This window comes from Microtus oregoni, unplaced genomic scaffold (assembly GCF_018167655.1).
Source record: "Microtus oregoni isolate MIOR12 unplaced genomic scaffold, Mior012 000000F_ref0000247, whole genome shotgun sequence".
Taxonomy (NCBI): domain Eukaryota; kingdom Metazoa; phylum Chordata; class Mammalia; order Rodentia; family Cricetidae; genus Microtus; species Microtus oregoni.
This window is the reverse complement of record NW_024543059.1, coordinates 89257730-89329818: the sequence shown is the minus strand read 5'-3', so window position 1 is coordinate 89329818 and position 72089 is coordinate 89257730.

The window sequence follows — 72089 nt, the reverse complement described above, 5'->3', positions numbered from 1 at the left end:
TACAATTATGAACTAGCAATGAAAATAATTTTATGACTGGGTGTTACCATACCATGAGGAACTGAATTAAGGGGTCACAACATTGGACAACTGTTCTAAACACTGTTGATGGAGGAAGGTCATTGGTTAAAAAATAAAGAAACTGCTTGGCCCTCATAGGTTAAAACATAGGTGGGAGGAGTAAACAGAACAAAATGCTGGGAGGAAGAGGAAGTGAGCTCAGAGGCCATGCTCCCCTCTCCTGGGCAGACGCGATTCAGCTCCGACCCAGGATGGATGTAGGCTAGAATCTTCCCAGTAAGCGCACCTTGGGGTGCTACACACATTATAAGAAATGGGCTAGTCCAGGTGTGAGAGTTAGCAGAGAAGAGGCTAGAAATAATGGGCCAAGCAGTGTTTAAAAGAATACAGTGTGTGTGTTGTTATTTTGGGGTATAAGCTAGTCAGGCAAATAGGAGCTGGGGTGGCACACTGTGGTAGCCAAGAACACGGCTCTCAAATCTTTAGTGTCCAGTAAACACAATCGTCTCAGAACTCAGTGGGATTACTAGTGAATTTAAACATCCATACAAGCAAAACAAAACAAGACATGTCAATCCTTTTCCAAATTACAAAATTAGAATTAAATCAGAACTCACATGCTGGGTTTTTACCCTCTTTTCATAAAGAATGTGACTATCAGTAGCCTTGGACACATCCTGTGGTGTGAATATGCTAGTGTAATTCTGCTCCTTTCCAATGTAACTATGAGGTCACCTGGAGAGGAGGTGTTTTCAGCCTCCAGGACAAAGGGTTAACCAAGTAAATGCGACTTGAATCATTCCCACTACCTAGGAAACAGAATGTTAATGAAGCTTTTTTTGTTACCTTCTCCAGCAGTTTATACTGATATAAAAGCGGTTGGAAAAATTAACACGGGGATTTTGGGATCTCAACAAGTCCTGAAACTCCTTCCTGATACTGCTGTGTGAATTGTCTTCCTTTTTCCCACGCCTCTATGCTGGTAAGAAATATTTTGTTGTTGTTGTTGTTGGGGCGGTCCTTGATATCCTCCTACTGAAAAAACACAATATATCGAGCTTTGACAACAGTCCAACTTGTGTTCACTGTAAGTACTTCCTACTGTACTTCATTCAAGTTCTTTGCCAACATTAATTCTCATAATTTTACAAAAAATTTGTGGTATTTGCCTGCTAATGGAATCTTCTTGCTTGTTGCCAGTTTTTTTGACACTGGACTCAGCTACCAAATCTTAGTTAAACTTAATGCATTCAAATCACTAGTTATATTTTACAGGAAAGTATGTTTAAAAAGGAAAATTAAGTCATAAAAAGAGTGGATTACTACATCTAATCATTGCTGTAGAAAATCACCGAAAGTTGCCTGCCCCTAAACAATGTAATCTGTTTTTCTATTATGACTATGAAAATTTTTGGAGAAGAAAGTCCTTAAAAGAAAGTCTCCTGAAGCTAAAGCACTAAATTGCTTCAATATGTTGAAGAAAAAAAAAATCTCTCTCTCTCTCTCTCTCTCTCTCTCTCTCTCTCTCTCTCCCCTAGAGTCTATTTTGTTTCTGGGTCTTGTCCTCCTTGACTATCCTGAAGTGGAATAAATCTGCAGATGTTTTCTTTGATACTGTAATAGTACTACTATCTATGTCTGTAATTTCCTTATGTCTCTCATAAAATATTATATATGATGAAGCTCAAATTATAATCTCATTATGCTACACCTTTCCATAGCTGAGTGTCCATTTTGTCATGCAAAGTGAAATATTTACAAGTCCTAGAGATCTAGCATGTGGACATCTTTGTTGGGTCGCTGTTTCGTACAAACCTTTATATTTGTGGTTCTTAAAGAATAAGACCTGGAAGTATTTCTAACTAATAGTTTCTGTGATATTTCTAACACTCTTGGATATTTCTGGAAAAGTGGATGGTTTTGCAACACCACAAAGTTTTCTTTGTACTTGATATAATAATAAATTACAGGTGTTATTTTTAATGACACATGATTATTTAAATATATCGATTTTATCCTTTTCTAGTCTTGAACCATTTATACACAAAACTTAGTGTGTTTAAAAGTGGTTTCTGAAATATTTAGGGGATGCATTGTTTAACATGACTATTTTGGAATAATTTTTTCCTTTTCTTTAGTACATATCAATAAAATTTATTTTTTTCTATATAAAAATTATGAAGAAAATCTATCTAACAACTACAATGAAACAGAATTAAATAAAAATACTATATTTGTTTATTTGTAAGATTAACTGGCCATGATAACCACACAACTTTTACTTGGTTTTGATAGATTTTTAGTTTAATCTGTTATGAATATTACATTTGCAAGAGATTTAAAGACATATTTAAAGATATGGAAAGTTATTTTTAAGGTGTTTCTGAAGTATGAGCACTATTTTTCATACTTATTCTCTATTCAGTGCCATTAAGAGATGAGATAATAGATTTTCTATGTTGAGTGACCCATGAAATGCCATGTTATCCTTGTGATGTGCTCCAGTGATATATGCAAAAGCTACTTCCTGTTGGGAGCCACAGATAGGAGTGGACTGTAGGATATATCAATTTTATTCATGCCTTCAACACTGATCTCAAAATGAGAGAGACATAACCATTTTATGAACTTTAATAACTGCATTGAAAGATTTGATTATTTAACACTTAATTTTTAATTTGCACAAACTGGAAAGATTTGCTTTTTTGTGACACTTTGGTTAAAACTGAGGTCAAACTTAATAATTTTAAAAGTCATGTCACAGAAAATCAAAAGCTTTCATCTTTAGAGGAGTGATTAATAGAATATCTAACTCTGAGAAACTGGGATGAAGCACGATTGATAAAAAGTCAGAGAGAAATTGAGATTTAACCTGAAGACCCCAAAAGCAAAGAAGCCAGCTACTGGCTCTTACTTCGATCTCAGTCCAAAAAGGGTGATCCTGCCTCCAGAAATCTCAGAGTGATACTGTGTCTGAGTTGTCTCCTCATGTTTTGTAATCTTCTCTAGTTCTGGAATTAAAGGCATTCACAGTCCAGTTTCTATGGCAACTAGTGAAGCTATTGGGATTATAGGTGTGTGTTATTTCTGCCTGGTCTATAAGGCTAACCAATATGACTATTTTACTTTTCTGACTCTCAGGCAAGTTTTATTTATTAAAATACAAGTGAAATGTCATTACATGGGAGAATCATTATATATATATGCATGTATGTGTATGTGTGTATATGACTAAACTTGAAATGAATACATATCTAATTGCTATATTTTTATTTTTCATGACGAAACATGGTAATAATTTTAAGTTGTAGACAAAAATATGAATGTTAATGTGTAAATGGTTTTATATTAAATCTTTGGATCAAATAGATCCAAATTCTAGCAATGAATTTAACAAAATTCAAGCTAAAGTTAATCCTAACCTCTGAACTTTTAAATACATATTCACTTTTTAAAATTAATACAGATACATAATATAGAGAAGCTTATACTATACCAGAGAATGGATCCATGTATGTGGATAAAATTTCCAACTAAACTTTCATATCTTTTTTATTAGTTAGATAATTAAAGTGCATAATTTGTTTGGTTGGAAGCATCACCTCAGCCCACTGGCACCCCTTTATATAATTTGTCACAGAGAACATTGAGCATTTTCTACAATTTAGAAACTTAATCTAAATAAATCCTTTTCAAGAGTTCAGCCATGTGCTGAAATGCATAATTGATATAAGAAATGTACTGTAAAATTTACTTTTCATTTCTTCTCCATAAGATCTACAATATTGTCTCTTCTAATTTTGTGTCTTCTTTAGGCTTGCTTTAATGTTATTTAAAAACTGTATTTAAGGATTATTTATAATAGTTTAATTTCAAGTTCTTAAATTTTAGGCAGAAAAAATTAACAAATTATTTAAATAATTAGCTAAGACAGGAAGACATCGTACAGAAAAAAACAAAACAAAACAAAAAACACTCACTTTGTGTTCATTTCCAGAGCTGTTTGAACACTGACCTGTAATGTGATGAATACACAAAGTAGGGGATGTGTACTCTTGGCAGGCATCACCTCCATCTGCTGCTATTGAGCAGGGTGTTTGGAGTAAGCACTCCTTAGATATATTTCACTTTCCATGAATTTGGGTTGAAAGGCATCTACTTTGTCATTTAACTATTTGAGAACATGACAAGTAATTTAGTATATTCACTGAGTATTAACAATATGTAGAAAGTTAGTCATTTTGTGGGACATTTTAAATCAATGCTGCTATCTTTATTGCATTGCTCCCATGATGTCAGAAAAATTGTCTAGTACACTCTTGTCTGTTATGGTTTTGCTGCGGGTCCTGGCAGCTTGCTGTGGGGTCCCAGTGGTGGCAGGTCCACAAACCAAGGTGGCTGATCCTCAGCCATGAGTCAGTGGACTATTCTGCAGTGAGCTGTGTGAGCAGGCACTGCATGGGAGCACACAGACAAACACATCGTATAAAATAGAATTAAATATTTATTAGGTGGGTTAGGGAGGGGAAGGAAAAAGGGGGAGAAGGGGAGTGACAGAGGTGGGGGGAGAAAGAAGAGAAGGGGACAGAGAGGTGCCAAGTGAGAGAGCCAAGACAGTGAGGTAGGGGTAGGGAGAGAGGCTGCAGGGGGTGGGTGTGGCTTATCTCTTAAAGGGACAGAATATTACAATGTCTCTAGTGAAGATTGTTTAGTTTAGACACTAGGTTGATGTGGGATTCTCCTCTGTATGCTGTGATTATGTTTTATTTTCATTAATTATTAAAGAAGCTCCATTGACCTAAGGCATGGTAGAATATAGCAAGGAAGAAAATCCAAGCAGAGATAGAGGACAGAAGGAAGAGTAAAGCAGGAACCATGTTGCCCCTAAAGGAAGGACTTGCCAGCACTGGTAAATCTCAGGCTAATGGCAATACATAGGCTAATAGAAATGGGTTAAATTAAAATGTTAGAGCTAGCTAGGAGTATGCCTAAGCTGTTGGCCAAACAGTATTGTGACATAGTTCTGTATGATTACCCAGGTTTGTGCAGCCAGGAAACAAAGGTGCAGTCTCAGACAACATTATATCATATATTGTTTTAACTTTTGTAATTTTTTTTATCTTTCAGTTAGACCAAAATGTTATATTATTTGATAATTATTTGGACTGATATTTGATCCTTCCTTGCATGCTTTATTTTCTAATTATGATACTGTAAATTGAAGACTTATCTAGCAGGTATTATTGTCCTTTTAATACATTTGAATATCTGTCTATTTTAGGAATTATTTTTTGCTGTGATAACCATAATATGACTATGGTTTGAGAAATGTGCTAATAGTAAAATATATGTTACTGTTAAATGGGAATAATTTTGTTTGTTATAATTTAATATTTTTTACCGAGGTAAAGCAAATTGAATGAGTTTGTATTTAAAAATTAAAATGGAATTACAAAAGAGAAATAGATAATAGAAAATAAAATTAAGGCAATTTGAACCTAACTTGTAAAGATTATTATCAGTTAATTATGATTAAATTAAAAGATTTTATTATTTCTTGTTTGCTCATTGTTCACTGAATGCTCTTATTATATATGTACAACCTGAGACAGAATATTGAAGAAGACTCTATATTCATCACTGATCCTAAAGACAAACACAAACTAAGAAAATAATTGTAAAACGCAGGTTTTATTGCATTCAGAGCTTCAATATACTCTTGGTGAAAATATGCAATAAGGAGGGGAGTTCCAGAGCTCATCCTATTTAAGGCAAGAAAATAAAGAAATCAAAATTTTTTTTAATGAAAGTTACTTCAAATGGGTGGTAATATAAAGGTGAAATGTTCATTTTTAAGACTTAATAATAGAAATTATTTGTAAGAAGCTAATACAGAAATGTAGATAATTATTCAAAATTAGATATGAACAAAGGATAATCAAGGGCATATCATTTTATAATGTAGAATATACATATTATTTCAAAATAATAGAATACACAGAAAAGGATGAAAGCCTCCTTTCAGCTAAGGCAGGAGGTAATGGAGATCTGAATGCATATTAAGAAAATGGGTAAATTATGCCATTTAAATCTATATCTAGCCCAGATTTTAATTTCCAATATTATGGCTCCTATGCCTATATTAAACGCCAATGACAGTTTTCTCTTCCTCCACTCTTCATGCTTTCCCATCTACCACCCACCCCACCCACCATCCACTCTTCAGAGAGAGTAAAGTTTCCTGGGGAGTCAAAAAAGTATGTCCCATCACACTGAGTCTGGACTAAGGCCCATCTCTCTCTATCTAGACTGAGCAAGGTAACCCTCCAAACAGTATTGGCTCTGAAAAGCTAGTCCAATAAGCAGAGATAAATCCTAGTACCACTGCCAGTGGCCACACAGACTTCTGCAGCCACACAACTATTGTTACCCACATTCAGAGTGCCCAGTTTGGTCCTATGCAGGTTCCAGGGTCAGTGAGCTCCCATCGCAGGCAAGCTGTTTCTGTGGGTTTCTTCATCATGGCCTTGAACCTTTTCCTCATATAATCTTTCCTCCCGATCTTCGGCTGGATTCTGGGAGCTCAGCCCAGTTCTAGTCGTGGATCTCTGCACAACTAGTTACTGGATGAAGGTTCTATGATGACATTAGAGTAGTCATCCATCTGTTTACAGAGGAAGGCCAGTTCAGGTACCCTCCCCACTATTGCTTAGGGTCTTAGTTGGGGTCATCCATGTGGATTCCTGGGAATTTCCTAATGCCAGGTTTCTTGCTATCAGGATTGACTTTGATTTAACGTGAACTTTAAAAAATTCAAATGCTGGGTAAAGGTTCTATTAAGACAACTATTGTTGTCATAAATCTGATTACAGGTGGAAACTAGTCCCTAGCACCAGATTTCTCACTAACTGCATAGTGACTCCCTCTATCAAGATATCATTTTCCTTGTCCTCCCTCTCTGTCATTTCCCAAACTCAACCATCTTGTTCCCAAATAGTCTCGTCCCACCTACCCTTTTCTTCTTCTCCTCCCTCCCTCTTTCTCATACTCCCAATTTACCTAGGAATTCTTGTCTATTTTCCTTTCCCATTGGGATCTATGTATGCCTCCCTTAGGGTCTTCCTTATTACCTAGCTTCTCTGGGGTTATAGACTGGAGGCTGATTATCCTTTGCTTTATGTCTAATAGCCAGTATGAGTGAGAACATACTGTGTTTGTCTTTCTGAGACTAGGTTACCTCACTGAGTTTGTTTTTATTCAGATGCAGAGATTTACAACTAAGCAACGGACATAGCTCCCTGAGTCCAGTTGAAGAGAGGGAGTAGCGATAATATGAGCAAAGGAGTCAAAACCACTATGGGAAAACCAAAGGAGACAGCTGACCCGAGCTAGAGGGCTCACCGACTCCAGATTGACAGCTGGAGATCCTTCATCAGACTGAACTAGGCACTCTGAATATGGATTACAGTTATGTGGCACGGGCAATTTGTGGGGCCACTGGCAGTGGGATCAAGATTTATTCTTAGTGCATGAATTGGATTTTTGGAGTTCAGTCCCTATGCAGTAATACCTTGCTCAGTCTATATATAGGGGGAGGGCCTTGGTTTTGCCTCATGTGCTATGACAGACTTTGTTGACTCTCTATGGGAGGCCTTATCCATTCTGAGGAGGGGTTAGGGGACTAGGGGGAGAAGTTGGAGAGCTGGAGTGTGGAGAAAGGGGGAATGAGATTGGTATGTAAAATAAAAAGAATGGTTTTTTAAAATAAATAAAAATAACATAATGATACACATAATAAAGAAAACAAACAAACAATTCAAATGATAATAGCAGATGCTAACTGTATCATTATAGATCTGATGTCTATGCTGAATCCCTTCAATATGTGTAGTCCGAAGTATGTCTCTGTGGACCATGATAATACTAATATCTTCCTACCTATTGATGTTCATTTGAAATTAGTAAGGATCATTTCCCTACAAGATTAACAGTATTGCCTCTTCAGTGATCTGACAAACCAGTGACATCATTAGACTTTCAAAAAATAATTGAATTAGTGAGATTGTATTGGTCTGCTACCAGTACACATGGAGAAAGCTGCTGATACCTGCATTTCTTAATTTTGCGATGGACTCCAAACAAAATTGTTTAATTTATAAGAATTAAGTTTTGCATTGTACTCATATTCAGCAATTTAAAACTCAGAATATCTGATGGTAGTTATCTGATGTTATTTAGCCATAAAAATGAACAGGATAAATTGCCTAAAATACATAACTGCAATAATGAATCTTGAAGACACTATATTTAACAAATTGTGAAAGACATCCACGAAATGACAGATATGTATTTTTAAAAAGCATTTCATTAATATTTAGAATAGAATAGTGCTTTCTATCACCTAAGGAAAATAGGTCTGAGTGGTCAATTAATCCAATGTTATGCACAGGAAAAATAAATGCTGGTGCCCTTTGGAGAACAGCAGCTCTATCTTAATATTTTAAAATATATTTGCAGTATTTTAATGAAATTATAGAATAGACAAGTATTTAAGGTAATGATTATGATAATAACTAATTTGATTGACACACATTTTACACATAAGTTGAAATGGCACATAGCAGCTAACTCACAAGATTATTAATTTTATTACTTCATGCACACAAGTGTTTGCCCACACATGTGTATGTGCACCATGTGTGTTTCTCATGTCTACATGACTGAGAATAAAGCATCAGATCCCTTGAGCCTTGAGCTGCTGTTGGTTGAGGGCTGCCATATGGATGCTGAGAAATGAACCTTGGTCCTCTGTAAGAGCAACAAATGTTTTTAACTACTGAGCCAAGTGTCTAGTCAAACGTGATAATTTCAAATCAATTGAATGTTTATGCCAGTCGTTACTCAAACAGCAACAGTGATGGTTTTGTTTTCCACTTCCATCTGTGGCCATAGCTGGCTTGGCTATACAGCATACAGTAGTCAACAAGCTGTTGGATTTTTAGCAGCAGCTTTGTATAGTTCTGTGTAATCCTAAAGCTGATTCTCTTAACTATATTCATTCAGAATTCATATGCAACTTCAAATTTGTCAGCTTGCCAAGAAGTCTCTTCAAAATTAAAATATTAAATATTTCTAAATAATTTCCATGATATAAAGGGAGTCATTATATCTATGACAACTTATTATGAGGATGAAACTTTTGCAAATAAAAAGCTTAAAATTTGTCATACAAATTCCATTTTTGATCATATGTGTAATTTGTATATCCATGCTTGAAATTTAAATTTTTAGTTTTATATTAATGGCATAAATTGATATAGTGTATATTGTAATATTTTCTAGCAATATACCTTTCACTTTCTATGCAATTTCTAGTACAACAAGATGCTATGTACTAACAATATATAGAATCATCTTTATGGAATGATTTGCATTTATTCTTGTAGATGATATTTGAATACCAAAAGTCAATGAACATTCATTGAGTCTGTTTAAACCTAGCAAAAATAAAATAAAGAGAAAAACACCAGTATGACTTTTATGGGCAAGAGTTTTAAATGTTTTTTACCTGCACAATTGAAGGCTACAAAAATGCCAGTTGTTGTTATATCCGTGGCCGTTTATGTGTTTCATTTCTTCTTACTTGGGCTTTTTAAGTGCTCTTTAAGATATTGAATCATCTGAGAAAAATTATCAGTTTTACTTTTTGCAGTAATTTTGTTTTTGTTAATAAGTGCCCAGAAACTTACTGATGAAAGCAAAGTCGTCAGTAGTAATGACAGTGATATTGTCCTTTATGGGAAAGGTTATATACTACTACATTTCCAATACCTTACCTAGTTGTGGGATCATGATTCATAAGGCCTTTAAAATTAGAAACATGTAGTTTTTCAACTATAAAAGCCAAATTATTGACATTCATGTCTTATTATGTGACTGCCTTCCTATAATAAAGTCATCAAGTATCACATTTTTGGGTTTTATTTTATTTCCACAATTTATTTTAACTTGAGTAAATAATACGACAAAAACTCATCATGAACATACAGATAAGTGATAGCTGTAGTTTTTCCAATGGATTTACAAAAGCCATAAGAAATGTTTAGAGTTAAAGCAAATATTCTGTATCTCAAAAAGGAATACAAGTATTTTTGATATCACATCCTTTTGTTTTTGTGTTCCTTCCTTACTTTTAAAAACAATAAATAAACTGATTGTATTAAATTTATAGTTAAATAGTTTAATGTTATTAATGATGAAGCATTAAAGAGTTTACAACTCTTCCAATCTTTTGCACAGTCTTCATATCTTCTTCTTTGAGAAATGGTCTGGTGTAGTCCAGGTTGCCTTTGAACCTGGCAAATAAGCAGAGGATGATCTTCTGACCCTTCTACGTGCTTGCTAGGATTTATGTATCACCATTATGTCAAGTTTAGTCCATGCTAGGAATCATTGAGGGCTTCATTGACATTAGGAGCACTCTGCCACTTGAGCTGTATCACCAGGCATGAAACAAATTCATGTATTTAACTACTCACGAAAACTCTCTGAATTGCACGAAATACCTGGCTCCATTTCAAGCAAAAGGAATTTAAACTTGAAAAAGGATAAAAAAGAAAAAGATGGTCAAAGGGGAGAGGAATGGAGTGGGAGAGCAATGAAAGAGACATCTTGATAGAGAGAGAGCCAATGTGTGGTTAGGGAGAAACCTGGTGCTAGGGAAATTCACAAGAACCGACAGGGTCGACCCAGCTAAGTCTCCTCCTAGCCATAGTGGAGAGAGTGCCTGAACTGTCCTTCTCCAGAAGCAGATTGGTGAATACCCCAATTATCATCATAGAGCCTTCTTCCAGTAATTGATGAAACCAGATGCAGAGATCCACAACCAAGCACCAGCCCAAGCTCTGAGAATCCAATCAACGAGAGGAAGGAGGAATAGATAAGCAAGGGAGGTCAAGATCATGATGGAGAAATCAAAGCAGCTGTACCGAGCTCATGGAAACTTATGAACTCTAGACTAACAACGGTGGAGAGTCCATGGGACCAAACTAGGCCCTCCATATGTGGCAGATTGTGGTGAATCTCTGACTACCTGATAAGGCCCTGGTAGTAGGAGTAGGATCTACCCCAGGTGCATGAGCTTATCTTGTTGAAGTCCATCCCCTGTGGTGGGATGCCAAGGCTAGTCTTAATGCAGTATGGAGGGACTTGGTCCTGCCTCAACTTAATGTGCCAGATTCTGATGACTCCCTATTGGAGCACTTATCTGTTGGGAAGAGTAGATGAGGGATGGACTGGGAGAAGGTAAAAGGGGAGGAGAAAAGGTGGGAGAGAACTGTTTGGAATGTAAAATGAGATTTTAAAAAAGATTAAAAATAATTTGGGAAGCACAATTATTCAGTTTTTAATTAACAATCCATTAATATTTATATTCATGGAAATGGAAGAGACTAGTTCTTTTGCTAGGAATACAGACGACCAAGTTATGTATAAAATGATGTTAATTATAATGTTGCTTAATAGGAAGAATTGCTATGTACAGAATGCAATAATACTCCCTATATGGCATTCATACATGAATGACACATCTTTATACCTATTATTGTAGCTATAGACAGAGTATAGGAGGTCAGAAAACATGGCTACTGTCTCAATAAATCAAGTCAGGCTCAGTTATCCTTGAAATTATACAGGTGGGAAGATTGTTATTATTTGAATATAAAATGTCCTTCATAGTTCCTGTGTTTGAATATTTATTACCAACTGTTTATTTTCATTTGAGGAGCTGTGGTATCTATAGAACTATAGCCATGCTAGCAGAAGTGGGTATGTCAAAGATGGGAGTGAGCTGTCACTGCCTGTCCATCACAATGGAAAGAGGGAAAGAGCCACCTAACTGTTAAGTCTTAATTAGTGTCTGGTGTATTCACCTTGAATCTACACCTATAATAAGTGTCTACTTGTCTTAAGACAAAACATAACAGAACTGTGTTTAGTTGTCTATGAAGACCTAGTGTGAGCTAGTCTGCACTCCAGAACTGTATATCCTGAAACCTGTATTAGAATGGAGAAGTATTAGTGGAGACATGAAAGCTTGGCTGATCCTAACATAATGACATTCTGATGGTAGAATCCCTTTCACAATTACAGGAACTTAACAGCAAGTAGACCTTCAAAACTAGCATATGCGTGAGGAGCTAGACAAATTTAATCATCTATAGAATAAAATTAAAACTGCAGTTCTGGGACAACTTGGACTGATCTTTCACTGTCTTTGCTTGAAGTTGATGCACAACTCTTTACTATGTATTTATTTATTTATTTATTTATTTACTTATTAAAGATTTCTGCCTCCTTCCCTCCACCGCCTCCCATATTCCTCCCCCTCCCCCATCAAGTTCCCCTCCCTCATCAGCTCAAAGAACAGTCCAGGTTCCCTGCCTTGTGGGAGGTCCAAGGACCTCCCACCTCCTTCTAGGTCTAGTAAAGTGAGCATCCAAACTGCCTAGGCTCCCACAAAGCCAGTACGTGCAGTAGGATCAAAACCCAGTGTTATTGTTCTAGACTTCTCAGCAGTCCTCATTGTCCGCTATGTTCAGCGAGTCCAGTTTTATCCCATGCTTTTTCAGACCCAGTTCTGCTGGCCTTGTTGAGTTCCCGATAAATCATCCCTAATGTCTCAGTATGTGGGTAAAACCTACGCGGTCCTGAGTTCCTTGCTCGTGCTCTCTCTTTTTCTGCTCCTGATTTGGACCTTGGGATTTCAGTCCGGTGTTCCAATTTGGGTCTCTGTCTCTGTGTATATGCTCAACTATGTTCATAGCAGCATTGTTTGTAATAGCCAGAACCTGGAAACAACCTAGATGCCCTGCAACGGAAGAATGGATGAAGAAAGTATGGAATATATACATATTACAGTACTACTCAGCAGTAAAAAACAATGACTTTTTGAATTTTGCATGCAAATGGACGGAAATAGAAAACACTACCTTGAGTGAGGTAAGCCAGACCCAAAAAGAGGAACATGGGATGTACTCACTCATATTTGGTTTCTAGACATAAATAAAAGACATTGAGCCTATAATTTGTGATCCAAGAGAAGCTGAATAAGAAGGTGAACCTAAAGAAAGACATATTGTCATCCTCCTGGAGATTAACTTTACTTTGTCTTTGACATGTTTAATGTTTGAATTCCTTGCTGTTAAAGAGCCCCTCACCAAAGGCTAGACCTGAGAAAATGTACCAATACTTGTAAAAGCCAATGTTAAGAATAAAATTTATGATCATTCCCTCGGAGAATTAGCTGTATAAGAAGTTGAATCTTCTATAGAAATTATTACCTAAGTTGTATCAATGAGCATGAGATATAGGAACTGGAACTAATCATTTAAGAAAAAAATCTTAGGGAATTTTAGAAGCTGAACCCATGATGACTGCCATGCCATCTTTGGTTTTAATCTCCACCTGTTGCATCTTTGGGAGACTTTTAATATATGTACAATTTAGGGATACTGGATTGATGGAAAACTTCTTATGAATCATTTACGCCTTCTTAAATGAATGCTATTTCTAAGCTTCCCCAGGACAGTTCTGAACATATTATTCTCCCCATTTTATGGAGATATCCTTATCTACTGTAAGGTCTTCCTTATGCCTTGGAGGTTTTGACACACATAAAGAAGTTAGAGGCTATGAGACATTTTTGAAACCTCTGCCCATGTGCTTACTCAGAAACAAGATAATCAAAACAAAGTAAACTCAAGAGGTCAGTAAGAGGGCTGAAGGAGTTTGTCACAGCCTCTTCCCATTTTATTCTCAGGCAATTATATGGCATATATAGTAATAAAGTTAGGTTGATTAAAGTTTCCTCTGTCCTACACAGAGACTTATACTGGTGGGCAAAGAATGACATAGAAAGATAATAACAGTATTCTATAAAGATATAAATGATAATCATTGTATTATTTGAATAATAGCTGCAGCCACATTGGCCTGAGGATATTTCTTTGGCCACTCTGACCATTAAGAGTTAATAATATGCTACTTTGGATATGACAGTATGCTCGGATGGCTTGGGGATTGTTTTAGTATAATGTCCATATGGCCACAAAAAAACAAGTAGCATAGGAACATCTTGTCATATGCCTCTAGAGTCTTAAAAATTGGGTTATGGGGTTAAAGAGGAACAATGATAACTCTGTTTATCAATGGTGTCAAATCTTGAGGGATATTTATTTGGAAGTGGTACCTGTTCTGTCATAGTTTATAAATGTTGATTAAAAGATGAGCCAAAGGAAGTGAAACACAATTCCATAACCCAAAATGAAATGATCTATGTTTTGGAACAACATGAATGCATCCCTACTTACTAAATTCTGTATAAATAAACACCGTGGCTGCCAGGCAGTCAGACTGCAAGATTCTTCTGACCTTCATTGCCTAGCTCACTTTCTTCCATTGTCAATTCCTTACATCCTATGCAGGAAACTGTGTACCACCGAATGACTCCTGGCACTTAAGATCTATAATTCACTACAAAATGTTCTATTTTTTTTTTACAGAGGCTAAAGAATCAGTGTCTTATATGGTGTATAAAATACAAAGAAGAGAAGAACATCATACTATTCAAGGAGAATCCAAAACTTACAAGATAATTACTAGTCTGAGTATGGTCAGTGGATAAGTCAGTACATGATATTTGGTCATATAAGAACTTCATGTGAAGATGAACTGCAGACTCCCTGGTAGCTACTGATACTTGTTTATTGACATTCTAAGATGTATATATGAAAATCTGTTACTTGGGCATCTATTCATTACAAATTCAAACTAGAAATACAAGTGTTTCAGCTGAATTCTATTTTAAATAAAAAATCATCGAAGTTTTATGACAATTTCTAAAATATACGGAATTCCTATTTTAAAAAAGCTATATTAATTTCTACAAAATATGTTCTTTTTTATTTTCACTTTCAAATTTTATTTTAATATTTTTCATATAGAAAACAAACAAAGAAAAAATTTACTCCAGATAATGATGAGAACACATCTCCAAAGGAAAGATATTAGTAGAGTTCCAAAGTAAAGAATTACATGGATTGTGCTTTATTTGGGCATCTCTGGGCTCTTTCAGGAAACTTTCATTCTTCTCTTAAGTTACTAGGATCAACAGAGAAGAATTTTAAATAGTCTGTCTCAAGTGTACCCTTTTTTGGGCTCCTAGATGGTGTCTCTAAGTGAAATTTTCTTTTATCTTTTTTTTTTTTCCAGGTGAAAGGTTTATTTGCAGTTTCTCCCCCCTCCCCTTTTTTTTCGGTATGAAGCTAGCTAAAATCTATGTTCTGGGATGAAGCTTAGAATCATTTTGAAGGAAGCAGACTGACCACAGCTGCTCAGCTGTCGAGCACACATGGAGAGTCTGCTTCCCACCACTTGAACAAGGGCCAGGTGCCAATTAAGAAGAAAAAAGACCGGCAGTATGGAGGCAAACAACGAGTACATTTCTGTCTTTCTGTGCCAAATAGACACAGTCTACCAATGAGGCATGTCAGGTAGAGCACTAGATCTTATTTTCAGAGGTTTTCAGGGAATATGGAGCCAAATCTAAACACAGGTGGTCAACCTGGACTATGGTACATGGGGAACTCTGGGACTTTAATGATCTGAACTGAACTGAACGGAAGAAGTAAATGAATAGAAATATAAGATTCTACCAGTTTGCCAGTGTACATTTATGTTTTGTCTTCCTTTTTTCATTAGCTATAATTTTGTTAATGCAGATATGAACATCAACTCACTTAAGGAAAAAAGGCATGGGTGTTGTTTAATACCGTTCTTAGCTAATTATCATTTGATTTGCAATATATTTAAAGCCAAATATCCATATATATATATATATATATATAGCATTAAATATTTTCCTTTTAAGAATTTTAATATACATAAATCAAATAAAAAGTAGTACTAAGTATTGTTAATTTGTATCTTGGCCCAAGTTTTACAAGAATATGGATGAACACCCTATCAAAAATAGTAAGAATTTAAAAACAAAACTAGAATTCTTGGAAAGTGAACAGTGCACAGGTCATCCTTGAAGGTGAATTTAGTCTGCATGCATCTGATGAATGTTACTACCACAATTATATGATCTCTGGACAGAAAACTGAAAGGTTTCACCAAATAATTTTGAGCACTCCCATAGGGTTTTGTTGAAGGAAAATTACGTGAATCAGTGGGAAAGAAGAAGCTCAGGTATAACAAATCAGATTCACAGACATCGATTATACCTTTTGGTAGTAATAGGAGTGGCGGGGCTGCGTCCCCAGCACCCTGGCCGCCTACATGGCTAGCTTATGCTCCGAAATACTTACACGGAAACTGTATTCTTTTAAACACTGCCTGGCCTCTTATTGGCTAGCTCTTACATATCGATCTAACCCATTTCTAATTTCCCTGTAATACCACGAGGTGTCTTACCAGGGAAGATCTTAACCTGTGTCTGTGTCCAGTAGGAGAATCATGGCGACTCACTCACTCAGCTTCTTTCTCCCAGTATTCTGTTCTGTTTACTCTGCCTATCTATGTTTTAACCTATGAGGCCAAGCAGTTTCTTTATTACTTAACCAATGATCTTCCTCCTTCACCTTTTTAGGAGCAAAATTCCTACTGTACCATTAGATTTTAAAGCACCATAATGGAGTAATGAAGTCTCAGGGGAACATTTGTCTTATCAAACAAGAACGTTTAATACTTATCTGTTAATAGTAAAAACCTAATGTATTGTGAGCAACAAAGGCATCTGTACTACCAACAACAGCCAAGGTCACAGTAGGCTTCTTTATTTTCTGCATTGCACCTTGTCTTCAAGACCAGTATAAGCTATGTAAACAATCATTATAAAATTTTCACATCTGGCTATGGCATCCAATTGCATTTGAAAGTAAATGAAACTTTAAACTGTTTAGCTGAGTTTAATCCATGTCTGCAGTAATAACAATTTATTGAGAGCACAAAAGGAATCAACTGTATTTAAAGGAAAGGAGTCTATTCCATATCTGATAAGAGAAAAAGTCTATGTGAAATTACTACTGAGTTGAAAATAGAATGAATAAAAGGTAACATTCTTTATGAAGTTTATAAAGACAAAGGCAGAGTCTTTGACAAACACATATGGAAAAAATGTTCACTATGGGGGGAAGAAGAAATGCTTTTCTGGTCAGGAGTGGTACCATACGTTACGAAATGTGCCATTCTATATCAGTCAACATTTAAAGCTATGCAGCATGCACAGACATGCCTATCGGCCAATCTGATGAAATTGTTTATTCAGTTGAGATTCACCCATTCCAAGTGACACTAAGGTGTGTCAAGATGGTAAAAATCTAACAAGTAGAGTTATTTTGGGTTTGTGGATCTGAATATGAACTATAATGCCTATTTATATTCTCTATTGGTTGTATATTTTGCTTTCTTAGGGCATTTATAACATAATCAGAAAAAATTAAAAAACTGTCCTATAGAGTCTAAGAAATAAAAATGATTGTTCTGCTTCATTTCCCTGTGTCAGGGTCAAAGATTTTCATTCTCACAAATCTCATGGGAAACAATATATTTCTTTAAATATCACCTATAAGTGGAACTGACTTGTCATTTATCTTGCTTTCAGAGAAAACTTTATTTGTAGAGGAAAGTAAGATTTCAGATTGCCTTCCAGGAAGCTAGACCCCAAAGGCAGCCCAGGGTATGATTGGCTGTCGGATACAGGAGTAGGAAAATGGAGACAATTTTGCCCAGGAGACAAACTCCACTCAAATGCTGCTCGGAGCATTAGTAGATCTGTTGTATTTAAAAGATGACAGCCAGTGAACATCAAAGGTATACATCCCAGGATCTTGGAAATAAGCTTGCTAAATTATTCAACATGATCTCTGTATAGAACAAATGACAAGACTGCCTTGACTTAATATTTTTATATCAAGTATATATTATTATATATAATAAATAATCATCTATCACATCACTTTTTATCAGGTAATATTATGAGCACAAAAAGTATAGATGACTAGTTTTGCAAATTACAACTTGTTAGAACAGTTCTGGTTTGTCAAATTTCCAATAATCTCATGGTCCTGTCATCCATGTTATTAATTCACCTATCAAAATGACAAAGATGCCACATATACTAAATACAAAACTAAGGTGACAGAGTCTTTTCTGAGACTCAGATAAATATATCACTGTCATTTAGCACCCGTATGTGTTCAGTTGAGTATTTTCCAGCAGGACTCTGAAGGTAAAGGAGAGTGAAAACAGAGAGACAGCTCATTGATTCCCATGCAAATATCTGTACTACTTTAATCTCACACATAAAAGGTCAAGCATAAAATTATGTGCTTGAAGCAGCTGTCTACAGAGATTTGAATTAACATAGAAGGAAAATACCACCTGAGAAAAAGAGTTAATTTTATCTTAATTGCACTAAGCCATATCCCATCTATATCACAGGAATGAGGTTACAAAAGACTAGAAACTGCTGGGTTGACAGAAAAAAAAAAGATTAATTCATGGGCTAGTGTCAGGTTGTTGACTAATAACATATTGATCAGATCTATAAAATATGCAGTGTGTCTGTCAAGAGGAGATGCAAGTTGGAATTGAAGATCGCTATACTCACTGTCATGATAAGAGTTAGATTAATATTATTAAGATGCTAGGAGAGAGGTGCATATTGTCATAGCAATCACTATGATTCCCACATGTCAGGGATTAACCATCATAGCCAGTAGAGTTATCTTGTTGGTTTTAGGGAAGTGACTGATCTCTGTAGCTGCCTCTCCCTCCACCCTTCTTTGCTTTAATGTGTTCCTGCAGACATATTGAACTACCAGAGTTTAATCCCACTGGAGCCTGCAGGTGGTATTGTCCTTGCATTGAGGAGTTATTAAATTCTTAAGGTCACCATAAAAAGGGTTCTATTAAATTGAGTTAATAAAAACATTGGGCAAAGGTTTCCAAAGAGCACAGATGTCAAAGCCATGGGAATCAGAATGTCTCTCATGATATCAGACTAAAAGAATAATTTAAATCTGTCATAGTATAAAGATAAAGTTATATTATTGAATAAAATGTATTTTAACCTAATACACTTGTGTATATGTGAACACTTACTTAGAACATTCATTTCTTTGAATCTTTTTTCTTTTCTTTCTTTCTTTTCTTTTCTTTTTTTCTTTTTTGCAAGTGGGACTGACTTAGACTATTTAAAAAGCAATTCTAGAAACTAACGTTAAAGTGAATTTTGGAGAATTCTATGAACAAAATTGTTTTCTTCAACTTTTTGTGTAACAAGAAGAAAAACACAGCATTTTTTTAAGATTACTTAGACACTAGACTGGACCATGCATATGGAACAGAATTCTGCCTTGAGTGTTTAGTTGGAATAATGTAGTTACTAAAGTTTCTCACTAGGTGACCTATATATTGAACTCTCCTATGGTTAGAGTATGTAAACTCCATTCAGTCCCCATGCATCTCATGTATCCATGGATTTACAATAGTTTATTTCACTATCCATTTCTCTAGTAGAGAAGATGGGATTTATTATTTTGGGAGCATTGTAATTAATATGCTAGTGTCCTCTCTAACTACTGCCTGAATTAATTTCTTATGTGGTTTATTTTGCAATTCTGTAGCCTTGTATGCACGCTAACTACTGGGCTAAAATTTCAGCCAAATTATTGAAATTTAATCAGAGAAATTGAAATTAGGAATCCAGAGACACAATTTTATATTGACATTAGAATTGACTCCTCTCTCTTAACTATAATCTGAACTCCAAGGTTTTTCTTTCTTTTTTATTAAACACAAATATATATATAGAGAAAGTGATTTTAACTTATTATTTATGAATAATAAGATTATTTTAGAACTCTTTTTAATTTCCCTATAATAACATTTATTAGTATGGTTATTTTTCTATGGATCATACTTTAAAAAGTTACTTTCTAAGTATGTTATTTAGGTTTTTCTCTATTGTGACCAAATACCAATGGGAAAAAAAAAACAAGTTTAAAGGAGAAAAGAGTCATTCTGAGTCACAGTTTTAGAAGATACATTCCATGGTACCATTGATCCATGACTCTTTAGGATATATTAATAAAAAATATAATGGCAGAAAGCATGTATTATAACAGAACTCTTTGCCTCCTGACAAGCAGCAGAGAGAAGATAAGATGCTGGGACCCACAAATTCCACAGCTAAGTCTTTGAAGATTTTACATTCAAATTATGAAGCCAATATTTATTGGTGAATATTAAATTTGCATTTCACTGTCTATAATTTTATGTGTATCCTGAAAACTTTAATGCATATGTAATGAATACTGGCATATGGCATACAGTTTTCAGTCAGTACACAAGTTAGTTCATTTCTAGAGTGTGAACCCATCTTATGGTAAAAGCAACCTAGTTCTGTTATATTTCATCAATAAGTAAGTATGGTTGTGCATCTTTAATAGAACTGTGTGCTCTAGCTTTGTTTCACACCTCAATAATCATTGCTAGCAATGTAATTTAAGAAGTCAGTGGTTTCCTAAATTAGTTTTGGGTTAATAATTCCTTATAGTTATAATTGGCAACCTGCTACTGACACATTAGAAAGAGTGAAAATCAACTACAATGATATGTGCTTGATCTGAAAATACTCACTATTCAATATTTTTATTGAGTTGACTTGTACAACAGAAAAAAATCATTAAATGATACAGCATCTATAAATTTTATGGAAATTTGTCTCCAATTCATATTAACCTGATAACCTATTTCAAGTTACTGATTTAACTAATACTAGTGTATTTATAAATTATGATATAACAGATAAGACCAGCCAATATTATAGATAAATTTCTTGGAGAATTATAAATATTTAAAATATATTTACCTACCCAATATTTTTAAAGAATAGTTGCATAACCATATTCAAGTTTTATATGTATAAGAATGAACATAGGAAAACTACCACCTTCTTGTAATAATCAAAGAAAAAAAGAAAATTATAAGCACACACACACACACACACATATATATATATATACATATATATGTACAACTATACACAAAAAACTATTTCTTTCTAGTAGAATGATAATCTACTAAAGCAAAGAAATAATGGAGGGTCCATTCCCATATCCAGATATACATCATTCATTTACTTTATTGGTCAATAATATCCTCTCTCCCTCCTTCCCTCCCTCCCTCCCTCCCTCCCTTTCTCCCTCCCTCTCTCTTCTCCTCTCTTCTCTTTCTCTCTGTAATACGGTGCCTGTATAGACTAACTAAGTTATTTTAATATATTCTTCATTCTCTCCTTTTCATCCCCACATTGCTTTCACCGTTACTTTCTATCTTTGTCCATTGAAATCACGTTTAATTCAGCTTAAAGGGATGTCTCAGTGGTTAGGAGCACTGGCTCATACTTCACTGGACCTGGCTTTGATTCTCAACATGAATACAGCAGCTCAAACCAGTCTTTATAACAAGATCAAGGGGTCCAATGCAACTTTCTGGACTTCATAGTTACCAAGTATAAACTTGGGGCACAAAAATACTTGCAGACAAATTACACACAAACAGGAAATAAAATATTTTCAACTATGCTCATTCTAAGTTAAATTTATACTTACAGGTTGATTATGTGTTTTTTATGTTACACAAACACATACAAGATACAGTGGTTAGCCTCAGAAATGGGGTATGAGTCACTATGGGCATTAAAAGTTAGACAAATTGTGTTTCTGTGCACAACATTAGAAGTGCTATCAGCTAAAGATGAAGCTAAGAACTGAAGACAGCAATTTCGCTCAATATGGAGGTGGGGGCTACATGAGAGATTGGCATGCAATGTTCCAGCATTATTTATATTCTTGTTATTTTAAAACACAATGGGCAAAGGTGACTCATGAAAGAAAAATTTTATTTTAACTTAAGGATCCAGAAGAAGAGTCTATAAAGGAACAATATGGCAGCAGGTGGCAAGAAAGGGAGCCTGACCTATCACATGTGGGAGAAATAGACATTTACTGCACATGGAGCAAGACTATTAATACTCAAACTCATTTGGTGGCAAGCTTTTCATACGTGATACAACACCAAAGACATTTAAAAATATAAATGCTATTCCATTCTTAAATGACTTGTAGACACCCTGTTACCTAATAAGTTCTAATGCTATCCAGAGAAGAAAATTTTTTAAACTTATTTGAGACACCATATGGCAAGGGCCTTAAAACACCATGTTAAAAACAAAAAAATATATGACTTTGGCTCATTGGAAATATTTTCTAACATTTGTCTAATTGCCATAGTAATTAAACTTATACAATATTTGCAATAATGCCAGCTGATAACAATATATGCAGTGATTATTTTTGCTTTGCTTCCTTAAAGCTACAAAAATAAAATCCCCACTTAAACAATGCCAAGTAAGCTTTCCCTACTCAACAAAAGCACAAGAACATTCATGTGGAAAAATATGTGCACTTTAGCTTATCCCTTACCAAGTGGTCCTGGCTTACTGTTATTTTGTACATACTGAAGATTCGTCCCTCACCATTTGCTGATTCATAATATCCACTGTGTGGTACCTACTGGAATTAGGGGATAATCTGCATCAAACAAATGTATGAATTCAGATTAACAAGACAGTTTTGTTTCCAGAGCACATACAATTTCTGGTAACACCACTGTGATTTCAAGGAATGTTTACTGGATTTAAACACAAATGAAAATGTATTAATACACATTAACATTTTAATTCTAGTATCTCTCACAACTGGGAAACACACTTTCTACAGGAAATTGAATTCATTCTTCTGCATTTGTGCATGTTAGCTCGTAGAGGTTATATGATATCATAGAGAAAAGACATTTTACACACATATACAAACACACATGCACATAATTATAAACTCATGACAGCATAATCACTTGAAATTGCCTTTAAAGTAAAGGATTTGTTTTGTTTGTTTAATCAATACCAATCATCTTAAATGCTTAGGCGGCTATAAAGAAATAAAAACATTTTTTAAAAGTATTTAATATACTAAACAGAAAGGTTTTGTTTCCATTAATGATATGGAAGTAGAAAACTAGTTCAGCTAAAAAAAATGGAGAAAAGTATGAAAAGTACTATAATATATATAAAATGCAATGTTTTAACCTAAGCTTAATTTTCAATTCTGAAAATATTGGACTATTTTTTTTTTGGTGTCCACAAAGGAGGATGACTAGGGACTCAGTGACTGTTTTGATTTTGTTGGCGTTGTCTTTCAACAGACTGGGGAAGTGTTTATTGAATGAGAGCATGAACTAGAATAAAATTTGGAATCAAAAGTCCTTAGATATCTTATGAACAAGGATGAAACTGCCATTGTCTTAAACATGACAAAGCCCTATATAGAGGGTATCAGGATCTAAGGTGCTAGAGTCAGTTTTTCTGAGTAATGCTTTAAAAAACATTTTATTTTGTGTAATGACATAATTTTTATTAATTTTTTCAAGCTTTCAATAAGATAATTATCATAGTCACTCAAAACTGTTCCCCTCAGTTGTTTGCCTTTCTACCTTCTCCCTTCCCACCTATATGTCATGGTTTTATTTCTTAATATGATACTATCTTGCTTGTAGCAAAAGTTCTGGTTCTCTGAGTCTTACTGTTTACATGTATTATATTCCTGAGTCATACTTTCAGGGTTTATGTTGTACATATTCTAGTTTCGGGACAGACATTGCAAGGTTAGTCCTATTTATTTATTTATTTTTAATTTTGCCAGTTTTGTCTTTCTCTTATAGTCTTTGATTTAAAATAAAGAAAATCTTTGAGGAGTGGTGAATGCAACCTTCATCTGTGCATAGAAAGATAAATATTTAGAAAGCAGTTAGAAAGTAAATCAGTTTTTAAAAGTGGCTAAAATAGCATCTTTTCTTAGTTCTATGACTTAACCAGACACAGATAGTTGGTGAATTATATAGCACCAGTATGAGTTTCCTCTGATTATGCTGGTCTTAAGTCCAATTAAATTGCTGCTCGTTTCTCCTATGACATCAATGCTACTATTGAGACCTTTCAGAATATCTTACCTCTTTAGTCACTGCTATGATGTGTAGGTGCTCTGTTTGGATAGGACTAATGACTTCTTTACTCCATTGGAAGCTTCACAGCTCCCCACAATGTTATGAGTGCTAGTCCTAAGGAAAAGGAGTGTCTAACTGATTTAAAGCCATTCCTCTTAGTTCTAGTTTCAAAAAATATGGTGTCTTCAGCAATGGACATTCTCAGATACAAATCTTACTTCTAAGTTTATGAAATAATTAAAGTAATTAAATGCCACCATTGGAAGAGATCAGGTCTTTATTAAAAATAAAACAAAATCCTGGAATTATAACCCAGGTCCACTTTATCATCCTACATGTTCAACCGTGTGCAAAACATGCTACACACAATCCTCTCTGTTTTGTTGTCGTTATTGAGGTTTGTTTTTTGACTGATTCTAATTCATTTGAAATCATGATCCAAGCTCATTAAAATACCCTTCATCATTACATCCTTTTTACGCTATACTTTTTCTCTGTACATATAATTTAACAAAAGATAATATAACTGTACTTATATATATATAAGAAAGTCTGTGATGGTTTGGAGAGATGGCTAAGAGTTTAAGAGGTTAAAATATTCTTCAATAGGTCATGAATTCAATTCCCAGCCACCACATGGTGGATCAGAACCATCCACAATGAGAATTGATGTCCTCTTTTGGCCTGAAGTCATACATACAGGCAGAGCACTGTATACATAATAAATAAATATGTTGTTAAAAAAAAAAACAAAGAATTTTTTTACTTTTTTTTTACTTACACTGGAAGCCATTGTAAAGCCAGGTTTAACATGCTGCAGTATACTCTTCATAAAATACAACCATACATAAAAGAAGTTTAAATGAAACTACCATATAATAGACAATAAGAAACAATACCTGTACTAGACAGACATCCTACAGTGCTAAGTAAAAAAAAAAATCACAATACCAGGAATGTGTTTTGTCTTTTTAACTTATTGGTCAGAGCTGCAGCTAGATGCTACCAAACATTATAAGCTTTTGCCAGAGACAACACTCACTTATTACACTGAATATAGAGAAAATAAATTGGTCCCAGACTGGAAGCTTCAATCTTACAGACTATTGTCCCTACTACTAGAATGTGATGTACGTGCTATTGAAAAAGGATCAATGCATCGTTCATAAGTCTTTAGGAAAAATTTCGTGCAAAGAAGGAAATTAGCATAGAGACCTACAACTGGCACAGTGTACAAATTATCAGAGATTGTATAGAACTCAGCCCTAAAGGGATGCCATTATCAAAATTTTCCCCTCAGAGCAGAAGAGGAAGGAGAAAAAGTTGTCAGGACCATAGTTGTAGATGATTATAAGGAAATATCATTTTCTAGGTACAACAGGACTGATGAAAATTCAAATTTATAAAGAATGTGATAACATGCACAAAACCCTCAAAATATCAAGCTGAACAAAAACACAGCACAGAAAAGACAATCTGGAAACAAAAGCCCACATAACCATGAAGCTATTTGCAATTGAAAACTTCTGGAAGAGGGAAAATAGTTTTCTTTATGGAGTGACACCAGGTGTTTCAACTGCAATCCAAAACAGGCCATTTGATCAAGTACAGATGGCCAACAAAAGACTCCAGGTTAAGTATGTGTGAGTGTGTGTGTGTGTGTGTGTGTGTGTGTCTGAGAGAGAGAGAGAGAGAGAGAGAGAGAGAGAGAGAGAGAGAGAGAGAGAGATTTGGTTTTGTTGTAAGAGAAAGAAAATGTGTGACTGAGAGAATCTGGGAGTAGTTAGAATATATAGGAAAGGATACGATAATAAACAGCTTGCATAAAATTTAAAAAATAAAATAAGAAAAACAACTGTCAAAGTTAACTTATACTGTAGCACATTTCCATGATGAGATTTTTTTTTTATTTCATGAGTAAACTATATTTGCCAAATGGGTGTACCACATCGATCACTGCATTTATCATTTGAAGGACATTTGATTTTTCTCTACTTGAGATTTTTATACATGATATTCTGACAAACTGTGGGCACATAATTCAAATATTCTTAGGGGACAATAAGCAAGTTGAGAATTATAGGATGAAACCATGTTTTCTGTGGTATTGTAAACTTCTTTTCCCAAATGAACACAGTATGCTCTATAAAGAAGAGCAATAGTATTTTAAATATCTTCAATAACGGTTGTTAGTCCATCCACCTAAAAGTGAAATTTTATCTCATAATGTCTATGGTGTTTGCCAGAATTTATCTTCTTAATTGTTTAGAGCACCTTTCCATGCTTTATTCTTGGTCATAAATACCTAATATATAAAGGTTGTTCTATTCATATATTTTGTCCATTCTAATAGAGTGGATTTTATGGTTGATTATTTTTACTTTAAAACAGAAATTACTTTTTTAGAAAAAATATATGCTTTCATTTTGTTGTTTTCTCCTTTTCATATTATAATCCTTAGAAAATCAAAATGTGACTTGATTTTTCTCCTTTTCTTTATTCTTTTCCTTTCTTTTGGTATTTCTTCTATTTTTGTGTTATAAATAACATTATTTATACCTTAAATAATGAAGATATGTTCCAACATTTTGTATTTAAAGTTTATTTTTATTCTTATACCTATCCATTATCACTTTACTTTTATACATAGTTTGAGGTATGTGGTCCAATTCTTTCCTGTCCCAAGGATATTCATTTATTGTAAAAGTATGCCTTCCTTATTAAATTCTGTCTTACTTTTTCATGAAGGAACAAATAACTGATTATGAAAATACCTGATGAATTGAGGATTAAGTTTGATTTGTATCTGAGAACACAGTCCACTCTAGCAAGCCTCAAAGGTTTCACTAAAGAAATATTAGCAGTATGCTGATTATTCAAAAATCAGAGAGAAAAGTAATGAATGAAAATAATGCTGATCGTCATCTGGTGATCCCCTTTTCCAATGTTTTTCTTACATTTTATTTACCTATAACTTGGCTTTTGGGAATTATTATGTGATAAAAATACAGCTGTGACATGACTGACATATTGAATATATGCGCAGCACTGGTATAATCAGACAGTTGTCTTTCTGTAGATATTTTTTTGAAGAAACTCCATATTGATTACATTATGGTTAGACCAGTTTACATTCCCAAAATATATAGAAATTTCTTTTTTGAGTTCAGCATTCTGTACATCAAGGACTGATTTATTGCTTGGTTTGTCAGTAGGTAATTCTTTGGGCATGGAATCTTTGTTTTAACATTAAAATCCGGTTTAGAGTGAATATAATTTAGGACCAAACTATGAAGCTATAGCTCTCTGGAAATAAAAATTTCCAAGAAAGGAAATGCCAAGTATAGCAAATTATCTTATACATTGGTGATGATATTGTAAAGGGTAGGATCTCTATGTTATATGACTGACTACTGGCTACTCTGAGAGGGAAGGAGGCAGACTTAGAACTGAATAACGTCAAGTTAATCAACTGTATATTCTACTTCCCTAATGAGTCACAGTGGAACCTTTTTGATATTAATATTTTTTTTCTGCTAGAATTTTAAAACATAATTTAACCATGATCACCCCCATTTTGGTTAATTTAGTATTAATTCAATTTCTTTACTTTGTCCTCTGGACATTATTGTTCTATCATTTGGCAATTTGAAAGATGGAAACTTTTTAATTACATAATATTTTAGTGAGAAAATCTTATTGAATGAAGGTTCTATGGTTATATTTAAGATAATAATCAGTCTGACTAGAGGGCAAGGCCAGTTCAGGCACCTTTTCCTTGATTGTTTAGGGTCTTAGCTGGGATCATCCTTGTGGAGTCCTGGGAATTTTTCTAGAGCCAGGCTTCTTGCTAACCACATAATGGCTTCTACAATCAAGATATCTCTTTCCTTACTCTCATATCTGTTCTTCCTTCATCTCTACTATCTTATTCCCTCAAGTTCCCCTCAACACTCCCCTTCTCCACTTCCATCTACTACCTGCCTCCATGCTCCCAATTTTATCGGGAGCTCTTGTCTGTTTCCATTTTCCAGGTGGGTCTATATATGTTTTTCTTTGGTTTCACCTTATTACTTAGCTTCTCTAGGTTCACAAAATATAGGCTCAATGCCATTTGTTTATGACTAATATCCACTTATGAGTGAGTACATACCATATTCATTTTTGGATCTGGGTTACCTCATTCAGGATAGTGTTTTCTTTTTCCATCCATTTGCATGTATACTTCAAGATGTCATTGTTTTTTACTGCTGAGTAGTAGTTTAATGTGTAAATGTGCCACACTTTCTTGATACATTCTTCAGTTGAGGGGCATCTAGGTTGGTTCCAGGTTCTGAATATTAAAAATAATGCTGCTATGAAGATAGTTGAACAAATGCTTTTGTAGTATGATTGATCATGTTTTGGGTATATTCCCAAGAGTGGTATTGCTGGATATTGATGTAGGTTGATTTCCAATTATCCGAGAAAACTCCATACTGATTTCCAAAGTGGTTGCACAAGTTTGCATTCCCAACCAGCAATGAATAAATGTTCCCCTTACTCCACATCCTATCCAGCATTGGCTATCATTGGTGTTTTTGATCTTAGCCACTCTGATAGGTGTAAGATGGTATCTCAGAGTAGTTTTGATTTGCATTTCCCTGATAGTTAAGGAAGTTGAGCATGTCCTTAAGTGTCTTTTGGCCATTTGAACTTCTTCTGTTGAGAATTCTCTGTTTAGCTCAGTACATCATTATATTAATTGAGTTATTTAGAATTCTAATCTCTGATTTCTTGATATATTTTGGAGATCAGTACTTTGTCTGATGTGGAGTTGATGAAGGTCTTTTCCTGTTTAGTAAGCTTCCTTTTTGTATTATTGACTGTGTTCTTTGCTTTACAGAAGCTTCTCAGTGTCATGAGATCCCACTTATTTCTTGTTGCTCTTATTGTCTGTGCTACTGGGGTTATATGTAGGAAGTGGTCTCCTATGTCCATGTATTGAAGGCTACTTCCTACTTTCTTTTCTATCATGTTCCATGTGGTCGAATTTATATTGAGGTCTTTAATACATTTTGACTTGAGTGTTGTGCATGGTGATAGATATGGATCTATTTTCATTCTTCTACAGGTTAATATCCAGTTACACCTACACCATTGTTGAAGATGCTTTCTTTTTACCAGTGTATACTTTTAGGTTCTTTGTCAAAAATCATGTGTTCATAGGTGTGTGGATTAATATTTGGGTCTTCAATTCAATTCCATTGGTCAGTGTCTCTGTTTTTATGCCAATACTCAGAGCACTGGACTGAGCTCCCAAGGTCCCTTGAAGAGTGGAAGAAGAATCTGAGCAAGGAGGTCAGGAACATGAGGGGTTCACCCACTGAGACAGTTTGCCTGAGCTAATGGGAGCCTTGAACTTGCCACAGGGCAGGGTACCTTGTACTCTCTTAGGATTGAAGCAGGGAGGGATGGGAGGGCCTGGGGAGGAAGTGGGAGGGAACTGGGAATTTGGATTGGTATTTTATTAAGTAATAAAATAATAAAAAAATTCTTATAAGAGAATATGGATGTTTAACATCACCTAATAAAAAACAATTTAGATAACCGTCAGTGTAAACATAAAAAGTATTAACTTTATCACAATTAGATATTTGAAAGAATAGAAAAAATGTAAAAGAATAGTGTTTGAAAAATGTTGAAAATCCTCTTAATTCACTATTATGATACAATGGTAACAAATATTTGACTACCTAAATTGTTTAATTAAATATGCAATGCAATGCTATCATATGACTTTTTACAAGTAGACACAAATCTATACTAAATTTTAAGGCATAAGTTTTATATGGTAGATGATGGACTTACATAATTTTGAGTCCAGGATTAATAATTTCTAATCAATGCTACCATAAAACTGCCAGGATCTTTTTTATAAAAATTACATTGGGACAGAGTTTACAGGTGCTAGCTAGAAAATATGTGAGTTTCCTTTACAAAATTCCAAATAATTGCTGTTAAGCAATAGGAGAAACATATGAGATCTTTTTAATGTATACAAATGGAATGAGTTTAGCATTTTAAGAAGTTCTCCTGGACAGTAAAGAATTACAAATAATACAATAAGGACATATTCAGACATAAAAGATCTCTAAATGGGTCACAGTGTTGGATTAGAAAGTTGCAAAAGAAAAAGAAGTAAATTGTTAAAAAAAAAGTCTTTAAAGTGACTGACACACTGCCAAAATAGGCAGAACTGTCTTCAAAGTTTCCTGCTTCATGGAAATGTCTTCAGGACACTATAGGCCTGCAAGCTGAAGATGGATGCCTCAATGGTGAGGAAGAACGTTGGGTGATTATCCAGTCAGCGAGCTGTCTCTGTCAATTCTATAGTTTTGGAAGTTGCTTACAATGAACTTCCTGTTTACTTAGGTAATATTATATACTTTTGGAGTATTTGATGAAGGTGAAAAATTTATAGATATAGCTATAGTTTTATTAATTATGATAAAAGATGAAGTAGATATAAATATTATACCTATTTTGTTATATTTAATTTTACTATGTTAAAGTTAAAGCCTTCTTTTTGGTTTAAACAGAAAAGGGGAAATGGTATGGGAAGTCTTTATGTCTATGTGTTGGTTTTATTGGTTAATTAATAAAGAACTGCTTTGAGCTCGTGATAGGATAGAACAGCACTAGGTGGAGAAAACAAAACTGAATGCTGGGAGGAAGAAGGTAGAGTGAGGGAGAAGCATGGGTCCTCTGCCTAAGACAGACACTGAGAATGTTACCTGGTAAGCCATTGAAATATGGTGATACACAGATTAACAGAAATGGAATAAATTAATATGTAAGAGTTAGCCAATAAGAAGTTAAAGCGAATGAGCCGAGCATTGAATAATTAATACAGTTTCTATGTGATTATTTTGGGACTAAGATAGCTAGGAGTCCAGGAAGAACAAGCAGCCTCCTCAAACATGTATTTTGCTACATAAAGTTATTATATAGTAACAATATTAATAGCAGGGATTTTAGAGGCATTTTAGATATTTGAATTTTGTGGCTTCTAATAATAAAGCATGCTGTATATATAGAATTATGCTTGTGTATTTAATCCAGTTAGAAGATCACCTTAAAATTATGTATTAAATGTCATTATAAGATGAAAGATGACTTTATGATGCTCATTTGGCTGTGACTATAACAATGAGATAATATATTTAATGCTTTTGCTCTAGAGTCTAATTAAGTTATGGCAAAAGAGGAATAATTATGAAAATAAAATCATACCCAAGCACATTATTATGGCTATATGAAGTAAAATATCATATTTATGCATGCAAAAAGAGAAACTGAATCCTTTTTTCACAGTATGATGTTACAAGATATTGTTTTAAAATTTAAGAGAAACAGGATAGCTATCTATTCAAAAAATTTATACTTTACCCAACTCAAACAATAAAATTTCTTAATTATAAAACATAAAATAGACTATAAATTGGAAGAACAGCAGGTAAGAGTATATGAGCTGGTTTGGAGGAAGAATGGAAAGGAGAAATATTGTAATTAAATTATAATCTCAAAATTAATTAAAAACCACCCTTTATTTTTGTAATAATGGAAATAAAACATTATTATAATTCTATAACCTGTAATTGTTTTCATGTTATCTGTTCATGATGCTGTTCAAGTGGGAAGATTAAATGTGTGTGGTTATTGTCGTAATTCTAGTGTACTGCAATGCACTCAGATATGAACTGACTCATAAACCTAAAAAAAATAGTAGGTGAGTCACAGAATTGGACATTAGGGCCTTGAGCTTATCACTGTTTTATTTATGACTAAAAGTTCTGAAGTAGACCCAAATGGCTACAAATACAAGGAAACAAATCTTCATGGGAAAGAATTGTAAGTCCAATTTTATGTTTATTATGCAGTTCATTACAGGCATGTGTTATTTACTTGCATACATAAAGTTTTAATGAGTTCAGTCTTTTTAGATTGTGTGACAACAACATTCACATGTATAAATTAAGATGGGTTTTGCATCATGAGACAATGGAAGCTAAAAACATCCTCTTATTTGTGTTCTTTTGCAGTGATTGAGATAGCTTATCTGGTACAGAACTCTATATTTGGTAGATTTCCATCGATTGATCTTGTCATTCACGGTAAACAATTTGTCCCATTTTACCAAAGACATAAATATTCTCCAAGACTATAAAAATTGAAAATAATAAATTGCATAAATTAAAATGAACAGAAAAACACCTTTATATTATATCTACCCATTGACTAATAGGTGGCAAATCATTCAAGAATTATTTTTAGAACTCTCTCTTCACTACTGATAGTAATATAGCAATGCCTTTTGACAAAATGAGAAAAGAAAAGCAAAGACTAAAAAAATCCTTTATTAAAAATTTACCTTACTTTGATCCTATGATAATTCCCTCACTATAAGGTCAGAGGTGTAGGCTCCCATTATCTCAGGTCAGCTGTTTCAGTAGTATCCCTGTAATGATACTGAGTTCTTTTTTTTTTAAATTTCTCCATTTTGTTATTATTATAATTATTTATTTATTAAAGATTTCTGTCTCTTCCCCGCCACTGCCTCCCATTTCCCTATCCCTCCCTCAATCAAGTCCCCCTCCCTTGTCAGCCCAAAGAGCAATCAGGGTTCCCTGCCCTGTGGGAAGTCCAAGGACCACCCACCTCCATCCAGGTCTATTAAGGTGAGGATCCAAACTGCCTAGGCTCCCACAAAGCCAGGAGTTCTTTGCTCATATTCTCACTCTTCCCAGTCTTCGACAGGACTTTAGGAGTTCAGCCCAGTGCTCTGTTTTAAATCTCTACATGTGCTTCCATCAGTTGTGGTAGGTAGGCTCTATGATACGTTTTAAGAAAGTCATCTATCTTACTACAGAGCAAGGCCAGTTCTGACACCCTTTCCATTTTTGCTTAAGATCTTAACTGATATTGTGGATTCCTGGCAATTTTGTCTCCCTCCAAAAGATATCTCTTTGCTTCTTCTCTGTCTCTGTTCTACCCACATATTGGCCAACCTATTCCCTCAAGTTCTTCTACCCACTCCCCTTCTTACCGCTTCCTCCATTTTTGTCTTCCCTTTTCCCTACACCCTCATGCTCCTAATTTACTCAGAATATTTTGTCTATTTTCACTTCCCAGAAGGATCTATGTATGTTTCTCTAAGGGTTCTTCTTGTGGCTTAGCTTTTCTGAGGTCATGGACTATAGGCCCTCTGAGTTTGAGTGACAGTTGTATAGCTGGAGCAGACTGTGGGGTCAGCAGGCAGTGACACAAGGATTTATCCCTACTACTTTTTCTGGCTTCTTGGAACCCATTGTCTCTGGAGGGATTCCTTGGTCAAAGTATAATATAAAATCCATTTAGTACATCCATTATATTAATAATTAATTGTTTATGTGTTTACATTTAAATGATACACAAGTGATAGATAAGTATTTTCCATAAATATTATTGCTATTTTTCATCAGTAGAGAGATCTGTAAGGGACTATTCCATATGCCTTTTTTTTTTTCTCTCTTCGTTCTGGAGCATTAGAAACTCAAACTATGTTATAAAATGATGAATTGGGCACATAGTGGGAAAAAAGTTCTTAATGACCTTCTGAATCTCATTGTTTAATATTATCACATGAGCAACTGTCAGCACTTAACTTTTTGGTGTGTGTTCAAGTCCCAGAATTCAATGTTATTCTAAATGATTGTAATTTTTCTCAGCATGGATTCTTGAGTGAAAACAAGTTTTAAGAGGCTACTCTTCCACTTTACATATGTTGTGATGAAGTTATCCTAGTATAAATAGATCTTAACATTCAAGCTATTCAAATTTTTTGAATTTTTTTGCTGCAATATTATCTATAGTGCCATAACATTTACATAAGTATTCATACATCTTACAAGCTTTAAAAGATAGAAAAATTCAAGTTACCTAGTGAATATGTTAGTCTTTGTTTAGCATTTTATTTATTAATTATACAAATGTAGACTTTTATCACAATGTGGTAGCTAAATACTGTCAACTTGATCAGATTTAAACTGACTTGGCTTTAGATTTCTGGGTAAATATGTGAGGGATTTTTCTAGATAAACTTAATTACTATGGGAAGAACAAACTTAGCTCTATCCCTTCTCACCTATTACAACAAAAATGTATTCCCTTAAAAATTCATACCAATAAGTTATATGTAATTTATATTGTAAAAGTATGCATTATATATACAATAAAATTATGTGTATTGAAAATATATATTTTAAAATTATAAATTATATGTCATAAAATTATATATATGTATGTATGTGTATATATATATATATCCACCCTGGTATCAATTTTCTGTATTAGTTACATGTATATAAACCTTACTGAGAGCTTTTAGTGCTTCAGAACATTGTAGGACAAACCAGGGAAAGTTTAGAACTTTTGACTGAACAAGACAGAGATTATAAATAGAGATTAATGAGTCATGCTATTGGAGCTTAAAAACACTGACTATGTTGATTTATCTAAAGATATTAAGAACTATCCCAGGAACTCAGATATAAACTAAGCATTTTGGTAAAGATAAGGCTTTAATATGGCTTTATCCTGGGAAATTGAGTGAGGTTAATTTTAAAGAAATAGACTATTATGACAAAGAAAATCTCTCAGAGAAGAATAATGTATGGTTTTGATCAAGATTAGTTCACAGTATTCTCAATTTTTTTCGTGTCTATAATCATAAATAGAAAAAAATAGAAAAAGAAGTGTGTGTGTGTGTGTGTGTGTTTGGTGATTAGTGTTCCAACAAAAAGATTTAGATTCTAGACAAAGAAAATACAAACAACAAATAATGATGACTGGTAAAAGATTATTGTCATTCAAATGAAACTGGTAGCTTTGTTTTAGGACAATAGTGAACATTCTATGAAGACAATACCCAAGGACTGACCACTCCATTTTGTGAAAATCAAATTAATTTAAAAGAAGATACTCTAAACTGAAACTGTTTATGACGTGGTTTCTTGTTTAAAAACCCAAATATGCACACAGAAGCCATATCAATTTTGGTCCAAGTGCACAAGGCTCTATTCTGAAATGGAACATCATTGTCCCTGTCTTCCATGGATTCAGATGGCCACAGAGAATACACACCATGTGTCAGGTTCCTCCTTCTGTAAAGAAGTCCTGAAAGGCCGCTGCATGAAGCTGTGAAGGTGAAACCTAGGATACAAGAGTGATAACAGAGTGTTGAACATATCAAAACTCTGGGATGAAAGCTGAATAAACTTGCAGGCAGAAAGTAACTCAAACAATAAAAACGACACAGCAGAAAAATGAAGTTATACATCTCATTTTTAGCAATGATAAGCATATCACAAATTTATGACATAAGATATAGAGGTAAAAGATATGATACTTGATCTGCTAGTGTTCAATGTTGCTTTGGTATGATTATTCCTCACTGTACCATAATTCTATTCTTTATGGATGGCTATGCTTTTTGTGTGCATTGTAATTATAAAAATTGGTTTCTATTTTATAAAGCCTCACAATGAAAAGATTGCTTTAAATCTAAGATGAGACTTTGTAATTTTCTACATTTTTAAGATTGGTAAAGATTCGGAGGACTTTTGAAGTTGCACTGTTTCTATTATGCATTATGATATGGTCATATGACAATGGACAAAGTGGTAAATTCTTATGGTGATAGCTGATGTAGGTCAAACTGGTAAAAGGTGGAGTTGTATGTTTAATCATGATTGTCAGAATCACATGGTTTAGAATCATTTTGGAGATGAAACTGTTAGCAGGTCCTCAATGGTTTTCTTTTTTTTTTCTTTTTTTTTTATTGAGAAAAGGAGAAAAAAAAAACAAGTTTCCACCTCCTCCCAGCCTCCCATTTCCCTCCCCCTCATCCCCCCCTACGCCCCCTCCTCCCACCCTTCTCCCCCTCCCCCCATTCCTTTCCCCCTCCCTCTCCAGTCCAAAGAGCAGTCAGGGTTTTCTGCCCTGTGGTAAGACCTAGGACCTCCACCTCCGTCCATATCTAGGAAGGTGAACATCCAAACTGGCTGGGCTCCCACAAAGCCATCACATTACGTAGGATCAAACCCCCGTGCCATTGTCCTATGCGTCTCATCAGCCCTCATAGTTCGCCATGTTCAGAGAGTCCAGTTTTATCCCATGCTTTTTCAGTCACAGTCCAGCTGGTCTTGGTGAGCTCTCAATAGATCAGCTCCACTGTCTCAGTGGGAGGGTGCATCCCTCGTGGTCCCGACTTCTTTGCTCATGTTCTCCCTCCTTCTGCTCCTCATTGGGACCTTGGGAGCTCAGTCCAGTGCTCCAGTGTGGGTCTCTGTCTCTATCTCCATCCATCACCAGATGAAGGTTCTATGATGATATGCAAGATATTCGTCAGTATTGCTCGAAATTGAAGAGGATACCAAAAAATGGATGGATCTACCTTGCTCTTGGATTGGGAGGATCAACATAGTAAAAATGGCAATTCTACCTAAGGCAATTTATAGATTCAATGCAATCCCCATCAAGATCCCATCAAAATTCTTCACAGATCTGGAGAGGACAATAATCAACTTTATATGGAAAAACAAAAAACCCAGGATAGCCAAAACAATCCTATACAATAAAGGATCTTCTGGAGGCATTACCATCCCTGACTTCAAACTCTATTACAGAGCTACAGTAATGAAAACAGTGTGGTGCTGGCATAAAAACAGAGAAGTCGACCAATGGAATCGTATAGAAGACCCGGATTTTAACCCACAAACCTATGAACACCTCATTTTTGATAAAGGAGCTAAAAGTATACAATGGAAGAAAGAAAGCATCTTCAACAAATGGTGCTCTCACAACTGGATGTCAACCTGTAGAAGAATGAAAATAGACCCACATCTTTCACCGTGCACAAAACTCAAGTCCAAATGGATTAAAGACCTCAATATCAGCCCGAACACACTGAAAAGGATAGAAGAGAAAGTGGGAAATACCCTACAACAGATGGGCACAGGAGATCGCTTCCTATGTATAACCCCAGAAGCACAGACATTAAGAGCAACATTGAATAAATGGGACCTACTAAAACTGAGAAGCTTCTGCAAAGCAAAGAACACTGTCACTAAGACACAAAGGCAACCTACTGACTGGGAGAAGATCTTCACCAACCCCGCAACAGACAAAGGTCTGATCTCCAAAATATATAGAGAACTCAAGAAACTAGACTTTAAAATGCTAATTAACCCAATTAAAAAATGGGGCACTGACCTAAATGGTTTTCTAAGTTAGGCTTGTAGTTATAGACGTTTAATAAAAACTACAGGCCTGAATAAAAAGGAGATAGTTAATCAAGGACTAAAATTCTCTGCATTCTGCTTAGTGTAGATCCAATATGATCTATATGTGATTTTCCCAATTTATTCTTGTCATTTCACCAATCCTGATGATAGACTGCATACACTAGAACTATAAAAATCTTCAAATATTTAAGTTGATTTTGTCAATAACTTTATTTATTTTTTATTTTTTTATTTTTGGATTTTTCGAGACAGGGTTTCTCCATAGCTTTTGGTTCCTGTCCTGAAACTAGCTCTTGTAGAACAGGCTGGCCTCGAACTCACAGAGATCTGCCTGCCTCTGCCTCCCGAGTGCTGGGACTAAAGGTGTGCGCCACCACTGTCAGTAACTTTATTACACCAAGGGCACAATAATTGAAATATTCTTTACAAGAAGTCTATAATTAAATATGCTTATATTTAAAAATTACATTTAAATTATTATATTGACGGTGTTCTTGGTGAAAGTATTGGAGTAGCTACTTTTACATTGCCATTTGAATTTAAATTTACTTGGTTTAATTCTAATAAATCCTACAGAACAATTTGTTTCTACTGAAATTAAACTGCCTTGGTAATTCAGAGTCATTAAAAATGTTCCCATTGTTGGAAAACTAGTTAAATGATCTTAATAGAATGTTTTTTTTTTTCAATTTTGTATCATTTCAGAATTCCTGTAACCAGAGTTGACTTTTGGGTTGTTACCCATAATATTTTGATTCAAAAGGAAAAATATGGTAAACGATGTTTTCAGATACCAGGAGAGAAAGTGATGATGAATTTTGCCATAAGACCAGTACATTCTATACAGTAGTATTATATGCAAATATTGCTAGAGAATTATTTAACAAAATTGCATATACCTATGTGTAGATTGTATGTAAATATAATTTGATTAAAAATACAATATAACCTTGGACAATCATGATTTCAATTTATATTTCTTAAAACAATTTTACAATAACAGATGGAAGATCATAGATGAGGATAGATAAATAGGTAGAGATATAAATATAGAGAGATGATATAGGATAGATGTCTCACTGACTCTAAATTAATATTTCTACTTTCTCCACATATTTTTAATATATTGCTGTCACAGAGGAATTATAGCTTGAAAATTTGTAGATGTAGAAACATTTTCTCAAACACATTTTTTTTTTTTTTATAATGTAGCCTCATACCACATTCAACCTTCCGAGCATTGATGCTTCTCTGTCCTGACATAGTTTGAAGAAATATTTGCTTAGTGTGACATTCAAGGTAAACTGTGATGCAAAATTGAGCCAAAGATGCTGTGTAAGATATAAAGATGAAAAAATAGTTTAGCATATGACAAAGAGGACTGTAAATGGCAGAAACAATCATTTAACAAGTTAGGAGTGACTTTTTAAATTCATTGCTCTGTTTGAAATACACGAAATGTTTCTTCTGTGAGAGTTCTTAGAAAGTGCCATAGACAAAATCTTGCAAATAGAAATTAATTAGTAAGTCTCCTAAAAACTCTGCATTATCACTATATTCACAGTGAACCTATGTTTTCTATTAAATGTGATTATCAGGCAATTTAGTATTAATATAGAAGTTTTTGCTTTTCGTATTAGCCTATAGGTTATTAAGAGTAACATATTCGTATATTACTAAATGCATGAATGTGAAAATTAAGTGAATTGCAATTGATTAACTACCCTCACCACCACGAAAAGCTTTCAGAAAAACTACATGAAGTGATATATTTTAAATTCTCAAGTAATTATTAAAATATATTAAGAATTAAAACAATAAGAGTTCCTTGGAATAAAGATAAAAAGGTTAAAAGTTAGCTAAGGACATTTTTTAAAAAAAATGAATAAATTGTATGATGTAGCAAGTGCCATACAGGGACTTATTAAAATGACAGCCTGGTATGAATTAATTTACAGACTTGATTCTATTAGTTGAAAACGCACATGGGATTTCACTATGAATTGATAAAATGGCCTCAAAGAACACCAGGAGAAATAAAATAGTAAAAGCATTGGTAAAAATGTCTAATTAAAAGCATGTTTTTACTTAAATATAAATTGTGTTAACCCACAATTTTCTCACCTGAATGTATTTTAAAATATTCTTTCTGCGCAGTTCTGTGCGTTTTTTATTGCTCTTCTTTCCTCCATGCTGATAGTCCCTCTCAGCACTGATAACAGTGCTCTTAACACCATCATACACTATGCTGGTTTAATTCTAGAGAAAATTTCTACATTTTAATATTTATTTTTCATCATGAGATCAGAATTTTTAAATACAAAACAGGCTATCTTCCTAGTCCCATTCTCCACTGTTCTTTTACATTTTTAAATATGGGTAAAATATTAATTTTCATCACTGTTAAGATGATTAAATAGGTAAAAATATTAAATAAAAATATCAAGGTGTTTTTTATCTTGTTTTTTGATTATTGGTAACCATCATCATTCTCTGTATTGTATATAATTTATCTCATTTCTTCAGTCATGTATAACTCATTTCAGAATCTAGAAGAATGTCCATCCTAGCAGAGGAAAGCTCTTGTTTTTCTGTTTTTTGTTTTCTCGAATACAGCAAGTAATATATGGGCATTGTAATCTATGCAGTGTTTCCAGAAATGCTATGTGAGGCTCTTGAAAAGGATGCAGATGATTCAAACAGGGTCTTAGATTTTACCATTCTCTTCCTTTTCCATTTGCCTCTTTTTTGTTGTTTGTTTGAGACAGGGTTTCTCTGTAGCTTTGGAGCCTATCTTAGAACTAGCTCTTGTAGACCAAGCTGGCCTCGAACTCACAGAGCTTTGCCTGCCTCTGCCTCTAACTTTATCTGTAACATCTTATTTGGGCTATTTTCTAACTATATATTTTCGTGTCATTATTAAATATAATAACATTATATTATGTATGTATTTATGTTTAGCTTTTACAGCTCAATAAAATGATGGATGTATTATAGAAATTGTATTTAGAAATTGAGAGTATATCAGATAATTGCAGAATATATCTTCATAAGTGCAAAATAACATAATACAATACAGTACTGCTAGACTCTATTATTGATGGTAAAAATAAAGTTTTAAGAAAATATATCACAGGATGAGAATTAAATATACTGTACAAACCCCATCGTTTTTATTGATTTGTCATCCCTAGACTACATATCTAGTCACTTAGCTGTAAATAGAAACCTAAGTACTTTTGGAACAGTTGAACTAGTCACAATCATAAGGGTTGGATACCTTCTAACAGTTGCAATTTTCCATACTTGTAGAGTCTGGGAAGTTTAAAGTGGAGTATCTGGGTTATCAGTGTCTATTGAGGGTAAATGTCCTATAGACGGCACATTATTGCTGTACCTTTATGTGTTAGAATAGGGAACTGATCTCATTCATGAGTCTGCTCTTACAGGAAAATAACCTACTATAAGGTTTCAACTCCTATTAACTTCCACCTGTAATTAGATTTTAATGCAAGAATCTTTTGAGGCCAAAGAAATTCAAACTATTACATATAAATATAAACATTAAAATTATTTTATTATAATTTTACAGAAAGGGATGTTAATTTGGAGCCTTGTTACTTAAATCTTTCCAAGATAAACAGTCAAAACAAAATACTATCTTTCAAGCAAGCAACCATTACAGATTGAATTAATCAATAAAAACCCCTCAATTTCAATCTTTCCATACACAGCAAAGAACATGTGCATAACTGAAAAACCTAAGTTGCTAGTACATCTCTGAAGTTGTCTCCTGGAATATAATCCTAGAAAATAATTTATGTGGAAAAGTTTTTTTTTTTAATTTCCAGACACCCAAACCTCTACTCTTTAACATAAATAACCGCATAATCAACATAGCTCTACCCGAAAACAGATAGTTTCAAAATTACAAGAAACATTTCACACAAAGCTGTAATTCTGCTTTGTCTCATCCCAAATCCATTACTGTTAATATTCTTTTTCTACCATGCAATTTAATCTACCAAGAGAATTTCTAAATCATTATTCTCTGGTTGTAAAATAATGAATTTGGTGATGACTATGTACTGCTAGAGAAAAAAATAATCAAAAATATTTATTGAAAGTGCATAATTTTCCATTATTTAGGCAAAATCTTATCGTGTGTTTCATCCTTACAATGCTGACATTGAAACGTATTATCCCAGGGAGCTCAGCTGAAAGTGATGGGAGAAACTTGAACTTCACAGTGCTTGGTGCCGGAGCCAGGAACACAGTTTGCACTGGTCCTTTCTTCTGAATAACTACATTATTGGTTCCTGGTGTCTGTGTTTTTTCTCTGTGTGGCACTATCATATGTTTTGCATTTACAGATGATAGTTCTGTTTTTGATTTTCTACTCTGACCTATGAAAATTTTTATCACTACTGTTGACTAATTTTAACCAGGAAAAAATAAACTTCTTCCTGTAAATTTATGTTTAATAAACACATAGTTTCAATTTCATTAATATTATGAAGCCGATTGTGTTCGATAAGCTATTATGAACTCAGGACAGTGATTTGTTTTCGTTAAAAGAGAATTCATGGAGACAGGAATGAGATGTATATTCCATACATAGATGAAATAACTGGGCCCCACCCTACATATATGACTTTGTAGGGCCTAAGGATTTTTTAATAACCTGAGTGCCTTGAAAAATATCAGCAAACAATCCAGACAAGAATATTGCAGAAAACACAGTAAATAAACAACTCAGATATTACATTCAGTGCAAACACCCTTTCTTTTCATTAGCCTTTTTGAATATCTAATTCTTACATTAGCACAATTAATTGCTAATTTGAAACTACTGAAGTTATTTACAAGGAAGGTTGATTAAAATACACTTGAAATTACACTAGCTCTTTCCATTTTCTAAGTCTCAAAACTATTATGTCTTAGAAAACAAAACAATCAGTTCAGTCATCACTTCAACTTAATTCTGGCATAATAATTAACCAATACTATGTTGTTTAATGTAAACTAGACAAGCTTTCAAACTAGAGAATCATTTAATTTATCAATAAATAATACTTAATTTTTCTAATAAGTCCATCTCAAAGTCTTACATTCATTGTTCTGGTTTTATTAAAATCACCTTTATCTTAAATATAGTTATGTAATATGCATGATTCTTTCTCTACAGACACTTGTTTTTTCAGTCTCAACATCCATAATAATTAAAAATAATGAATTGTATTATTTTCTTAATTAAATATTTCACTTTATCTTTTGCTAGAATAAAACACAATATAAATAGCTTTTGGTATATATAGTTTACACATTAGTCCAGTATTTCTAGAACTGTTTTGGGCTTGTTTCTTCCAGTTCCTGTTCTTACACTGCTGTTCTCATTAACCCTTATAGAGAAGTCCATTTATCTTTCTTGAGGTTTAAAATATGTGATAAATTATGAATATATAAAATTATGACTACTCAGATATGTATTTTAACTCTGTAATTTCTGGGAATTAAATTTTTTATTTTCTATTTTATTATTTTGTTACTTTAGTTTTTGTGTGGTTTTACAATTCTAGGACTAGAGATCAAATCTGGTCTTTATGCATGTCAAGAAAACACTTTAGCCGGGCGATGGTGGCGCACGCCTTTAATCCCAGCACTCGGGAGGCAGAGGTAGGCGGATCTCTGTGAGTTCGAGACCAGCCTGGTCTACAGAGCTAGTTCCAGGACAGGCTCCAAAGCCACAGAGAAACCCTGTCTCGAAAAACCAAAAAAAAAAAAAAAAAAAAAAAAACACTTTAACTCGAAGCTACAGCTCTAGCCAATATGATGCCTGTTTCTTCAGAGGTCTAACACCTAAAGCTAACTTGATATGCTATGTAACTTCTAAAGTGTCGAGTCAGAACATATTATTAGGTATTTTACTTGTTTTATTTCCTAGATTTATTTAATTGTTTCATAGATTTATTTAAAATCATTTGGAACTTTTAGTCCAGTGATTAGGATTAAGAAGACACACTATTAATGTATCTCTTTTCATACTGATTGGTTTTGAAACATGGTTATCATGAATAAATTCAGAAACCTTTTGCTTGCTCATTGCATACAATTTACAAAGTGATTCTGGCATTCATATTAGAATAAATCACCTACAATGGCCAGAAACAATTAAGATAAACTCAGTGATGGACTTACGGATTTATGCTGTATGAGTTTAAAACTTGTGATACACACACACACACCCTAATATGAAAATAAAACCCAGAGACCAGGATATAGTTGCAGACATAACTTTCTGATAAGTTCGTGCACATTGTACAGAGGACCTGCTACAGAACAGAGAAGTTGTAGTGTCACCAACAAAGCCATATAACCTGGATTCTAACTCACTTTCTATGACCTTCATGTGGATATTACTCTGGTTTGTTGTGATATACTGATTTTGAGTGGGGATTGAAATCTCAGAAGAGTATGCAAATTAGATTCTCCCAATAATGAACCACGAGTTCATCATGCGCATTTTGTGAAGAAGGCAGCCTCTATGATTTATTTGTAAAATAACTGTTTATTTAAGCTATATTTACACTGATAACTAAAAACTTATATTCCATGATGGTGAGCCACTTAAACGTGATCCACTTCTTGACCCAGAGGTTGAGAGAAACTGAATTCTCTACATTCAAAGATACGATTCACAGTTTTCATATTGACATACCTCATAACTAATTTAAAATATTTCCCATATGCGTTTGTGAAGTTAGAAGATGGTTCATGGTCTATTGGTGAAAATATACTAACCAAACATACACTGAAAAAATAAGACAAAAACCATATGCCAATTTTAGGAACTCATTAGAAAAACTAACAGAATATTAATAAATAAATAAATAAAGCTAAAATACCAAAGGCATAAAATATTCTATTAATTTTAAATGAATAAGTTGTAAGACTGTCACATTAAAAACATGAAAAGTACATTTTTATCTTATGAAATAACAAGGGGAGAAAGGATACAAGAAAATATAAATACTAATCAAAATTCAGATTCAGGAAAAACTAACTTCTCATAGCAGATTATTAATAAGATTGCCTTTGGTACTTTTACATGTGTTTTAGCAGTACAATAATGCAAGTAATCTCACTTTTTCTATCAGATGGTGCACGAACTGGCATTGTCATGTATTCAGATTGATGATTATCTTAAATATTTGCATAGAACCTTCGTCCAGCAACAAATGGAAACAGAAGCAGAGTCCCACATCAGAGCACTGGACTGAACTCCCAACGTCCATTTGAAGAGTAGAAGGAATGAAAATATGAGCAAGAGGTGAAGACCATGAGGGGTTCATCCACTGAAGCAGTTTGCCTAAGCTAACAGGAGTTCACCAACACCAGCTGGACTGGGAAGGAACAAGCATAGGACCAAGCTAGTCCCTCTGAATGTGGTTGACAGTTGTACGGCTGGGGCAGACGGAGGGGCCACTGGCAGTGGCACTGGGATTTGTCTCTGCTGGATTTGTCTCTGCTACATGTACTGGCTTTTTGGGATCCTATTCTCTTTGGAACTATAACTTGCTCAGCCTGGATACAGTGGGGAGGGCCTTTGACCTTCCACAGGACAGGGTGGCTTGCCCTCTTTTAGGATTGGAAGGGGTGGAGTAGGAGGCTGTGTGGAAGGAATGGGAGGAGAGGGAGTTGGAATCTGGATTAGTATCTTTTATTAACAATCTAATAAAAATATTATTCACTCTTAAATGCCTGATTTATACTTTTATAAAAATAAAAACAAATTATCTAACTTAAATAAACCACTTTATTTTGTGTTTGCTCAAGCTATTCTCAGTTTCTCCTAGGAGAAACACATGATATGAATTGATGGCTCATCAGGTTGAATATAATAATATGGGGTTTTTGTTTAGCTTACAGCAACATTCATTCTCTGTGCTCGGTTAAATCTCTGTAATAATTAAAGAGATTTGGCAATGCAGCTTATGTAACCATGCCCATCAATTAGCGTCAGAACAAACCATTTTAAAGACTGATGGCTGAGCAACCGACACTTCTAATCTACTGATCCTGTTGTCATTAACATGAAATAGGTGGAAAGGTGAAAAGAGGGTCAGGACTAAATCATTCTCATTCTGTCATTCTGCCCACCACCAAATGGACCATTACCCTTCATGAATGATTACTCAGTGTATTAACCAGAATGACATCTGCTAGCCTGCCTAGATAATGAAAACTACGTATGCATCATCTTCTGCAATGAAACAGCTACATTCTATAGATGGCTAGTGAACTCAAGTTAGAAAAGCAAAGGGCAATATTGAACTCTATATGTATACTTATTACATGTTGGTTTTTAACCTATTTTTTATTTGTTAAGCAATATTTTAACACAACCATGTACTTCTTTATCAGTTGATATAGAATTTATAGTTAAAATGAGCCAAGGGTTTGATTTTTTTGTTATAATCATTTGCAACATATTTGCTTAATATTATTTTTGTAGAAATATCAAGATTTCTGTGTGCTTGAGATAAAAAGACAAGGGTTATAATTTTTTCGAAATATATAATTGTGAATAATTGGTTGTGATTTCTGTGTAGATAAATCTAGGCTGAATAAAAGCTAAATTGTCAACATGCTAGTCATGTTTGCTTCTTATATGTTGCATGATGCATGGAGATTTGACTGGGTATTCTTTCTTTGTTATAATTGTGTTTGAATGTGTGTGCTGTTTGTCAGACAAAGAAGAGAAAGAGGCTGGATCATCAAGAAATATTATTCTCATCTCATTAAACACGAAATAAAAATAAAATATCCTAATTTGTGAATACTTTAAACAGTAAATTATTTCCTTGAAATATAACTATTTCTGGCCATACATTTCACACTTATAAGAATTATTATTAAACCATGGGCTCGTGGGAGCCCCTCTAGGGTCAAGTCTCTTGCCAACCCTAAGGTGGCTCCCTTAACTAAGAATTGTGCTTCCGTGCTCCCCTATCCAACCTTCCTTTATCCCAATCCTCCTGTTTCCCCAAGTTCCCCCATCCTCCCCTTCTCACTTTTCTCTCCCCATCTCCCCTCACTCCCATCCCACCTCACCCCCAAGATCCCAATTTTCTCCTCGGAAATTTTGTCTACTTCCCATAGCCAAGAGGATAACTATATGTTTTTCCTTGGGTTCACCTTCTTATTTAGCTTCTTTAGGTTCACCAAATTGTAGTCTCCGTTACCCTTATTTATGGCTAGAAACCAATTATGAATGAGTACATCCCATGTTCATCTTTTTAGGTCTGGGATACCTCACTCAGGATAGTGTTTTCTATTTCCATCCATTTGCATGCAAAATTCGAGAAGTCATTGTTTTTTTACCGCAGCGTAGTACTCTAATGTGTATATATTCCATACTTTCTTCATCCATTCTTCCATTGAAGGGCATCTAGGTTGTTTCCAGGTTCTGGCTATTACAAATAATACTGCTATAAACATGGTTGAACAAATGCTTTTGTCATATGATAGGGCATCTCTTGGGTATATTCCCAAGAGTGGTATTGCTCGTCCAGGGGTAGGTTGATCCCGAATTTCCTGAGAAACCGAAACACTGATTTCCACAGTGGTTGCACAAGATTGCATTCCCATCAGCAATGGATGAGGGTACCCCTTCCACCACAGCCTCTCCAGCAAAGGCTATCCGGCTAGAGGGGCTCCCAGCAGCCCATGGTGATATCCCCAGTTAGTCCCTTGGGCAGCTGAGGATAGGGAACCTGAAATGACCCTATCCTAGAGCAATACTGATGAATATCTTGCATATCACCATAGAACCTTCATCGGGCGATGGATGGAGATAGAGACAGAGACCCACACTGGAGCACTGGACTGAGCTCCCAAGGTCCAAATGAGGAGCAGGAGGGGGAACATGAGCAAGGAAGTCAGGACCACGAGGGGTGCACCCACCCACTGAGACAATGGGGCTGATCTATTGGGAGCTCACCAAGGCCAGCTGGACTGTGACTGAAAAAGCCTGGGATAAAACCGGACTCTCTGAACATGGCGAACAATGATGGCTGATGAGAAGCCAAGGACAATGGCACAGGGTTTTGATCCTACTTCACGTTCTGGCTTTGTGGGACCCTAGCCAGTTTGGTTGTTCACCTTCCTAGACATGGACGGAGGGGGGAGGACCTTGGACTTTCCACGGGGCAAGGAACCCTGACTGTTCTTCGGACAGGAGAGGGAGGGGGAGAGGAGTGGGGGGGAGGGGGAGAAGGGTAGGAATTGGGAAGGGAAATGGGAGGCTGGGAGGTGGCGGAGACTCTTTTTTCCTTTTCTCAATAAAAAAAAATAATTATTATTACATTACTTTTTAATTAACAATATCTTATCATTTATAAATATAAACAAAATTTTTATGTACCAAGTATAAGTGAGCAAGCATAGCATTAACTTTTTATTGCAATTAATGAAAAAACACTGATTTCAGTTTGGAAGTGTAATTTGAGAATAAAGTAATAACTTTCACTTTAGAAGGAACTATACACTAGATACTGAGGATTTATATGACAATTCATAGAACTGTTTAATTTATTTTCGTTCAATGCATAAAATGCTTCATTAATATCCATCAATATTCCTTTGAAGACTGCATGTTTTAATAGTTTTAGTATTTTGTATAACTACCTTTAGTCAGAATACCTCCAAATTTGAACATACATTGAGAACATCAGATCCTTTCCCCTTTCATAATTTTTATTTCTTTGTAAGCACCAAGTAATACACTTAGAAATCTTAATGTCTGCATCTTATGTGTCCATTTTCACTTCAGTTGCCAAAGTAAACTCACAAGAGACATCACTGAAGAGAAAAGTGAAAGATTCAGATTCTATCCTTATGTTTATTGTCAGGTTTCTGAGTCCATTAAACTCTAGAACCAAAGAATTGTACAAACCTTATTTTTATAGAGAAAAGCATTGAAAAGGCAGCGGTTGATAGTTGTACAAACGTTTGCCTTTATTGCACCACTGCATCTTACAGACTGATCAATACTATAAATTCAAAATTAATATAATATTTTAGATTTAACATTTTTATGTAATTAACATTGTGATATATACTAACAAAATATTCTGAAAAGGCAAAATACAACATTAATTTGAACTTATTTAAATTTATATAAAATACAAAAGTAATATATGAAAGTGTGGTCAATTTGTTCTTCTTGCCCACAAGGGTTTTTGCATGGGATTTTCAGATTTAAGAATTCCACTAGAAATGAAACTGTGAAATAAGTATGATGTTGAAGATAGAGAGGGAGAGATAGATGGGCAACTTATATGGATACTGAAAAACAGAATTATATACTTTGAAAAATAGTGTATGCTCTAAATTTTTGAGCCATCTCTTCTGCCTCTTATATGTATTTTTAAAAGTCTATTGTTGTAGTTTTGTAGACCTGTAATTTTTTAAAAAAATATTTCCTCTTCTTCTATTTTAGTTATGATATTTAACTAGGTACAGATATTTTTCTTCATTTTACTGGAAGGTTTGTATATAGATAGGTGGTAGCATTTTATATTGACCCAGAAATTCTGGCTTTGTTTTACTTACTTTGACTGCTGTAAACTTTGTATTAGTATTTTCTAAATAAATATGATTATATGTTCAATTATCTATCCCTTTTCTAATGTAAAATATTCACATGAAGATTATCATATTTGACAACTGTTTTAACCTTTCTTTAACAAAAAGTTTGATTTAGCTTTAACCCTCAATGGAAATGTTATGTTATAATTATGATATTGTGCTTTTTGATAGATAACCATGTATAGTAGGACAGAATTTGAGACTAGTGATGCATACTTTGTGTCTAAACCAAAAGTGTTCTTGTTTTTTCATAAAGCCAAAGTTCTATTTAGTAAATAATTAATTATTATCCTGCAGAAGATCATCTCTTATTTAATGTCACTATTAACTCATTAATACCGTCACAATACAATTTAATTACCTAACTGTGTGTTGTGCTTGGATGTTCATCGATTCTTATTTGAAATGAGAAGCAGTTTAGAATGGTTATATGCATGTTTAAGTAATGTGTAAGTCAAACATCAGTGGTAATAAAAATATTTCTGCAGAAAAAAAATATTTTCTTTCTGTAAAATATATTTCAGTAGAAAATAAATTGATGGTAAGATTATAAGATGATTTATTGCACTTTGAAGGCACAAAGGAGTCATGAAGCAAGTTCACACATTTGCACTTAGAATACATCCGCATGTAATCCTTTCCACCCTTTTCTAGCCACTAAATCCTGCTGCTAACTAATTTGCCATGTTAGGGGGCAAGTCTGAAAGGTTCAGATTCCATGCATACCTGCATTGATTGTGTTTCTATTCCATATCTTGGCAGCTAGCACATATCCAGCCATATTATTTATATTCCTGGATCTTTTTTACTATTGTTCATGTATGAATGTGGTATAGTTCTATTATGAGTTTTGGTTGCATGGTTACACATTAGTGTGCAGTCTGTAGAAAGGCACTGAAGACAAATACTGGTAAAAATATCATAATTCACCACATGAGTAATAGTAGCCTGACTAAAACAGAACTTTGAGAAATTAGTCTATGTTTGGTTAAATTAATTCAAAACATTGATAATGGTTACTTCAATAGAGAAGTGGCATATAGTGAGTGATTAAATTAAATGCACTATAGAGAAAGTTAAAAGAATATGTGAGGCTTAATTAATAGTAACCATCTTTGAAAACATTACCATCACTAGACAAAACGCAAGTTTTTCTTGAAATTGAATGTAGTTCAGTGTTTAGAGTCAGTCATTTGCAGCATGGTTTTTAGGAAACATGTGCTTGGAAGTGATTTCTGGTGTGTGAAAGAAAGCAAAAATTACTGCTCGCTGTAATGTTTCTTCATAAAGACTGTTTATCTTTAAAACATTGCAAAATATAGGGTAGTATGGTACATGTCAAGTGGTACAAAATCTCTATTACATCCTCATCATCAATATATAAAAGCAATAGTTTGCACTGTAATCGTTTTGACAAAGAATTTCTAGGTAATTCACAAGAGTACCATAAATACAATGGCATATAGACAGAGAAATTATTCATATATAGAAATATTAAGATTTAAACTTAAAAGAGTATGGCATAAACCTAAAAGAGAATACTGTCTGTATAGTAACATTATTTAATGTTGCTTTTCTTCTTTTTTTCTAAATATGCAGTCATATAGTTTTACTTGTATGACTCTAGAAAGTAATTTGTTTTCCAGAGAGTAGAACAGATATGGAATGAGGGTGTCAATATACACTGGGTTTTGGAAAATTGTGACTGTAATTTCAGACATGATTAGCAACTCTGTCGTGTATTTACTGTTCTTAATAAAGTTCTCATTTATGTACTTTGTTAACACTAAATTATGGAAATCATCGTTATAATGTCTACTCTCAAATTAAACATCAAAGGTGTATAAATATTTACCTAGAGATTAAAAGTGTAGACTTCAATCTAGCATTTAGGACTTTCTAATTTATTTGAAACATGGGTTTGTCTTATGGAATGTCTTTATTTAAAATAATTATCTTGAGAATTTTTGTGACCATCCTACCACCTGTGGAACAGGCCAATCACTTTTGGATATTCTGTCAGTGAATGACAAAGAAGGGCTCATACATTGAAGATATAATGAGAATTCATTTTATATCCCCCTATGTTTAGAAAAATATATCCATCAGAGCTTAGCAGAAGTTATAGAAGAAATCAAATTTAAACTTTCTAATATGAAATTACATCACAGAATTTATTTAAAATAGGTCTGAGCTCCTTTCTCCTGGAGGCAAGAAATGCATGTTCTGGATTAAAAGCTCTTTCCCATCTCCAACTTCAAAGTCCCAACTTTTCATAACAAAAAGAATAATTTTGGGGTTAAACATTCAGGTTTTTCTTACATTTCAAAAATACTTGTTGTCATTAATATAACTTCCTAATATTTCTAATGAGCATACTACCCTCTTTCTTGCCCCATTTTCTGATAAATGCAAACCCTTACTGAAGTTAAGAAGAAGGAATCATTAAGAGGACTGAGTCTACCAGTCAATTGATAAGAAGACTAAAGCTAAGATTCTGAAATAAATGAAAGTACCTCTTGATCCATTCATCTGAAGAAAGATCCAAACTGCTAATAAAAAAATGGCATAATTAAACGAAATGATCAAAAGCAGTTAACCTTTCCATTTGTAAGTATAACTGTGACAGAAACAACACATTTACGATTAAAATGATTTAATAGCTCAAAACTTATTCTTAAAATATGGAAATGTTAAAGTTTTAAAAAACCAGGGCGGGAGATCGCTGAGTGGTTAAGAATGAATATTGTTCTTCCAGGGGACAGGTGTTCAAATTGTACCACTCATGTTGGCCTGTAATACTTCATCCAGGGGACCCAATACCTTGTTTCTTTGTGGTCAATTTTTTAAGCAAACATTAAGAAAGGAAAAGAACAAAGCAGTTGGGGAAGGTCTGAAGGACTTTGAAGCCATTCTTTTATAAAAATATTAATTATTCTTCTCTGTGCCTGTTTTAGCTTTAATAAATTTAATAAATGTAATTACTTATATTGAAACATTAAGAAAACAATCAGATGGAGGTGCACCCTACAGTAGAACCATGAAATAAATCACAAGCAGGTAGTTTCTCAGGTGAGATGAGAATCTCCAAACAGAGACAGCTCCAGAGAGATTAGGGAAGAACAGGGTAAGCAGTTTAATAGCTGATTCCATTACCTTTCAGTGGATAAGTGAAGATAACACTGGGTTTTCAGTTTAGTTTAAGGTATGTGGTTAATTTGTAATGAAAATCTTTGCAAAGAAGGTGTACTCCACTGCAGCTGTATTTTGAATATCTACTTTCTGAGAGACTTGGTTAAATGCAAAATGCGCTGAAGAACTTTTCATGTCCTTTATGAATGGCCTCTGCTTCATGACAACAAGAAGTACATTGTTATCAAGGTATTATGCCAAGTACTCCAATATTGTGCTATGCCCTGTACCACCCTCTGGTAGTCATTACAAAAGCTGAAGAGGAACACTGAATATATATATATATATATATATATATATATATATATATATATGTGTGTGTGTGTGTGTGTGTGTGTGTGTGTGTGTGTGTGCGTGTAGTTTTGTAGTACTTGGAATTTATTTATGAGAATAAATGAATTACATGTTGCATGTCTTTCAATAAAACAATTTTTTAATGAGACATACCAAAGTAAATCATGTGATTGAATATAGTTCTTTCCTAAAAGAAAGAGAATGTACTTCCTAATTAATATAACAAGGTTAAGATACACAGAGTTTTCAAAGATTGTTGAGAATTTTAGAGAACTTATTTGTTTTTCAGAAGACTGGAGTTTGTTTTCCAGTATCATTTTAGGCTAATTACAATTGTCTGTAAATCTAACTTGAAGAAACTTGAGATTTTGTCTTTTGGTCTCTGTGGGCACCTAAAAACACATGAGCACAAACATTGAGGCTTTATCCATCAGAGCCAGATACTGGAAATAGACTAGATACTCCCTAATTGAAAATTGGATAAAGAAAATGTAGTACATTAACACATGGAGTATTACTTGACTGTCAAAGAAAAATGACATCTGAAAATTTGCCAACCATTTGCATAACTAGAAAAAAAAATCCCGAATGAAGTAAGCCAGGCCCAGAAAGAAAATTATGAGACATATTCACTTATAATTGGATATTATATGTTAAGCAAATGATAATCAAATTACAATCCACAGGCAGAGAAGTAAGGTAAAGATGAGGGTTATAGTGGGCAAGCATGGATCTCCCTGGAAAAAGGAAATTGAAGAGATTCTGCAAGTTAACTAGGGCCCAATGAAGACGGGAGCTGTAGGGATCAGATGCTGGGATTGAAGGGGGAAAAAGAGTGTGAAGAGAGTAGTTGAAATTGGGGAGCACTTGGGGGAGGTTTAGAAAACTTGTGCTTAGAAAACTCAAGGAATCTATAGAGCATTCCTAGTAAGGATAGCTCGTCGTGGAGGTGTACATTCAGTCTAGTCTGAACTTGCCATATTTTGTAGCTAGGAAAGGTTTTAGTGGTAGAACTGTATTACATTTGGTTTTGTTGTTGGCTAAGGATGAGCCATGGAGATCTCTAAACAACCCAGTCTGATGCTAGAACCGAAGGTTGCTCTCTGAAAATTGGATTGGGCCTCAAAGGCCAACTTCCACACAGCTCCCTGAATGCAGAGAGGCTGAGTTGGTGTGGTCTTGAAGCCTTTATCCCAATGTTCTAGTTTCCTTAGTAAAAGTAGGAACTCTGAAGGCTATGGAAAGATAACCTAGTCACCAACCCAGCCACAAAACCCTGCACCTGCAAGCTGTCCCGCTTTTGGAAGAATTGTGATAAGGTGCCAGAAACTTATGGGAGTACCCAATCAGTTGGTTTAAGTAGAGACCAGTGTCAGGAGAAGGAGCTACTCCCTACACTGTCTAAATTGCCAGGAATCAGAGGCTGGTTGTCCCTGAGAGCTAGGATAGAACGACTAGCCCACTTCACCAAAAAAAGAAGAGAAAAAAAAAGGAAAAAGAAAAAGTAAAAAGAAAAATCAGCAAAATAACTCCTAATGATTTTCTCTTATACTCATTTATTGGTGAATTGTGCATTCATCATCACAGAGGCTTCTTCCAGATGATGCAAGAAGATGCAGAGACCCACAGGAAGATAGTATGTGGAGAGAGATTTTTAATTTGAGGTCTGCATTGGTTTTCTGGCCTGGATTATCAAGGAATGTGTGAAAAAGAGGAACAAAAAACTCTAGTCATCAGAGGAGATGGAGGACACCGGAAGAATATGACCCACTGAATCAGCTAAGAAGAGCTCACATGGTCTCCCAAAGACTGAAGCAGCGAGCACAGAGCCTTTATGGATCTGCACCAGGTCATCTGTGTATGTTATGGTTTTCATCTTGGTGTTTTTGTGGGACTACTAATACAGCAGGATTATCTCTCACCCTTTTGTCTGTTTTCTCACTCTTTTCCCGTTATTGGGTTTCCTTTCCAGCCTCACTATGAGGGCTTTTGTATTTACTTATTTTATCTTTTTTATTCTGTTTGGCTGTTTTCCCTTAGCAGCCTCTTGTTCTTCTAAAGAGGAAACAGAGAAGTAGGTATAGGGGAAAGGGAAGGTGGGGAGATTTGGGTGGAATAGAAGAAGGGGAAATTGTGGTTGGAATGTACTGTATGAGAGAGGAATCTATTTTCAATAAAAAATATTTTCTATTATATTAGATTCAGGAGAAAAATAATTTATAAATATTCAGGATTGTATTCAATATTGTATACACCTAAGAAAACTCAAACAACCATGTATCTTTAGTGAGTGATTTTTTTTCTTAATTTCATTTTCTAATACAGCAGTGACCATTTTTTCTATCAACCTAGCAAGTGCTCTACATAAAAAAATACTATCTAATTTTAATAGTGTTTTTGAGTTAATATCTCTTCTTCTCTCTCCATCTTATGCCCTTTTTGTTCACAATAAATCTGTAAACCAGCTCTATTATTGGACTAGAAAAATAATTAAAATCTCTTCTGGATTATGAGTCTGTCCCTCCCACACTACGTCTTCTATTTTAGGATGCATTATTCTTGCTAGAGCTAACTTTGTATATTTGTTAGTTCACACTCATAAAACAATTGCATTGTCTTCCTCTGACTGCTTTTTCAATTATAAAGACACATTTGCTGTGAAGAAAGCAGAAACATGCATTTCTAATTTGTCCTGCATACAGAGCTGGAGAAAGAGCTGAAGTTGCACGGTCATTTCACAATCTTGGCTTGTGCTAGGAGGAAAACCTTTGTTGAAGAATAGTTTATAATGCCAATCAGTTACCTGCGCCTGCATAGTTATGGCCATTATGTGCAGTGAACTATAGCCAGTTGGCAGAAGTTAATCTAGAGGGAAGAAGTCTCAATATCAACAAAATGTGTTTCTGGTTAGATAATAAAATGTTGGTGGAGCTGATCACCTGGCACTCTGCCAGGTAGAGTCTGGTTCACACCTGCTTCATCTATTTATTTTATGTTGTTTCCAACTTGTATACTGTCATATTTAGGAAAAGCAAATGGCTTCAACTATCTTTGTGCCAGTGATGATGCTTTGATTTAGTTCATAAATTCCAGGGAAAATGCTAGATTTTTTTTCACATAATGAAGACTATTTTTCCTAGACATGCACTGAAATTAGGAACTTGCCAATTTTTCAACACAAGTGCCTCTGTGAAGATGTTTAGAATTCTTTTATATGTTGTAGTCTAAGTACGGCCCAGTGGATTAGGACATTAAAATTCAGCAAGTGTGATATAGCAATGAACCCAGATTATAAACACAAGACATAGAACTCTTATGGTTCTTTATATCAAAAAGACATAGAACTCTTATGGTTCTTTATATCAAAATATTTAAAAATAAGTTTAAAATTAATAAAATAGCTAATATATTTCTCAAATACAATGATTTACTTTTTAAAGGCTTTCAAAATACAAAGCCACTAGTAGCTCATTAATAGGTGTCATATAACAGTTCGCAATATCTTGTCATTTTTCATAAAATGTATTAATGAATGGGAACTAGAACATTCTAAACATAATGTTGGATATTTGGCAATTTTTGATGGGTGCCATGATTTCAAATTTTTAAAGTAAAAATTTGCAATTTTCTTCAAGAAATTTAGAACAAAAGCATTAAATTGAAAACCTTAGTTCTAGCAGCGAAAAAGACACCTGACAATAGATGATAGATACTCCATGACTTATTTTTCTGTGTTTGCCATATTCATATTCTTAGATCTTTGACTTGCCTGCATTAAAAGATCCCCTGATCTATGCTAGAATTTTGTGTTGAAATGTGTTACATGAAACATGATGTGTCACTTAAGGTGTCTCAGGCTCACCTAAATCATGACATTTTAAGGGGAATGCTGAGTGTTTTTAAAATAGGTTCTCAAGGGTGAAGAGTTACTGATGTAAGAGGAATAATACCCATTCTTAATCATTGAGGAAAGACATATTGAATCTACATTGAGATCTTATATTCTCAGTCACAAGGTTGTCATCAAAAAAATGAGAGCCAATGCAAGGCTGCATAGACAAATTTAACTGTTATGTACTGTGCTGGGAATATGGATTGGTCAAACTGCTATCAGGGTTTCCTCTAAAATAAAAGCTAAAATAATAAAATTGGAAAGAAATTTACATATTATTTCAAACTTTGTATAGAATGTGTCGAAGATAGTATATAATATAGACATAACTATGTTTCCTGTAGTGCTACCCATGACAGCCAATGCAGGAATCTGTTTAGACACTCTTTAAAAGATGACTGAATGAAGAAGATATACTACACATATATATGGCCATGAAAATAAAATCATGATGCTTTCCATAAAAGGATGAGAATGTTAATCATAATGTTAATGATTATAAGTCAAACACAGAATCACAAATATTGCATGTTTTTTGTAGATGTGCAGTCTATAAACAACCCAAAATATGATATCTGGACATCTAAAAATATACCATTGGATGCTGACAGGTAGCATATTTTTTTAAAAAAATTAGAGAATTTGTTAATGCTTATTATTAAAAACTTATCTCAAAAAGTCAGTCAGGGTTCTATTACCATCTAATGGTGTATTTTAAATCAAGAATGAATAAAAAATAACTAAGTATATGAAAATCAATTAAAATTTCTCTATGTCTTGGTTTGTTATTTTCTGATATTTAATTTTAATTTACATTTTTATGTTAGTCAAAACACCTTTTTAAAAAGTTCTTTAATAATGTTCCATCTATTGTTGGTTCTTTTTACATTTCTATGTTAGTCAAAAATCTTTTTAAAAAGTTCTTTAATAATGTTTCCACTATTGTTGGTTCTTGCTACCTTTGTATAAATTCATATTTCTTTTTTTTATACCAGGCTGGCCTTGAACTCTCAGAGATTCGCCTGCCTCTGCCTCCCGAGTGCTGAGATTAAAGGCGTGCGCCACCACCGCCCGGCATAAATTCATATTTTTATACTTGATGGGATGTTTGTCAGAATAATGCTGTTTTGTTACTTTTTTTCTATAACATAGTTTGAATTCTGTTATACTTTGAACATTTCTTTTCCTCTAAGGATTGTCATCTTCTAAAGGTTTTTGAAGATTGTATAAGGTTAGTGTTTATAGACAGTCCTATTCCACGGATTGTGCTATTTTTACATTTATTTATCATTACTATAGAACTTCTTACAGGAGTATCTTTCTATTCCACAATCTCCTCTCCCAACTCTTTCTGTTATTCTAATTTTTCTTACTACTTTATAACATCATCATTAACTAATATTGTTTCACTTGCTTTGTCTAGTCTTTATAGTTTGTACTATCATTTGAAATTTATATTTATAAAGAATGACATTAGAATTTTGTTAGTATGGCATGGAATGTAAATTACATAAACAATATGGTAATTTTTGCAATTTTAATTTTATTGATCCATAAACATCAATGTTCTTTCATATTTCTAGTGCTTTCTTTGATTTTACTCTGATTCAGGGACCATGATCTCTCTTTAGCATTATCTTCATTTACTTCCTACATTAAAAGTGAATTTTGACTTATAAAAAAAATTACAGACCTTTGTTTCTTTATTTTGTGTGTATGTACATATATAAGTGCATATACATATATGTTGTATATGTATATATGCATGTTTGTGTGTGTGCACATATATTTTGAAATTTATCAATCCTAAGACTATTCTGGTTGATTTTCAAGCATCTATTAATTATAGAATTGTAACTTCTATAAACAGAAACAATTTGACTCCCTCAAATATATTCCCTGTTATCTTCTTTGATTATTTGGTATAAATGAGATGTCAAACACCATTATAATAAACATTAGTTTGAGTGAAATATCCTTTTCCTAGCCTAGATTTTGGGAGATATGTTTTCATGTTTTTCCCTCAGGCTGTAGTGTTGACTAGATATTTGTCACATATAGCCTTTATTGTACTGAAATCAAATCAGACATTGGTTGGTTAGTCCCACAAGCTTTTTGGCACCACTGTCATTGCAGTGGCCATGTTAGTTTCTTATACATATTTTTTGTTTTCCTCTTTCCCCTTTTTTGTGAATGCTTTTGCAATGGGTATATAATACATATGTCTGTTTAATATAATAGTTTATTCTTTGTGTGCACACTTAAAAGTGAGATTCCTGAATCACATGGTAGTGGTCTTTTTGATACTTTTGAGAAATATCATCTGAGTTCTTATTACAATAACTGTAACTACTTACACTCCCACGACCCAAGACATAAGTATTCTATTCCCTATATCCTTACCAGAAATTGTACTCCCTTCTTTTATTCAACCGAAATCTTTAAAGATGTATAAAGGGCACTATCATTGGAATTTTGATTTTAGTTTCCTATAAAAAATAATTATTATGGTGAACAAAGTTTCGCATACCTATGGATCATGTATATCTCCTTTGAGAAATATCATTTTGTGTGTTTGCCTATTTTAACAAGATTATATTTTTCTATCATAATATATGAGTTATATTTTGTAAATATTAACCACAAATAGATTGTGATTCACAGATATATTTTTCTAGCTCAGCTCAGCAGGTTGTCTTTTCACTGCATTGGTTAAATTTTTATTGTACCCTTATTTGATTTAAATTAATCTTAATCTTGGCTTTTGCTCACTGTGAGGTTGGCATCATATTTAAACATACATCAAGAAGATTCATGTGATTGAGAATTTATCTCATACTTTTTCCTAGAAATTACGCATCAAGTCTTAGACTTATTCTTTTGCATATTTTGAGTTGACATTGTGCAAGGTTAAAAAATATAATGCATTTCTCTCATGTGATCTCATAAAAGTATCCAGTTATCAAATCTAAGCTCTGATGTTAACTCTGGATTATCTCTTCCTGTCTAAGACCTATGCCTTTATTTGTATCCACACTGCTGTGAAAACGGCTCCCCTTTTCACCTTATTCAAACTTGAATGATATATTCAGCATTGGTCTTGCTCAGTTTTGATTCTGTCATGACTTCAGTTATTTGGAATATATTTTAATTCCACAGATTTTAAGATTGCTTTGCTTCTTTTGGTGAAAAATGCCGCTAGAATTTTAATGAAGACTACATTATATCTAACAATTCAGGTAAATCAAACATTTTATGTCACAAGAAAGAGGACCTTTTCGTTTAGAATTATCTTTTCAGTGTCTTTTTTAATTTTTTTATTTATTTTACATATCAACCACAATTCCCCCTTTGTTTTCTCCCAGTGCTCCACCAAAGTTCCTCCCACCCTACTGCCCATCCAAACTCAGAAAAGGTAAGGCCTCCCATTGGGAGTTAAGCCTTGGCACATCAATTGAGATAGGACCAAACCCCAACCTCTGCTTCAAGGCTAATCAAGGCATCCCACAATAGGGAATGGGCTCCAAACAGTCAGCTCAAGTAGCAGGGATAGATACCTGTCCCACTGTCAAAGGTCCTTCAAACAGATCAAACTGTCATCCACATGAAGAGGGCATGGGGCCAAATAAATCTCTATTCTTTAGTGATTTTTTTCCCTCTGCATACAAAACTGTAATCACTGTGTTAAATGTATTCCTATGTATGTATGTACTACTCATTGCAACAGGTATTGACTATGTAAACCTAGGCCTGGGATTAGAATGTGAGCAAGGGTTTGGAAAGAAGAAATAGAAGGTAAAAAACATGATATTTATGTTATTATATATTTATATTATATATCAACCACAGTTCCTCCTCCCTCCCCTCTATCTGCTCTCCCAAACTCCCTCCCACTCTACTCCCAATTCACTCCCCGGAAAAGGTAAGGCCTCCCATTATATATAATCAAAGTATATTGATAACTTTCAATATTAATGTATACAAACACAACTTACCATGCAACTTCTCTAATTTGTTCATTAGTAATAACAGTTTTGAGCTGAGTCTGGATTTTCTGTGCATACAATTAGATTTGAATTCTGTACTTTCACATTTGAGTCAGCTTTTTTTTTTTTTAACCTAAAATTGCCGCACACTGCTTCCCCGTGTCTGTGCTTTGTGCACTGGCACTCAGTTCGCGAGCTTCGGGCAAGGGGCTGGAGGTTAAAATACACAGACACACACAGACAGAGAGACAGTGACACGGGTCATCCTTGAATTCCCCAAGAATGCCCCCTTTATTGTGTTCAGGGGCAGATTATATAGAGAGAGCCACGCCCCAGCCAAACCCACCAGAAACCACTCTCCTGCCATCAGGAACTCCTGAAGGTCTCATGCTCAGAGCAGCTGTAGGCACTCGGATCAGGGGAAAACAAGAAATTCAGGACCTGGGGTCTCACAGCTCCCAACATAAAATGACACATGACTTTTATTTATTTATTTATTCGCTTTTGTTTATTATGGTTATGTGTCTTGTGTGTGTGTGTATGTGCATATGTGTGTTCATGTGTATGTGTGCTAAGGGTGGGCTAAACAGTCTTCACCAAGGAAAAGCACACCCATATGTTACAACAGCAAATAGTCAGCCTTGAAAAACATACACATCATTACTGAGCAGGTTATATTTAGTAATGTGTGTAAGTCCATATACATGTTTTGTATGTAACAACAGTTGATGAAAAAGAGGCCATGAATTTGAAAGAGAGCAAGTATATGGTAGAGTTTGGATGGAAAAAAGAGAGGGGAGACAGAATGATTTTACATTTTAATTTCAAAAAGTCAAAGAAATAATATTAAAAAGTGGAGTTCACTGTTTACCACACACTGAACTTGAGAGAAATGTGTATTGTTGTTGATTATGTGTTAGGTCTATAAAAATCTACCACATAGAATGCAAATACTTTAAGAATACAAATACTTTTAGACTACAAAGCTTTACAACTAACACATAATTAAGACCACTGAATGGAATAAAACCAAATGCAGATCAAACATGTACATATTTTCATCGTTCATTTTTCATCTTCATTCATCCTAGAGTCTTTTGTTCAGATAAACATGTATAGGGAGGAGACAAGCTGAAAAATACAGAGCTCTGGGAAATTATTTTTCTAAAAGATTGCTCACCCCTGTAGTAGTGCACTTTTCCCCCCAAAGTCCACCTATCCTGCTGAATCATTTTCTTTTACAATAAGCAATGGTTTAGGTAAAGTTCTCACTAATCACAAACTGACTCTGGGTATTTGTATTACAACTCTCAGACCTCATTCCTAACAGGCACATAACATTAAATAAATCCTCTATTGCTCACACTTGTGAAACTGTTATAATTAAATCACAGCTTGGGTCTTAGGTCATGTTTCATACAGAATTTTACTTGGCTGATATAAATGAATTCAAATGACCAAGAAGTTATTTTTACAAGTGTGCTTCAGAAGGAACAAAAATTTATACTTGTGTTTTTCCTATCTCTGAGAAAACAGTTTTTTAAAAGTTGAGTTTGCCTTTATGTACAGCTTTCCTCATTAATTGTTGTGTTTAATTAAGCAATCCAGTAGAAGTCTTCTTATTTATAAAGGTTATCTGAGCATTAATGTAGAACATTCGACATGTGCTGAACATGTTAATAACCGTTATCACTGACACAGCATTTTTAAAAGCTGTAAAATACAGGACACAGAGAAACTGATTAGTCACCATGACAGAATAGACATTTGATAATTACTTTTCTTTGCATAAATTTAAAAAATCAATTAGATGGATGTATAGAGATCAATGTTATTTAGTTTAGGAAAACAAAGACGTAGAACACAATCTTGCTAGTTATTGCCTCTTAAATTTCTTCAAGCATGTAAGCATGGGAGAGGAGGTTTAGGAAGCCATGTAATAAAGGTCATCTGATGCCCCGATTGCCTTATGCTTCTTTTCAGATGATTGATGCTATCAAATCAAATTCATAGTGAAAAAGGTGCATTGGACCACTGCGATATTTTATAAGTAAAATTTTAAAATTGCTTTCTGACAATAAACAGAGAAAGAGAATATCTCATTGTGCCCTTCTCTTTTCTCTTGCCTATAATTTAATATTGTTTCCCCTCGTTTTGTGGTTGTTTGCAAAATGTCAAAGCCAGAATTTGATATTATGTTTGAGATCAAGAATGCCACACAGAAGGATATGAAGTGTGTTTGAAAGCACTTGATGCAGACTAATTTGATAAGTTTTTTGTCTGGTTGAGGAGCTCAACAGAATGCTATACACTTTTATGGGATACATTTTTAAATATCTTTCCTAAAATATTACATATATTTTTACTTTAAGGAAGAGGATTAAATAATAAGGAATGGTACTGTTTTGGTGTTTAGTACTCTATGATTCAAATCCAAGTCCTGAATCAGTTTTGAGTTTGTACCCAGTGATGATATGAGACTAATACAATACATTTAGGAAAGTGTGTGTGTATAATTATACAGAAAAATATTAAAGATACAAACAACTTTGATTGTGATAGTATTATAACATTATAATAACATCAAATTTAATTAGTAGATTGGGAACAGGGATATGTTTTCACTTTTGATATCATTTCACTCATCTGTTGCAATCTCTCTTGTTTCTTTTTTAAATATATATATATTTAAAATATATATATATATATATATATATATATATATATATTGTTTTAAAAATTCTCTTTTCAGTCATAGTGGCAAATGTCACAGCTTGTGACGCTGAGGCAGGGTGATCTCTAAGATTTCAGGTCGGCCTTGTCTACTTAGTGAGTCCCAGAACAGCCAGAACTAAATAAGGAGATCCTGTTTTAAAACAACAGAAAATAGTAGTAGTAATAATAACAATCTCTTCTGAGAAGCACCCCCACAATTTTTGACCACTGAGGTTCATTTTATATACTGTCTTGTTACAAAAGGTGACAGAGCTATACATATTTGTTTAATTTAATACTAATTTTCTATTTGTCCTAGTGAATATTGCACTGATACCTGACTCTTAATAGATGAAAGTATCTTGTAAAAAGGAATGAGTCTGCTTCTGTTTAATATTATCTTTTGATGCAATTTTTTAGGAATGGCAGACAAGTTTTATAATTTAGTTTTAAAGTATAAACAGAACAACATAGGTCAATGCCCAAGACTTAACACAGCTTAATGAAATAGAGAAATATACCAGGCAAAGTGGGAGCAACACAGGCACAGAAAAATGGTGTCAAATTCTCAGAGTCCTTAGTGTTGCTTTAATCATCTGTGTCCCCATGTCTTTTTATGGAGACAATATTTGAAACTCATATTTGTCTCCTAGAATATTGTGGATTACATAACTCCTTGCTTTCACTCATTCATGAAAACACAGTTAATTATTCCTTCATTTTGATGATAGTCAAGGTGCTAGTTCTAGAACACAAAAAGACTAGAAATAACACTGACACAAATTGTATTATAGTATGAGTAAAGAATATTGGAGAGACTAATGCCTCAATAATATATATGTATATTAGAACTATATGTAATGATAGTAATATTTATAATTTTTTAATCAGGTGTTTATAATCTGAACAACAACACCAAACACATAAAAAGATAACGATACATACATTAAAATAGGAATATTATAAAATGGATAAAAGTAAATTCTCACCCCCTTGTTTCCTTCTACTTCCAGTAATTTTTGATTATTTTACCCATGACCATCTGATCCCTCATGTTTCCAGTCCCATCCACCCCCAATATTTCTGGTAACTTCATGTAATCTATGACAGCAACCATAGCAAAGACTCCTAATAATGGGGGACAAGGAGTCTGAACTGGTCATCTTCTACAACCAGGCATGGCCTCCTCAAGTAGAAGGATTGGAACACCAACCAATTCACAAAACCTTTGACCTTCAGTTTGTCTTGCCTGCAGAGTGTTCTGGGACCTGATCCTAGAAAAATTGTTAACAAAGACAGCGAAGAGATTTCACCAAGCAAATGATGGGAGCATATGAAGAATCTCACATCCAAATATTAGGAGGAGTGCTGGGAGTCCTGTGGAGCAATGGAAGGATGGGTCAGAGAGGTCAGAATGGTAAGGGATTCAAGGATAACACAGCCCAAAGAATCAACTGAAAGGGATTCATGAGGGCTCATAGAGATCTGGGAGTCAATAGGGGTCTGATCTAGATACTCCCATATCTCAGTAGTTTTGTGTTCTTGTGAAATTCCTAACAGTAGGAATTGGGAGAGGTTAGGTGTAGGCTATCTTTGACTCTTTTGCTTAATTGTGGAACCCTTTTTCTACTACTGGGTTGCATTTTCCAACATTGATGTGATGGTATATGCCTGGTCTTATTGTAGAATTATATGCCACATATGGTCGATGTCCCTGGAACAACTTATCTTCTCTGAAAAGAGGTAGAGAGATGAATGTGGGGGGAGAGGGGAAGATGGGTGAAAGATATTGGGGAAGTGAAAGGAGGAGAAATGGCAATTGGGTCATAATATATGACAGAAGAATAAAAACAGAAAAACCCATCATATCAAAAAATAAAAAAAATAATTTTAAACAAGAAAATTCTTTGCTACTTAAAAATAGGAATGGACAGAAAAGTTACACAGAGATATACATTATGACTTTAAGACCAATTAAAAAAATCAATTGGAAGCCATTGACATTTTTCTGAGAGGTGTTGTTTATGGGTACATACTAGTAGTGAAGTGTAGGATTATACTATTCAGTTTGTATGATTCATATATAATTACATTCGCAGAATAAGTATATTTTCAAGAGGAAAGTAGAGGAGACATATGCAGCCATTAGAAAACCAATGCCTAACAATAAACATTTTTATTTAATAGTCCCACCTGGCTTAGTTTCAAATGATTTGTGCCAATGAAGTAGATGTTAGTAGAAACATAAAGAATATTGCCACAATTAAATTTAACCTCTATTACAGTTTTCAATATTATCCTCTAATGAATATCATTCTCAATGCCGAGCAAAGTCAGAGTTCTAATTTTCACGCACTGTTAAAATTTCCTTACAGATTTGAAACATTGGGTTCAACACCACATAGTAGGAAAACAAAACAGAACAATAAAAATAAATCAACCCAAACAAGCAACAGCAAAATCCCTGGGACTTTTACAATTGAGCACTGACCTGCACATTGTTACTCGTACATACTCTCACACCCTCCAAATGCCATGGAAGGAGAACTGTGAGAAGCCAGCTTTCACTCCTTAGAGAGAATCATTTTATCACAAAGGGTAATCTAATTTGAGCCCAGTTCTTGAGATTCAGGAATCTGGTATTGCTGTAAAGTCTATGCCTTTAATTCACAGATATTAATACAGATATTATCTAAGTCCTCACAAGACATTGTCTTGAGAACTTCTGTGCTAGAAGACCCTAGAAGTTTGTTTTACTAATTATAGTAATCGTAGAGTTAGAAGCAGTTTGCACTGTTCAATTTCCCTATCATCAGCAGTTCAGAATATCTATACAATTCTCAGCCAGACTGCCCATAAAGAATGCTAAAGAAAAAGCGGAGGGCAGGAATTGAAAGAATGTGTCATACTTCATTCTGACAGATTCTGACTGCAATTTGACAGACATACTTATCTATCTAGGTCTTTGAAAGTAGCACAGGTATTTATCTCCACAAAACTTCAATAACAGACACAAACCATAACCTTTGTGAGATGCCCTTGGGGACATAGAAATATAAGAGCACACTTTCTCATTGTTCATAAGGAAAGACATTATTTGGAAATATCACTAAGGCTAATATTGATGTACAGTGGAGTTTCTAAAAAAAATCTCTCTGTATTTCTAATCTGTAAATGTAACCGCTCAAACAACAAGGTCATTCTAGCACAAACAATGCTACACATAGCAATAAGGAGGACTTAAAATTATTTTATAAAAATTACCACATGAGACTTCATCTATCAATTTATTATTGTTATGAATAGCTGTAAATAAAGGTAACATTATCTAATTTATCTCTTTTGGATACAGTGACTTAGGATCATTTTTACGTTATTTAATTATTATATTTTTTTACCTTTCTTAATGAAATTTTTGTCATCGTTGATAAATTTGAAGGAAATTATCATATGTGGTTATTCTTTTTATTTCTTGTCATAAACTCAGAAGATTGTCATCCATCTTGACATAAAATTTCATGAAAACCATAGAATGGTTCTTCAGTTGTGTGCTGATTAGCTCACTGTCCTTCAGTAGCTAGTAGTAAATCTATGGTCATACAGGTGGTTCTGATTAAGCCTTGTGGGTCTCACATAGGGATGTGAGTAGGGAAAAGAATTTGTAAATACAAAAGGATATGTTTGTAAGAAGACAACGAAAAAGGTAGAGATGAGAGTAATCTGTATTTGAAATTGTTAAAAAAAAACAATATTACTGAAAGATAAAATTTGAAAGTTTGCATTCCTTGGTTCTTATCATTATTTTTAATATCATTGTTTCCACATTATGTCTTTTGTTTAACAGGATAAGTTTAAATAATAGTCTTTGCTAGTGAACGCAGTTATCAAGTTAGCAATTAATCTAGAATGGTAGACACTAATTATGTGATCATCAGAAGTGGTTATCGGAAAGGAACTAACAGAGAAAGTAAGTAGAAAGAAATAGAAAGAAATTAAAGAATCTAAAAATGAAAGAGAAAGTATGCAGTTACTGTAAAATCAAGAGAAAAGCAAATGACTGGTAGGAGAAGAGTAACAGGAATGTTTGGAAAGAATTTAATGATCCAGGAGCACAATGCTTTTCTTACTTCAGAAGTAGAAATCCTATCCTTTCTTCCATTGTAACATCTTTATTTGATCTAACACCTTGCAGCAAATTTTGTAAAGTCCCAAGAGTAAGTTGCTAATCTTAAAATCAGTCCAACATAAGTGTTTAAATTTGCTATTGAGGTCTGAAGTAATGGCAGTTTTGGATTATCTCCTAATTTTACCATATGTCAACCTGGTGGGAATCTTTAGTCAGAACAAATATTTATTTCTCTGGAAGTAATAGGTTAGATATAAAACAGACAATTTTTTTTCTCTGCCTCAATTTTTAGCATGTTTTTAAATCTTGTCACTGACTGCATCATGTAAACTATGAACCAGATGTAGACACAGGATCAAGGTATGCACCACAAGAAATAGGTATGCTGTCTTCAGAATACTTCTCACTATGCATCTTTATTTTACTGAATGCCTCTTAGGACCTTAAAAATACACATTGAAATTTCTGATTGCCACATGTCACTATATGAAATTTGATTGCTTTTTGAGCAATCACCTCATTTGATTTTCTTGTGAGATTCCTAACAATAGCAGCAGGGGCTGCATTTTACTCTGTTACCTGCTTTTGGGACCCTTTCCTTCTGCTGGGTTGCCTCTTCCAGGCTTAAAAAAAAGAGGCGAAACCTAGTCATATTGCAATTTTTTATGCCATGACTGGATGATATACATGGAAGGTCTGCATTTATTTGAAAGAAAAGGAGGAGGAAAGGATGTGGGGCAGTTTGGGGAGGGACTGGGAGAAGAAGAAGAGAGGAAGTTGTGATTAAGCTGGAAAAAATTGACTAATTATTTAATTAAAAAAGAAATTACTTCATTTATTGAAATAAGATTTGATGTATGATTTAAAATTATCCATATATGGTTTAATTTAACTGGCTATCATTATAAGCATTCAGCCAATATATAGAGAAGTAACTTGATTTCTTTAAAAAGTTAAGAAAAAGCACATCAAGGGATGAAATGAATTAGAGGATCCTTTTTCCACTTCCTACCCCAGAGATAACACTAACAGTTCAAGCTGTATTTGTACAAAGGACCCCATATTCATTGCATACTTAAAGAAAGAAATATGGGTACTGGAGAGCTGATACTGTTTCTACTCATAAAAGTGGGATAGGAGATTTTAAGTTTGTTTCTTTGTAGATTTGCTGGTATTAAGGCTCAAATATCTGTTGTAAGTGCCGCTATTACTATATGAAACCAAAAAGATTTAGTCTCAATATATAGGCTTCAGTTTATCCTCAAGGTAAGTCATATTTCATTTGTTTATACGTACGTATTAAATCTCAGATAGTTTTGTGTCAACGTCCACTATTTTCCCTCCATTGATTGTTTTCAATTGCATCTCTGCAGAGAAGTTACATTTAATCAAAACTAAAAGCCATGATTGATTCAATCAACCTGCTCTGTCTGTATGGGGCACTTTGATCAAAGTGGAATCTTTCAGATTTAATTAAACCCAGCAGTTGTGGCTATTTTCAGTTTAGAGTCTACATAGAGGCCTACCTGTGCACTTGATTTCTTCTCCCAACCTTTATTGAACTTACTGTTTTTAATTTGTTTAGCCTCATTTAATCCTGTATAGAAAACATGTTTCAGTGTTTACTTATGAGGTACAAAATGTCTATAATTTACCAGCAGTGTTTCACATCTTCAAACAAGTTATTTGCCCATGTTAAGAAATTGTCTAAAAATTTGAAAGATGTTACAATGTATATCGTTAAAATTAATATAGACAATTTTTATATTGAAGACCAAGTATCGGTCTTTTTATCTGAATCTAAGTCTCTACTAATTGCTCCTGTAAGTAAATATAATTCTTCTGGTCTGAAAGTAGATATTATCAGCTTAATGTTACCAATGAAAACACCGAAGCTTTGTAAGTATGCACAAATGGAACCTGTTAGTTGGTCCAATGTTGTTTGTATGCATGTATTCAGGTCGACCCTTTGGCAAAAGAGGACCAATTGCTGTATTTTTGCTGGGGAAGAACACCTCCCCAGCTCCTCACTTTTCTTAGTTGCCTGTAGTTCTTTGTGTAGGATTAAGATTTTCTGGGCATTTCCTCGTCTAATTTGGCATGATCATTAGTGGCATTTCTGTTCTGTTGACACAATAACAATTAGTGAAAAGAGATGTCAAGAATTTAAAAGAGAGTAGGGAGGGTCAGGGTAATAGAAAAGATTTGGAAGGAGGAAAGGTAATGGATAAACTTAATTAAATTTTAATTTAAATATCAAATATAACAAAAAAACTTGTAGTAAATGCTTCTAGGGAATAAAATTGAAGGTAAAAACAACCACAAAATGTTATCTTAGATTTACCACAATTGCACATTTTATGACATGACGTTTTAAAACATTATTGTTTCAATGTACACTAAATATTTTAGCAGGGTGGTAGGGGCACATGCCTTCAATCCAAGCACTCAGAGGCCGAAGTCAGTGGGTCTCTGAGATAGAGCCTGCCTGGTCTGAAAAGCAAGATCTAAAACAGTCAGGGGTAAGCAGAGTATCCCTGTTTCCAAAAACCACAATGCATAAACAATAAATAAATAAATAATGTTATGTATTGTGTTGTTAAATAAATTTAAATGAACCTCCAATGTTTTGTTTTAAATAATTATTTAGAATAATTGCAAGTGAAAACAATGTTTTATTCAATGAGAAATGTAATGATAAATGTTCACTGGGCACTAGGAAAAACTGTACACAAAATGCTAAATAAACATTTTTCTAATGAATTTTTAAGTATTCAAATAAAAAGGGTTGTTATATTGATTTTGAACTTTTAAAAAATAATACTGACAGAGTTCAAATGACTGTAACTGTATTTTCATATTTAATTTTTTAGTTTTTAAAAATTTATTTTTATTTTAAATCATGTGTAAGTTTATATCTGTGTAGTTTTCTACATATTGAGCACATATAGCCTTGCTGACTCTCATTCACGTGGAGTTAGAATTAAAATAAGTTATGAGCCACATAGACTGAGTACTGAGAACAAAAATTGAATTCTGTGCAAGAGCAGTATGCACTATTAACCACTGAGTCATTTCTCCAGTTCCCAAATATCTTATTTTGAGATAGTACATTAGTTCATAACTTTGATTGTGGAGATTTTAAGAAAAAAATTTAAAAATTGCTAAAATGTATCAGATCTAAAACCACTGTTCAAAAATCTTAGTTACCACTGCATATGAATTCTCTAGAAAGTATAAGAATAGTTTCCATGCACTGGGAATTTAGTTTTATAGTTATTTGCACTGCTAAAAATCTCTGTCTCCCAGTACAGATATATAAAACTTTATGATTTTCACATTCATGAATTGTAGGAGTGGATGGTATCAATTTAACATATACATACATTCCTAATATATATGAACTTGCATGTGAGAGTTTGTAAATATAAATTCAAGCTTTCTGGTTTTCCAAAATTTATACTGTTTTAAAGAAAATGATTAAGAAGTAAGTAATAAGTGATAATAGAAATGATTTGATTGAGCTGACATCACATAAAAATATCTATAATGATAAAGCTGATCAGGAAACAGACTCTAAGAATGGCAATTTTATAACCTTTGAGAGGGAAGAGAAAATGGGTGGTTGAAAACAAGTGACAGGATAAAAGGCTATTGTCCCACAGCATCTCTCTTCAGAAGAGCCTGCACATGTGAACAGTGAAGATGTGCCCATCGGCTGATACGTTTACAGTATGGAGTATTTATTATTCAGTTGCTAAGAAACACATCATTATGAAATTAACAGATAAATACATATAGCTAAAAACAATTATTCTCAGGAAAGTCATCCAGATTCTGAAGAAAAATTAAAGTTTTTTTCTCATTTCTTTATGTTAACTTACAATCTTCAGGTATACATTTGAGTATTCCTAGACATCAGGAAATTGTGACTTTCACATTGGGCTTTCATGAAAAACGAGACCACGGTGGTAGTTAAAGACTAATGAAAGAATAGGAATGTTTAATTTGGGCAAGGCCTCGAAGGGTATGGTAGAGAAGGGAATACGGAAGGGTAACTAAAACCAAATGCATTCGAAAAACATGGAAAACTACTACTGTAGTAGCTTCTTAGAATATACACATCTATAAACAAAGTTTGGCTAATGTTACCATGTAAGGAGGCATCAAAACCCCTAATACATATCATATAAAAAGCTAACTAACCAAATTTGGCCTTGAAGAGGGGAGCTGGACATGGAGTGTACTCATAGCTGTGGAGCTATTGCTGATTGATACCTTCTGGGAAAAGAGGTGCTGGTTTTGTTTAAGGATTTGGCTACTAGTATGTCCACCATGCTCTAGCGGAGGGACAAATATCTGAGTATATGGACACCACAAATTGGACATGTTGGGTTTTAAAAATGAAAACTGAGTACAAATAGTGAAATGAATAGTTAAGAGGGGGTAAATCAGGAAGGTGTTGATGAATCTGATGCAAGGACATTGTACAGTTTTCAAAAATTACAAGTAATTTTAAAAAGAGAAGCACATGCAAATGAGTGTAAAATGGATCTGGAGAAAAAGGAGAAAACCCATGAGGTTTTCCTTTTTTTCTTCACTGAATCTAGTAAAATAAATATGTGCTGGTGTGATTTATTAGCATGTAGTAACAGCAAAATCTGTATTATATGTAATTACTCTCATTTATCCTCCAAATTATCCTCTTAATCACATGTAAGTAAGATTACCTACTTGCCACAGAGAACAGAAAGCAA